The sequence below is a fragment of the Mya arenaria genome, chromosome 9, assembly GCF_026914265.1.
Source record: "Mya arenaria isolate MELC-2E11 chromosome 9, ASM2691426v1".
Lineage (NCBI taxonomy): Eukaryota > Metazoa > Mollusca > Bivalvia > Myida > Myidae > Mya > Mya arenaria.
In genome coordinates this window covers 67,354,114-67,426,202 of record NC_069130.1, presented here as the reverse complement: position 1 = coordinate 67,426,202, position 72,089 = coordinate 67,354,114, and the positions used below count along the sequence as shown (strand labels likewise).

The 72,089-nt window shown below is 32.6% G+C and overlaps 2 protein-coding genes across 4 annotated transcripts; both read right to left on the bottom strand.

Moving 5' to 3' along the window:
- Positions 1-7,097: 7,097 nt before the first annotated feature.
- LOC128246295 (uncharacterized) lies at positions 7,098-13,035 on the bottom strand. Its single transcript, XM_052964489.1, has 10 exons — positions 12,946-13,035; positions 12,493-12,572; positions 12,093-12,180; positions 11,739-11,819; positions 10,948-11,029; positions 10,621-10,694; positions 10,203-10,310; positions 9,829-9,932; positions 7,355-8,183; positions 7,098-7,205 (listed from the first exon to the last, which is right to left on the bottom strand). Exons 1-10 carry the CDS (start codon positions 13,033-13,035, stop codon positions 7,098-7,100), a joined length of 1,644 nt encoding a protein of 547 aa, XP_052820449.1.
- A 19,575-nt stretch (positions 13,036-32,610) lies between these two features.
- On the bottom strand, positions 32,611-46,859 carry LOC128203256 (carbohydrate sulfotransferase 3-like). Of its 3 annotated transcripts, XM_052904583.1 has the most exons (7): positions 46,606-46,859; positions 46,065-46,180; positions 43,884-43,964; positions 40,799-40,991; positions 40,272-40,378; positions 39,129-39,273; positions 32,611-32,777 (listed from the first exon to the last, which is right to left on the bottom strand). In XM_052904583.1, the coding sequence occupies exons 2-7, from the start codon at positions 46,129-46,131 to the stop codon at positions 32,762-32,764; spliced, it is 609 nt and encodes a 202-aa protein (XP_052760543.1). In that variant the 5' UTR covers positions 46,132-46,180; positions 46,606-46,859; the 3' UTR covers positions 32,611-32,761. The 3 variants fall into 3 exon arrangements, with proteins under 3 accessions (XP_052760543.1, XP_052760541.1, XP_052760542.1); XM_052904581.1 differs by lacking the exon at positions 32,611-32,777 and having other exon boundaries at positions 37,496-39,273; XM_052904582.1 differs by lacking the exons at positions 32,611-32,777; positions 43,884-43,964 and having other exon boundaries at positions 37,496-39,273.
- Positions 46,860-72,089: the final 25,230 nt, after the last annotated feature.

The window sequence follows — 72,089 nt, the reverse complement described above, 5'->3', positions numbered from 1 at the left end:
TTTCTTTTACTACACCAATTTAAATGAAACCAAGGGCAGTCTATGCCGCTTAAATAGCCCCGCCTTCCTTTTATTACTGAAGTTTGATAAGGTGTTTAGTTTCATCTAACACTTCGACAAACAAGTTTCCAAAATAATGTTTTGACAGTGCTCCGTCAGACGGTGAGAAAAAGTTTGTCGGAAGTATTTTAACTAAACTCTCAATTGAACTCTGGTAAAAGACAGAAGGAGGTGCTCCTTAAACGGCGTAGACTGCGCAATGTTTCATTTAAATGGTGAATAAATATGAAAGTTATCTTTGTCTTTGTTTAAAGTCTTCATCTGAAGCAAAATATTGCCTTCCGGTGTAACATTTATGACACAGTTTATCATGTGGTATACACACACTGATTATGTAGATGATAGTGTCACATATAATATTGAACCAGTGAGCCTGATTTAAATTGTTTTATTATTGGTATAAGGTTTTTGGTGGTTTGTACAGATTCACCAATGATGTTTACCTGTTTAATGATGTGACATTGGCTTTCAAGGTTTATGAAGAACTACAATGAATTGTCACTCTTTATTCTTTTAAGTGTAAGATTACAGCAAATTTCGCATTGTGAACACCAAAAGCAACATATTTACTTGGTTCACTTGTGATATATAGGATTTGGCAGTCTATCTGTGAAATATATTGCCATCTCTCACTGAAACAAACAATTACATTGTATTTATATCATTAACGGTTATGCCATCATGCATTAACACCATTTTAGTTTTTTAAACATAACTGTTGTTGAAAGTATGCAAATTAAACGTTTAACTTGTTAAATTTTATTGATTTTAAGCTTAAATTTAAAAAAATTAAATGAAATGCTTACTTTTATTAATTTAAAGAAACTTCTTTCATGAACTCTGCATTGCATAAGCAGTCATGTAATATCCTCTTTGATATAACCTTACATAATGTTATTCACAATTTAACTGGACAATTTGTTTGAATAATTGCATTGTAATCCACCTTCAGTATGCCATGATGAGACAGTCATCCACCTGCAGTCTGCCATGAGATGGTCGTCCACCTGCAGTCTGCCATGAGATGACCATCCACATGCAGTCTGCCATGAGATGGTTATTCACCTGCAGTATGCCATGAGATGGCTATCCACCTGCAGTCTTCCATGAGATGGCCATCCACCTGCAGTCTGCCATGATATGGTCATGCAATTGCAGTCTGCCATGAGATGGACATCCACCTGCAGTCTGCCATGAGATGGGCATCCACCTGTATTCTTATCAGATGGTCAGCCACCTGTACTCTGCCATAAGATGCTCATCCACCTGCAGCCTTGTATGAGATGGTCATCAACCTGCAGACTGCCATGAGATGGTCATGCTAGCTCTTTGAAAATTAGCTATTGACTCATATCAGTGTACAAGTTACATAAAACCTGTTGGCATGTTTAGACATTCACTGGTCTTTAAAACTCATTCATACATTTGTATGGCAATAAGACGGCTGTATGGTACAGACTGACCTGGTCCATGGCCTTAGATGCATCAGAGACTTTTTTTGGAGACCTTGATGATTCCTTAGGCTTGTATTAATTCGATTTTGCTATACATTCTTTATGTTTTTAAATCATTGATTGAATTTTTAAGAAGTTTGATACAAGAAGCCTGTAAGATGGTACAGTTTATTTTGAAGTGATATGGTCATTGACTTTTCATTGGGAAGATACAAAAGTATGGGAGTAAACTGTCACTGGTTAAGATGCTTTCATGTATAATTTTCATATGTAACAGCTTTCTTAAGTACAACTGTTTGGAATAAGAAATCTGTGCTGGTCAACAAGTTAGTATTGTCTTGAATTAAATGTATATTTAAATAGGGTTTTTTTCTAGTCAAATTTTGCTATGGATCAAATAAGGCTACTACTTATATCCCCTCATATGCTGTTCAACTGTGAAGAAATCATAAACTTGTAATATGGATACAGATACAAATACAATTCTTATTTTTGCATTCAAAACAAATTATTACAAAACATTTTTTTGACGAAATTAACCAATTATGTTGATCAAGTTCATTAAGATAGCAATGGACATAATTCCCGTAAGAAATTAAACAATAATTACTAAGTATAAAACTCCAATATCATCTTTATTTTTGTCTTGTTTTTATTTGACTATTTCCAGAATTTTTTATTTGTTGTATCATGAACTTTTCATATTTACATTGGCATCATTTTTAAAGTTGTTTAATGGGTACAACATTTTACATATGAACCCATGAAATGTTGTATTGATAATGTATTAAACAGTATATAAGTTATACAATAATAAAATATGATATTAAGCAATATTTGAGTAGTTAAATTTATACCATAGTGCCACCATGTTTTCATACAGATTTTTATACTAGATTGTAAAAAAATCACATTCTTCAAATAATGTCATTGATAATTATATTCTTTTTATATACAACTAGCTTTATTACTTGATGTACTCCTAAATGAATAGTATTTGATATGTTCATGTAATATAGTGACATTGTATGTATTTAGTCATTAGAATAATCATAGTTATGATATAAATAAAATATCAAATATATATGTGGTCATTCAATTTGATGTTTTCAAAAAAAGTCATACTAATGGATTTAATTTGTATGGTAAGGTACTTAACATTCTGTTTCTTGAATGTTTATCATTGAATGATTGTCGTTTGCAGACATTATGTTATGGAGGAAGATGAATCAGATAAATTGTAATGCTTTAGTTGAGTTCATGAAACGATGGAACAAAATTTATTTGTAAAACAGTTATGTTTATTATTTTAAGTTTGAATGTTCTCTTCCGAATCATACATTTGTATCTTATTTCATAATTATGTTATCACTAAAATATAATGGCCATGGGCTGTGTGTTTTGTGAATAAATTTTGAATCTATTTCATTAGTTGCCATACACCATATTTGCTTAGAATACAGCCAACATTTGCAGCCAATGAAATTGCAGATAGCATTAATTAGTAATTTCACCCTTTACAGGTGTTTAAAGGCCCGCCTTCTGCCACTCATCCAATACACAATGCGTTGACAATTTGTTAACCAGAGGTAGTATTCTTAGATGATATGAAGTAGTATTTTACTTCGCCCATTCTTAATTATTGAAATGTTACTTTATGTCACAGTTGCCCTTCTCAACTATTGCTCGTATGGACAAAAGAAACGAATAAAAACAATTAAAACTGACAAGTCAGCAGGGACATTCCGTTTTATCAAGAACATTTGTTTACTCTATGGCGGTTTTTACTCTCGTGTTTTTTTTTCCGGAATTTTTGAATTCCAAAATGTATGTGAATTTGTTATTCAAATTCCCAAAATACCTATTTTAGACATATTTCACCGTATTTTTTTAATAAACTGGATACAATTTAATATGCGAAATATTAGCTTCTAACTTGATGGACATATTTGTTTTTGCAGATAAAATCATTTATTAAGATGTATTTTAATGAAGAGACAATAAGGTTGAAAAAAAATAAGACTCCGAACTTTATGCTAAAACTGTTGACTGCTACACATTTTATGAGGATATTCTATATTCATATTTAATGATAAACAATCCTCGATCAACACAAACAAAATAAAAATAAAAGTTCTTCCATGAATTATTGTAAATGAAATACGTAAATGATGGATAAGATTTTCAGCAGTTTAGCCAAACAAAGATTTCATTTCATGACCTAAAGTCCGGATCGTGATATATAGGAGTTAAAAATGCGGTACCCTGAAATTACAAGAGCAGTATGCAAAAATACATTTTTTCATACTTTCCAAAGCTGACACAATTACTCATATTTAAAGACACATGGATTAACTATTATTATTATTATGAAGAAAAATATTAATTGAAACATAAAAAAGGCTATTTTATATGAAATCTACCGAGCTCTTGCTCTTTCAAGTTAGCATTGCAGAACTGACTGCGATATATCGAGCGATTCTTTTCGAGCAGGTTCGAACCCAGAAACAGAGGAGAGCCATTGCTCGACATGTCTAAGTGTCCTCTGCAAGCATGTTATACTTCTGCATAATTCTTAATTAATTAATTACTAGAAAAAAAATATTACCATGCAAGTCTGGCTTTTTCTGTCAATCATGACCTGGATTCGAACGCGTTGATGGACTAACTCAGCATGATCCGGGAATAAATCAAGATTGTTCAATACATCATTCTAAAGGTCTTGTAAAAACCCAACCACTTGCAACATATTTGGATTTTTTATCTGTTAAGGTGGCCGATCAAGGTAAAATTGATAGAATGGGACTTTCGAGATCTGCTGATCCGAGCAAATCCCATCATACAAAAACACGACAGTCACTTTCTATGGAAGCGACTGACACGTAGTCCACCTTAAATCACGAGTGTCTGTCCGTCCGCAACTTTTGAGACCAATATCGCCTTATTTGGATGATAAATAATTTAATAGTGAATAAATTTCAAATTAAGCCGAACTCAAGGCTTATGACAAGTGCATGCGCTTGGATGGTGGGGCAAAAGAAAAAAAAAACCCGAGCTCAAAACTTTTCAAAATTGGTCAGGGTCACGGATCGGGGCAAGATCAGAAAAAATGACCTTTAAACATGTTCATAGCGTATTCGCACTCCATTGACTGCTTATTTTCTAATGTCGCAGAGTCCGTTAAATTAAGTTGTCCCATGCATACTTTATATAAGGAACTAAACAACATTGCGGTTTAACGACGATTTAAGGTGAAGGTCACCGAGACCAACCGCCCTACCAAATTTCAAAAATATGTAATGTAATTTGATTTCCCCGTTCTGGAGCTGGGTAGAATACAACCGCAAACGTTAGCGACTTTGCACATGCCGCACAACCTGCCCCGACTTCGACCGATAGTCAAAACTCTAAATAATTTAATCAAATGGCTTCTTTAAGTATTTTCTTGTAGCAATAACATTTCAGTACAAATCATGTCTGTTTTATTGCCGTACCAGTGTTCGTTCATCTGAGCGTATGAAAATACATTCGCGAAACGGCACTTTTCATATGTTCAGTCTTCCTCGCCATATTTTTTAAATTGACACTGTTATTCAAAATCAATAAAAAATATTTATTACTTATAACAAGATTGTAAATGTGTATTTAAAAGCAGAAAGCGCATAAAATATTAAATGATTGGTGAATACTTAAAGATTTACTGTGGTCTACTTTAGTTTTATAAGGTAGAAATACCGTGTCTTTATGCTTATTGCTTTCAAATTAAACTCGGTATCCTTAATAAACACATTGTTTTCGACATTTCTTCATCCTTTTTGGAATATTAAAACAATATCATGAATTATGGTTAATCTTATTTGAGAGTAAGAGTGCATCTTTAAAGATGTCTTATTGCGGTTCGTTTTATTAAACAGTTTTAGTAGATTAGAATGTATATCTTCCTTTAATATTTACGTTGCCCATTAATATATACCATAATTTATTCAGCTGAACCCCGTTGACTCGAACTCCTCGTTGGCTCGAACTGGATGTAAAGGACCGATTTATTAATACTAAATGTAAGCATTCCCGCTTATCTCGATGTATTTTCGCCGTTTCCTGGGAGTTAAAGCCAACGAGGTTGGACTGGATGCGTTCTTTCATACAAACACACTTCCAGAGCTCATCATTTAATATTGTGTGTCTACAATTTTTGGTGAACCGGCGCATAGACCTTCGCCAAGACTATGTGATTATTTTTCATATTGTGAAAAGTTGACGACGACAACACACGCTATGCACAATATATATGTTTCTGGTATATTTTCTTATTAAAGGATGTAAATAGGAAAATACGTAGTTCAAAGTTGGTATTTATTTTTCAAATAGTAAAAATATACTCACAAAAAAAAATATATTGACATCGAGAATACTGTCAATATATCCAACATTTATAATTCACAAACAACTTTCATAGTAATTGACATTTTCCAAAAAGTTGCAAATCATACAAGTACAATGATATTTTGTTATATTTTGATAATGAACTTGTTTTCATTTTTGGCCTCCTCCATCCCCTTACAGCCAACCCTTTCCTCCTTTATAAAGTAATTAATACAGTGCCACACACAAGTCCCTTTACACTCACATGTGGTTTGACAGGACATATATCTTTTTTCACATTGTGTCTGAATAAAACACTACTGATTATAATTATGTTATGACTATGTCTACATGTTAAAGCAAGTAAAACACTCTTCTACTTAATCAAAACAAATAGATCATTGACATTTAGAACATTTTTTGTACCTCACCTTTAAAGCTGCTCTCTCACAGAATGACATTTTTGACTGTTTTTCTATGTCTATGAATCGGCTAACTCACAATATAACATATCAGAATTGATTGAAAAACGCATTATAAAACGCTTTTAGCAATAAAACATACATTTTCAAATGTAAATTTAAAAAACTGCAAAATCTTATATATCTCAAAAATTTGCGAATTCAAAGACAAAAAATAACATAAAAACGGTCAATCTGTGAGTTTGCAGCTTTAGAACACTGTAAAAGGACTTGTGTTGGAACTGTATGAAAACAATAACTTTTTAGTTATTAAGATCAAAATTAATCAAAAGTTTATCCTATAAACGTGCAGAGCTGAAATGATTTAAATTTAACAAAGTTCTGAACAATCAGCACATTGTCTATGTACTGTTAAAGAAAAAATGGTCTTTCAAAATTTTAGTCAAACAATAACAATATTATTACACTCTATTTCATACAAAGTTTGTTGGCCAAAGATACAATCTATAATCTTAACATTTGCTAGTACATGTACATTCAATATGTAATATGCAGTAGATGAGCTAATAATGTTAACAATGATAATCTAAGATACAATTGGTATTATGTCGAAAAGGTTCTTTGATAGACAAATAGATGTATTCGGAAATGAAATATAGAGCAATCTCAGCTTTCAATGATCTGTCTATTAAGTTGTAGTGACAACACTTTGAATTTCGAGACTAGATGTAAAGTCAATGCTAATATTTTTTTAAACACTTTTTAATATTTGTTTCTTGTTATTTGATAATTATTATCACTAAGATTCTTTATAAGATGATGTCCAGAGAGAAAGATGAACTAAAGCAGTAAGTCGACACTGGTTTGGTTGATCCTCCCTGCTGTCATGGTAATAATGTGCTGCTCTCTGAAGAGGATTGAGGAAAACACAAAGCAGATGTTCAAAAATATATATCAAATATTCACATTACTAAAGACATGAAGGCATTCATCCTTACCCTCTTGCCATGTTAACTTACATGGATTTACTAAACTACAACATAACCTACTATAAACCATACATTTGACCGGAGCTGTACCTGTATAAACAGTCAAAGGTACTGGACGCTCCTTCAAAGTCTTACCCTGATTGTTCTCATCTAGCCACCCAGCACCGCAATCACAATTACCTTCAGGAACAGATGGAGATAGCTCTACCCCATACACACATCCGTTTGCATCTCTCTCACAATCAGGAGTTGACCAGGTGTCACGATTGCAGGTATTAAGCATCAACTTACTGATTCCTTGCTCACAGGGAAGATGATTGCTCTTTGCAGGAAAATTCCAAAGCCCGGTTTCTTCTTCAAAATAGTGTAAACTACTACTACTACCACCACCACCACTATCACTTGGCCCAGTACTACTTTCAACTTCAAACGTTTCTAACCTTTCAACTTCATCACCATCATCAGTAAAATTTGCCACTGGAGTTATTGTAACCATGTCACAGTCTGAACTATCTCCATCACCAGCATCAACTCCATCCTCAAGAAGATCAAGCCAGTGCTCTGATTGTGATTTTAGAACAGACAGATGTTTACAAACCTTTGATGTGAGCAAGTTGCCGACATATTTCTTATGACCCTTTCCTGCCTTGCACTGGCCACTGTCACAAGTCACTATGTAGGTTCCCTTACTTTTATTAAAAGTTAACCTTACCATAACTGGCAAGCTGTCTTCACCAGCTAACACATAATACTTACGCAAATTCTTACCTTTGTACATTTCAACTAGCGAATTACCTACATACTGTAATCCTTGTTGAACAAAAATGTTTGGCCCGTCATTTCCCATTGCCTTGCCTGCATCTGGGAGATACGGAACAACCATCTCTTTCACAAACCTACAATGTATGCATGTAACACAATTACCCTGGATATCTAAAACTACACAGTCATTTCCAATGAATTACAATCAGGGACATTCAATAGAGTTTTGTATATGCTGCAGGAACAGTAATAGAAGGAGCCTGATTCTTGCTGATATTTAACGGTGTAAACAAAATCATTCACCTTAAAAGAACCATCAGTTTCACTATAGTTGTTTAAACAACAAATGAGAGTGTCATCCTCATTTTGTGCTATGACAAATTTTCCTTGTTCAGACTTAATATTAAGACAATAATTTTCATAAACCGAGACACTCATCTCTGAGATTGAATTATGCTCAGATGTAGCTTCAAGTGTGTGTTCAAGAGCATTTGCTGTCACTGTCACTAATCTAAATCCTTTTCTGGTTCTTTTTGGAGCTGGTTCATGTTCAGATATAGTAGTAGTTTCTCCTGAATTCATTAAAACAGACTCTGGGAAAAAAACTTCCTTATAAAATGAGAACAATGCATCAGTATTTCCTTCAAGATAAAGTGAAAGAGTTTTATTTCTCACAGAGGTTGCATGACAAGTTGTTTTTAACAAATTTGAATCAAACCTACATTTAACTGTAAAATACTTTAAATCATTTAGTGCCCTTATGTCACCTGCCATGCAATTTAGAAATACTGATTGCTTTTCAAGAGTACTCAACACCTGTGTTGGCAGTTGCATCATGCATCGTGAATCTGGAAAAGAAACTGGAAGAGACCTATTGAGACGAAAGTCTACTATTAATTTTTCTATATTTCTTACAGAAAGAGAATTGCTAAGAAATGTCTTATCTTCATTTACTAATGAAACATTATTTTTGAATGGAATAAGACAAACAGTATGTCCAAAAAGACACATTTCTTCGGTAGACGGTAACTTTGATAAGTCTGCAATACAAGGTAATATACTTTTGACATTCCTTTGAAATATTGTACCAGGGTGGTCTCTGATGTTATCACGTTTATTATTGATCAAATGCCTTTTCTTAATATCCTCAGACGTCAATACACTATGAAGGATTGTACTTTGCTCAGTCAGTCCATACTGCTGTTGGAGTTCAAAAAGAAACCTTTGTTCCAAAAAGCCATCAAAAACCCCAGATTCAATGTAGCGAACATAATGAACAACAACATCATCAATACTGCATTTGAAAACAGTACAAGCAAATGTTCCCTGAGTGCATTTGTCATATGATGCTTAATTGGCTGCTACTGTTTCAGGCTTTAAAATACTCTGCCTCTTTGACGTAAGCATTTCATTTTGAACCATTATCTCTAAAATTTTCTTTATAAAGATAATTGCAGGGGAGCATCTATCAAGATTATCAATTAAAGTTTTGAACCATTCACACTTATATCGACTTGGTTCTGAATCAAGCTTTCTTTTCAAACTTGACCTTAAAGAAGTACCACTATAAAAGTCTGATATTAATTCTGATCTTTCTGTTTCAATAAAGTCGTATCTCAGTTGTTTATCATTTTCCAAAACAGAATCAGAGTGGGCAGAGGAGGTAGAAGGTCCTTGATCATTACCCCCTTTATTCTTGCCATGGACCTGTCTTCAGCACAAAGTAACTTATTTATAAGTGTATTTCTATTAAGCATTTTATAATCAAGTTGTCCTGACCTTACTTTTTCCATGTTTTGTAAATGGTCAGCTACAGTATATGGTCCAGAGGCTGGAAGGTCACAGGACTCACCATTGAAGAAAGGGATATTCAACTCCACTCTCTGAAATTGATAAAATTCTATACCCATACAAGATTTCTTTCATTCTTCTAAATTATTGTTCAAATATTGTATTTTCCACACAATGCATGATTAAGAGTCATTGACAAAGGTTTTTCTTCTTCAGAAAATAAAGAATGTTATAGAAAAAAACAATCAATTGACAAATGTTATTTATATGTATCATGAAAAAATTAAAAGGGGTAAGAAAATAATTCTTATATACATATAATGCATAATTTTGTAATCCATATCTCAGTTCAAGTGTTTTACCAAATTAATGGGGCATGAGAGTAAATCTGTTGTGTCATGGAGCTGACCCTCTGGTAGTGTTGACAACCAATCCTCAATGCTGATGAAGGTTTCTGCTACTCTAGTAGTCTAATAAATAGGAATGCAAGTAAATAGAATGTAACTTGATAAAAAAATTAAAATTGTAACAATAACAAAATTATCTTCAATAAACATAGTAAATCATCATATTTCACACATATTTTTAGTGAATATATTATTCTCATAACCTTAAACCACTTCTTAACATATTAAATAAATTAATCGTTTTTATGATTACATATTTAAGACAAATGTTCTCAAGACTTTGTTTGAATTGAATATTGACTAAGTTTATGATTATAATGATAATTATTACTGTTGCCCTTTAATAAGTATAATGAAAGTGAATACTTTTTACCGGTCCAGGGTTCTGCTCAACATCATTGGCCAACAATAACCTCCTTCTTGTAGTATCCACGTTCTGTTGAAAGTCTGTAAAGATTTTCATGCTTTAAACATTAACAGTTTAAACATTTTAAAAATAAGCTTGTAATACCATAAATCTGAAATGAATACATTGCCTACAAATGCTTAATACTGTAAACTAAAAAATAATAAAATAAAGAGTTATCTTCTGAATACTTCCAATGTCATACAAAGCAAACTTAGTCACAACAATCATGTCGAACATTTAAATGCACTGATTTCTTTGTAAATACGTACCCTTCTGTTATTTTTTTCTTACCTTTCTTGGGGGGATTGAGATTTACTTGACGGTCTTCCTTATCCTCAAAGATTGCCCATGGTGCCTGTTTCCTTGGAGAATCCTGAGTCAACAAAGAGTATAATTTAAACAAGTAATAAATAATATTCTTCAAGAGTAAGAACTGTCTACAGATATTGATCTTAATATGTTTTACATATCTTTTACAATTATATAGAATTATATTATTTTTTACTACATCACCAAATTCTACTACCTCAAAACTCCTTTATTATTTCTTTTATATCATTTATTTTAAACATGTCTCTACAAAAAAATACCAGTCACTCTCTCAATAATCAACGAGATCAGACTATTTGTGACTTTTGATCAAAAAGATGTTTCATTTCCTAATCTCATTTACCTTTGATTTAACATCCATCTGAATATACTTTGAAATGGTCCTTCCATGAACATGACGTTTGTGTATATGATCTAGGAGAAAATCGTCCCTAGAACATCTAACCTTGCAGTCAGGACAGTTCAACCAATGCTGATGCTAAAAATGTTGAAGTTAAAGTAAAAAAGTAACCATTGGGCATAACTATTCAAAACAGTTATAAAAGTTGAAACAACTATGCATTACCATGATTACCCTATTGTGTAGTAACACACCTTAAATGAGATATTATGAGAATATTGACAATCAGATGTAAGCAATTTCACCGTGAAATGATTTATGACAAATAAATTATTTGTCATAAATCATTTGAAATAATAAAAGTTAAATTTATTTTTAATACAGTTAAATAATTGATTTGAATTTTTTATACCTTGTTCGCACATCTTTTTGGCTTAGGCAATGGTGTGTTTTTTCTAATGGTTTTCTTTCCTGCTGTCACAGCTTTCAGTTTCTGAAATGTAAAATTAATTGAAATACTACTTAAACCATCTTTTTATATACATGTGAAAATATCTCTATAGACATTTTCTTCATTCATGCTTGACCAAAGCCTTCAATTAAAGTATTGTAATATCTTAACTAACAAAATGTGAATGATACAATGAAGTAATTATAACATCTACAGTGTACTCCTTTCATCATACATAACAATTGTCTTGAATTAAACAACACTCATGCATTTTTGTTTGCAATGTTAATGTACCAAGGTCGTCATATTATATACCAAGGGTAAGCCATGTATGTTCCTAGCTGGAAGGCAAACTGCAACATCCCACAGAAGCAGATGAACATGGTCACTAGTGTCAATAATACTGCAATATAAAAATGCATAATAATATAATCTGTTATTTACTGTTTGTTTTTTTCATGAATGAAAATAAATTTTAACCCAGAATTAACAACAGACAAGACAATCTTCTATTTGTAGCATAGGTTATCATTTTCTAATTTAATCTAAAGAAGAATATATAAAAAGAACCCATTTAACTTTACACATTTTTTGTACATTACGTTAATCAGAAATAAGCAAAAGAAACCAGTGGTTTAGTATGTATTATATGTCTGTGTGTACAAGTGTGACAATATCATGTAGCAATGAAATAAAGAATAAAAATTATGACAACCTTGTCTTCCCACGCTTCCTTTCCTGCACCTTCATCTTCTTTCGGCCTTTTCTCTCTGGGGTTTCCTGTCTGTTTTGAACCTGGAAAAGAATTATTAAAAATACCATATAATATTGAAATTACTATTACACTTGTTCATACAGTACACATTTCTTACGCAGTTTTGTTAAAAGCTTTAAACTGTGGCATATACCAATTCATGGTTCTGCAACATTGAAAACCAAAACTGCCTAGCTTCAAAGAGATGGAAGTCAATGATTGTACTCATAAGATTCTTATTATCAATAACTTAGTATAGTTTTAAATACCCCTGAGCATATATTAAATCATCTGATCAGCGATGAATGCTTTTTTTTAAAAGCTGCTTATGCATTTAAATGTGTCTGATGTTCATCGAAAAATAATATATTAAATACCGATACATTGTGAAAATCATAGCGCAAGAAATTGAACCTTTTCCTTCTTTTCCGGAAGTTTAATGCGAATAGGCACGTTCTTCAGATCTTCTTCATGAATCTGTGCCATCATCTGAATCATAATCATATTGTATTGTACCTGAGCCACAACATGAAACCAACTTAAATCTACATCACAGAGGTAATATGTCAAATGCGTACAACAAATATAAAATATCAGTTTTATTAACCTGCTGCACTACAGTGGAATACGACCGCTGTTCCATAGTTTTTACTGGTGGTACGGTTGCATCCTCCTCCTCAGCTGCTGACGGCTCTATCTCTTGTAGTTCTGGCCACTCTTCTTCATCTACTTCATCATACAACCAATGGGAGTCAGCATGAAGATCTTCAGGCACCGTCTTGCTCCATATCTGTTAAGATGCAGTCCATCCTTGGCCAGAACCTAGATTATTAACAATGTATAAACATGTAAAAAAGGAGATGCATCGGCAGAAAAGAGCTTTTATCCCAGTTGTAAATATTTACTCAAAATGCCTTTAAGGCGGTATACTTCATATGATTATCATATTAGTAGGCCACGATTAATATTGAAACCCGTATCATGCTACTTTATAAAAGAATTATTTAATTAATGAAATACATAAATATAAAATAAATTAAAGCAAAATAATATCTGAATGGATTAGAATACATGTACTAGCTATAATTTCAAATGCATTTACACATCACACATTTCTAAACTGGGTGATTGTCTGGTAAGTGCAGTGGTTAGCACACTCACTCCTTAGCAAGGCTACCTGGGTTGAATTCCTGGCCTGGGCACAAGTTGGGATTTTTGGTTACCATGCCAGACAAGTGGCTTTTCTCTTGTAACCCCACAATACAAAAACTCACTTTTGCGCAAAATTGTGCCAATAAGAGTAACTTTACAATTAACTTTTTTCACAGTGGTTGTAAAATTAATAAAGTTTAAACCAAACTAGGTCAGAGTTAACCTGTTCTGGATTTAAGAAACTCGGAAAAAGGTCTCAGATATAATGAACTATAACAGTATTTTGGAATTGACAAAAAAATTCTAGTCATAACTATCTGATCAAATACACATTCAAAATATGTTCATTTTGGCCATTTATCAGACCATCATAAAACAGATCTATATAAGCAGACATTTTAACTTTGATCTGAAAAACTGATAACTGACTGGCATCTGATTTGACATTCCACGGCAAGATCTACATAAACACATAATAAAAGGTCCAATCAGATAGCTATAAATTTTAAATTATTTAAAGTAATAAATTATTTTTTGTTATTGGCGTTGGGGATTGGAGTATCTTACCTCTGTTGAGCAGTCATACTGAAAAAACCTCACATAGGGTATATGTAATGCAACATCTTGCAGTGCTTGGTTGGCGCGCATCACCCAATGTTGGCATGCTCTCAACATCTTCAAGGACAAGAAACCGCGTCCGCTAAAGTCTGGCGCCCTCGGCAAGATTGAGCACAGAACAATCTCTGCTCCAGGAGCTGTCTCTCTGAGAACATCTACAACCTCTGAAGCATTCCTGAATCCAAAAATGGTCTGTTTCATTGGAAAAAAATCAGTATTTTATTACGATTCTTGATGAAGTGTCAAAACGTAGGTTTAATACAAATGCTTTTATCTGTTTTATTCTTAGCTTCAAAATAAAAAAAGAAAGTACTGGCTGTGTTGAGTTTGAAAAATATGTATAATTGCTCTTTCTGTTCATTATCACTTGAAAGTAGTGATGTTGATGACAATGATGTAAACAAAATTCAATGTCAGCACACAATAAATAGAGAGTTGAAGACAAAATGATCTTTTTCAAAGAAAGATGGTCAGAAGTCTTCTGGGGAATGTGTTACTTATCATGCATTTGTTAAAATAGATTTTTTTTCCTGGATCAGACATTACGAAAGTTCAGAAAAAGTCTCGGTCATTCGAACCCACAGCCTCTGATATTTTGTCGGTCCGATAGAAAATTTGCTGGTCCTACAATTTTTGTTTGATAACTTGCTTTATCAAAGCCTTTGTTGCTAATTTTACAATTACAAGAAATAAAAATGTATTAAGATATTAACCAGTAAATCTTTATCACAAATAACTAATATTTCAGGTTGCCATATTTTGACAGACACTCGCACTTAATCGTAATGAAAATTCCGACTGGGCGAATTTTTGGCAATTTGTATTCTTTGGACCATACCAGTACGGTTTTCGTTATCAAATAGCATGTTCCAAAGGATTATGGATAAGATTATTGTTTGAAACATTTGGAACTATCATTTAAAGCATTCCAATGTTTATGACAAAAGTTTATCATTTTAGCGTTTCAAAACATCGCGCGATATATACACAGTAGTAAACATTATTTTGTAATGTATTGCAAAGGGAGGCAAATGCTGCATGGTGTTTGATTTAATGCGGTATGCATTCCGACTTTTACACTATTGGAAAACGACATCGGATTCGAAAACAAATGGTTATATGATAATTTCATTAAAAAAAACGATTTTCTGTTAAACAAAATAAATTATTCTTACTTTAAATCCGTGTTTGATAATTGATAAAGATTAAATCTTCATTATTTTTTTTATTTAACCTCGCCGTGAATACTGTCGGTCAGACGGACTGACCCCATCACAAATTTAGTCGGACCGAGTCAAAATTTACCAGTCAGGAACGTCGGACAGACAGTTTTCCCGATGTCTGCTGGATTACCTGCAAGGCTAGTGCCTCAGTGAATCGTTCCTATTTGAAAGGCAGAAGGAGCCAATTGACTCAACTACCGTACAATGCATGCATTCAACCATGTCAACTCCATCAAGTAGTGAATAATTGCATGACTATTATCGATCATGTCATTGATAACATTTCCGGGGTTATAATCACGTTTGATGAGTATGGCCCTAGTGCGCAGGTATTACCAATTGGACAATGCAAACTGTTACTATATATAGTAACATATGTTTAAAGATAATATATGGTGTTGCAGAAACGCGTTTACATGTGTCAAATTAGAAAGTACTAAATTTAAAAATAAGAGTTTCAAAACTTATTACAGCAATTCACATATTCAATAATGAATATTTTATAAAATCCTTTTAAATCATCTAAACTATGCACCTGTAGAAATCATCGATTGTACAAAATACATCATTGGAACCAAGGTGAAGGTATATACTCCTGAAATGCTGATGTTCCACCTCTTCCCGAACTCGGCAGCGGAAGTTCTTCCTGTCTTTTACGTAACGAGCACCTTCAAACAAGTGAAAAATACATAGATATCAATTTTAGCATAGATAGCAATTTGTTCTTGACATCATTCATAAAGTACTGTGAGCATTTCTAGTGATATTAAAAAGCATTGGCAGCTTTTTTATGCGTAGCAGTTACATTCTTTGTAATAGTAGTTTTGTGAAACTTGCCCAGTTGGGCAATTTGCTTTTAGAATTTAATTGCCCGAAACCATTGTAACTTGCCGTTATATAATTAAGTTAAAAAAAAATGCTTCATGCCTCAAGTGTGGCAACTTGTGAACGTCACTGATCTCACGCTTACATATTTAATCTATTCTTAAAGATATGGTTCCTTTAACAAATGCAGTTTTATTTGATTGCACCACCATTTCATACAGGTGTCACAGTCTATTGGCTTGCTATGATGGCTGGAATCGTCTCTTCCTTTATTTAGCCTTTAAGCCCCTCAGTGCCAAGTGAATTCTGTGGTTTTGTTTTTTCGCGCTGAAAACTGGGGAATGGGCCTTCCATTTGGCAGAAATTTTACCAGCAGTTTGTTCCCACATGGTGGCAAATTCACTTGGAATTGACTGGACAGGTCAAAGTTCCTGCTATTCGATGGACTGGGGGGGGGGGCATGGTTACAATTGACTGGTGCATTATATCTCTCCTTGGCACAACATTACCTTTAAGTGTGGTCTTGTATTGTTAGGGAAACCATGAGTACCCGGGGGAAACCCACTTGAACGACCTGGTACAGTCAGGCAACAAGTTCACCAATGTTAACGACTTAGATAGTACTATTGTGTGTAACACTCTGTGGCCTAGATGTCCGCCTACGGAGCGGGAGGTTGTGGGTTTGATTCCTGGCCGCGTCATACCAGACGTTAAAAGTTGGTATAAGTAGTTCCCTTGCCTGGCACTCGGCAATTAAAGACATTATAAGTGGTGTACTCAGTACTGGTTAAACCCAGGAAAGTTGTAGCCGGTGTATCGGTGCTTTACACCGAGCACGTAAAAGAACCAAAGGGTCCTTTCCAAAAAGCTAGGGTATCGCACACAGATTTCCTTGTATCCCGCCACTGTCTCTTCCGCGTGCTGTCCCTTCAGCAAAAACAAAGGACCCAATTGGAAATAAGTGCTTGCACTTTCACGGGTTATCCTTGACCACAAGGATACAAACATACATACATCTGGAACGGCTGCAGTTTTGTACTCAAAAACCTTCTTTTTACAGTTACTATGATTGACATAATCAGTATAAGATCTGAAAGATATAGTACTCATGAATCAAAACAAATTTATGTCGTAAAAATTTAGGTTTTTATCCACTTCAAAAATTGTATAATGAAACTTACCTGAGACGGCCAGGAATGAAATATTCACGTTGTGAGACCGAGTGTTGCTCGAATCTCGGAGTCTGTAGACATTGGAGTCACCAGCCACCAAAACACCTTCCATAATAAGCTTAAAATAAACTAAACAGCAATTTTGCAAAGTGTACGGATATAATTTGATTTTAAAATCAACATAAAGCACGCGGAGAAATTCAAAAACCTAGATTCGATCGCGAAAATACAAGACTTTTAGTACTGAAGTTGACAGGCTTCAAAAAAGGAGCGCGTCACAAAACTTTTAATGCGTAACAAAGAATTAAATATTTATAAAGATCAATCGGCAATCGAAACGTTATGACAAGAACAAGCAGAGCGCTTTGAAAACAGTCTTTTTGCAATGTTGAGAAAAATTTGGAGTTTTCCTCTGGAACATTCGAGAGAATGCACCGCATCCGTTTCTGATTACCTTGACCTTATCTAAATCATATGACCGATCATGTGATTTCTTTATTATAGTGCTATTTTTAGCATTACCAACGCGAACCAAACGGCCTCTGTTAGATAATATTTTCTTCCAAATAATTACATATAAAAAATATTTGCAGAAAATGACGTCACATGCCAAAAACACTCCGAGTCAGCCAATAAAGGTTTTAAAGATAACATGAATTTGCAACATTTTCATAAAATCAAAGGACTGAAGGCTCATACCACAATCTGCAGAACGTTCTATATTTAATACATCTTGTGGTTGCTTCAATGCACGATTTCTTATATAATATCATTTTCGTCGTTGTGGTGGAGCTGTGGAGGTAAACTGGTGCGTCATTGGCTCTCCCTCTGGTTGCTTCAGGCATCGGCAGTCCTTCCTCCTTTTAAAAATGATATATTTTTTGAAAAATTAACGCATGAATGGACCGCCAGTCTTGATTTTATTCATGTATTTAGTTTCCCTCATTTCATGTATTATTAATGGCATTATTTTAGATTCATAATTGTGACCATAGTTTGAAAATTACCATACTATTTTAGTATCTAGTACTATCTACCATCAGATTGTCTTGAATTTAATACCTAATATTATAATATTTCGACTCAGAGATTCACATAGTAATGCTACAAAGGTCATAAATATGATTTGATGCAATATAATACACTTTTTATGTTGAAGTAAGCCGAATGTTTTATATATTAATATATATATATATATATGTCTTAAATATATATTGTTTCCTATTGACAATCTATTTTTTCGTTTCGAATAGGCTGTCGGGTAAAGGATATAATTCCATGCAGTAATGGTGTCTTACCGTTAGGTTATGTTGTCATAGTTGTTCTGTTAATCAGTTCAAATATCAAATAAGTCTATCTGTGTGTGTTCTAGTAAAATAACAATAAGACAAGATAAGTCTTGTTTTCAACAATACCATTTACAAATTTTCATATTTATAATCATGGAAAATCAATATGTGTATATATCTGTAAATTTACTTAAACAACATTAAACAACCTTATTACAATTGTTATTATATTTGCGTTACAATGTCATGCATTAGTGTCCGTTCTTTAATGTAAAAATCTTTTGTTTTTGTTTTAACAATTCCTCTTCACCATATCTATATAATTGCATTAAATTGAATGTTGTTTTATATTGTTGAATGTATATTGTATGTATATCCAGACAAACAATTTGAGCATATTATACTAGTATTAAAATACAAACACCTTAGTTGTACAATTAAAATCTCTTAAGTATTGGTAAATGTATTATAATTATATTCCTGGCATCTAAATACGTAATTAACAGATATATAATAATTAATTATTGATAAGACTTGGTTGATTCACATAGTCAATTCTAATAACTTTTATTTGACAGTTCTAACATTATTTATTTATTTTTGAACCATGTTTATTATCAACTATTATTTGCTTGCATGTAATATTTATGTAAAGCTGTATCTTAGAAGTTTAAATATTAACATTGTCATAACCCTTTTCCACTCATTGTGTACATATATGTATCTGTATAATATGTTGTCTTGGGCCGGAGGCCTTTATCAATTAAATAAATTGAATTGAATTGAATTGATTTCCATGACAACGGGGAAACATTTCCATTCTCGTTAACATGTTTCAAACGTGACTGTTTTTAACCATTCTGTTCACCTTAGGGTTGAATAAGTATCGTGTTAATGTTGACATAGCATTGTTATTCATCCGAATGTTACTTAATGCACCGTCAGAGACCCATTTCTGATAACCGACCTGATAGAAGAATTGACGCGTACTGAAACAACAAAAAACATTATCATAGCGGATACGTGTATCACGATAAATCACATTTCTATCAATTTATATTTTCAGGTATTCAAGAAGATAAGTCCAACTTGATTTCAAACGTTGATGTGCTTGTGTAATAACCTTGCAGGGGATTTAAATGCGGCGTTATGGATCGGTGAGCAGTCATCACTATTGTTTTGGAAACCGTTACATAAAGCCGAGGATGTTCATTCAATGCTAGCATTTCGCACTCATTTCACAGGAAATTTACTGTTTTCAACAAGTTTTTCTATGAACAAAAAGTGTGTAGTTATTTAAAACGGACGCATACAGTTATGTTTATATTGTATAGATACAGTGATCATTGTTATTCACTTTTGGCTGAAGAACGAGTATTTAACGAGAAAAACAACAGCAACAACACCAGCAACCTCGCAATTAATCTCAGTCTATATTTAACACAAAAGATCCTGTTCGTTCCATTACGAAATCGATATATCAGCTTAAATTCAAAATAGTGTAAGAATAAAAAAAAAAAATTGAGTCAAATGGACACATATTTTTTTTCTTATATCACCTTTCCACATGGTAATTGTGTTTATATCGTTTGTCTTATATGGCTATTATACCATTAAACGTGTTCCCCTCTTTTTTCAAGACAGTACAAGGCAAATATTTCGATTATCGGTAACTCATCTGATTAAATTAATGTAACTAGTATTCTTTCTTTTATTGCACCACAAATACTAGTTAAACGGAAAGTTAGAAAGCAGGACGATTAACGATTTGAACATAGTGAAAATATGTCAGAGATATCATCGATTTGAATTTGCCAACGATAAGTAATACAACGGTTCATTTGAATATACATAGTATGATCTATTTGAATAATGTACGCTGCAGTTTTGTTTAAGGTAACAATTCTGCCTGCAATATTAAGAATGGTAATCTTATTCTACTTATTGATAACATAATGGCTATTTTCATGTCGCACTGTTCTATGCTAGATTATTGTAAGGGCCAAATATCCTCTAACTGTGTCTTCTTCAATCAGCATGTTTGGTGAGTGCTTGAGTATTTTATTATTCCTTGGCATCATAAAATGATTGCATTTTTCTAAGGCGGTTGCCGTGTGAAGATATGTTTCGCCAAAATTACCCTGATGAAAGACTGAACAACAACTTAGAATGATGATACTTTCCTTGATGCTGATTTATCCTCATTTTTTATATTATATCGTGCCCAAACAATATCAGTGAACATTTAAACTATATCGGTATTTTTTATTAAAACTTTTCTAAAATATGTTTGAACTTTGAATTTAGAACTTTCTCAATGAATTACAATTGAAGATTTCAATATCGAGCATACACCCTACGCTCTGTCTTGGAGAAGAAATGCCTCGTAGCTTTCACCATCATTTGATCAATACGAGTTATATAAGAGTTATCACTTTGAAAGAACAAATAACGATGCCAAAATAAAATGTAGGAAATCATTGTGACGTTTGAATAATGTATCTGCATGTTTATGTAGATAACGAATAGGAACCATGGCTTTCATGTCCATTTGTGTTGTAAATATAAAACAATTAATGCCTAATAAAGCAAATCGTTTGCGGCAGCGACAATAGTTCTAAGATTAAATCATTTGACAAAAACAGTACTCTCTTGTGAAGTGAATGACATGTTAAGTAGTAAGAGTGTTGTTGGTTTAATTGCGTCCTGTTTTGCGCTAAGAATCCAAGTTCTATGAAACCTGAAGGGTGGTTGACTAGCTTGTTTTTTTAATAACTGCATTAGCTGCATACCTTAGGAATGTTAGGAGCGTATATCAATAATTATGGTCACAAAAGACCAGTTGTCAATTGTTCCAAACATATATATTGTACACAAATAACACAACCAAGAAAGATGTTTCTAACATAACTATATGTACGATTGTAGTTATTAATTCCGGGGTTTGGTACATAAGTAAACTACCCATAAAAGGCCAATTATATCTTTTCTTGAAACATACAGAATAATACTTGATAGAATAATTAACTTCACAACATTTGTACTGATCAGCATTCAGAGCAAACAGTTATTAACATTAATTAGAGTTAGTAAGTGCCATTATTTACTTAAATACCTAAATACCTAAATGGCGATACTTATCTTCTTGATGACACAGCTGTAACTGATGTTACAAGATATACAAATATGTATATATGGACGAGACACAAACATTCCTATCATAGCATCAAATGCCATCTTTGTGCAAGGAAATTCTCTAAAATATTAATATCTTACTCTGCTAGCTCTTTGTAGGAAATATGCCGTCATCCGCTCTCGCTTGGCTATCCTTGTTCCAGTGTTGTACAAATAATATCTCTAGTAGGTCAGTGTTTTCCATGTTTGTTCTTAACGAAGTTGTAAGACTTGAAATGATAATGTATTACGTTATATCGCAAAGTGTATACAATGAACTATCAAGAAATATACATGGTAGACTTTAAAAAAAATCAACTGAAATGTGAATTTAAATAATAACGTCTAAGATGTATTTGAAAAAAATGATGACCTTCCCAACATGTTTGAAATATCTTATTTTAAGGATTGGACAAGAACAGTCATTGGACGATTTATTTGTTCAATAATAAAAAATCAATTGAAAAACCGAAGCACATTGAAATAATTATAATATCATCTTTTCGATACACACATCACATTTGAACATTCAAATAGTTGACGTTTGGCACCCCTTATTGTTATGATGAATGCATTTTTTTCTTTGATCCAAAATTACTCTCCATAATATGTGTCACATCCTGTCCTAACTTTTCACGTTAGGTTTGTAGTAAATATATTTACACATTACAGTCTATTTAACTTATAAACGTTGTTCGTATGCAGAGTTATGCTATCCACAACACACATAGAACACCTTTGTAATATGAATTATGTTTAAAGTCATCACCTGTTTCATTTACAATGTGTTGATTCATCATTGTTATGGTTTCGATGGCGTCTGCATTATTTCTTTTTCTGTCATCCGTAACAGGAACGACTATTATTAAACTCTGTTAACTGAACTGATATGACTTGCACTAGTTTTACAGATGCTAGCGTGATACATGGATTAAACTTCGACTAAGTGAACAACAACTTAAACTGATTTTTACTGCGTGTGTTTAAAATGTTCAGATTGAAGTTTATAGCTCGTTTTAGCTATTTGGATATGGGTTTTAACAAACGATTATGGCTTGTGAGAGGTACCATAATTATTCATCAATCCAAACTGGGACCGGAAAAACAAGGCTGAAATTGACATCAACATACGACTTAGCCCAGACTGGCAGAGCGAGTTAATATATACTAGATTTCCCACCTTGTCCGAGCGCTATTGCCAGATCGTATGTCAATCATCATCACAGGTAAGTCAGTTTTCTTTTCTTAAAATGGTCTGAGAGAGAGAGCTTGATATTAGTTTTCATACAGGTGAATGCTTTTCTTCTTAGTACAATACACTTCGGTCAAGACGCCCATCCTTATTTAGGAATTGCTTACTGGTGTTTCTATTAATAAATGTATACGATGCTTGTTATGAATATATGTATGACATTTTTTATGAATAGATTGGTATACATGTTGTACTGATGTTTTTTGGATGAATATTTATGTAGTTGTATACTTCAGGAAGATTTGCTAAGCTACACATAAACTCGAGAGATTTTTCCATAAACATGAAGACTGCTGACCTATGTCAGAACAGCTATACAGCTTTATGATTATTATAACAGTGTACCAACATTGGTTCTTTAATTGATTTCTAAATAAATATTTGATAGTGGGTTTTCTTAATATAGTTCAATATGATTTGAAATTAATGTTTAAAATTTATTTAATTAAAAATATGTTTATATATTAATTCAACTAAGACCAACACTATTCATAATAGATTTTAAGTTATTTAAATTTGATTTTTTAATTTTAATTTTGATTATAATTTAAATTTTAATTTATTTTAAATTTGATTTATTTTAATTTGATTTTATTTCAGTTGTAATTTAAATTTAATTAATTATTTTAAAAACAGATTTAAATTTAACCTCGTATCAGTTGACGTTGGTTCAACATTTATGCAAAAACATACAGAAACAAGCTCAGTAGCAAAAACTTTAAACATAAACCCGGTTTAATGGCACTGGGTAAACGTTTTCAAGTTTTCATTGACTTTGTTAAGAACTTCGTTGCGAATATTTATTTCGTTTTTTTACTATTTTATGTAGATTTGTCATGGCGGTTCGCGGATTGAAAATATACACTATGTTTTTTCCGAGAAGGAACTGAAAACAAATTACGAAAACAGACATGAGATAACTGACGTCGTACCGTCTGACGTCCGGAATTGTCCGCATTATATTACAAAGATAAGTAATGAGAGTGGTGTCCCCTTAACAAAACGCCCTCGTTTTTGTAAACAAATCTTTTTTGGTGATTAAATAATGAAGAATAAATGGAATTCTTGCTTCTTTAAATAAAAAAAGGACACTTAGTTAGTTACAAGGTAACAATACATACAAAGTATTGCTTTGGAAACAGTAAAACGATGACATTGTAACGAAATTCTTTAGACCATTTGAACGAAGTCACTGATGCGAATAGATGTTGTAAAAAAGCTCATGTGGCAATTGGTTATCGATAAAGTTAGTTCAGTATAGCAATTTCATACTAAACGTCCTCATGAAATATTACAAATCCATACTGCGCAAAAATGTAACTAATATGTAAAACTATGAACAGTAAAAAAAGAGACATAGAGAGTCAAAGCAGCGTGAGTAAACTCGAACATAGCACAAATAGTATCAAACGGGAAAACTTGTCGACAAAACAACGCAAAAAGAAAGGGAAGAAAGAACCACGCCAAAACGGGAATAATGGCGAGATAGAAAAAGCCTCAGAAATGACGGACAAAACAGAAAAATCCACAGAAACACATGGAATTGAAAAGTGTTTTAGAAAACGACGATGATGGAAATCTTACGGATTCACGTCCATCAAGAAAATTCAAAAAGCGCTGAAATAAATGAATGAAAACTTGAATGAAGTTGTATTAAAAAACAACAAGTCGTTAAAAGAGATTATTAAAGAGAAAGTAACTGAGGTGAAAATAGAACTCACTAAAGCGTTTTATGACAATATCGATAGATTAAAGTCCAGATTTTAGTTAATATCGAAAACGAAAACGAAAATCTTCGAAAACAACTTCAATCTGACAAGAAAAAAGAAGAAAAGATGTCTGATAAGAAACATCAAACAGTAGTTGACTTATAACAGACGGTTTTTACACAAGAAGGTAGAATAAACGAGCTTGAACAATACTCTCGAAGAAACAATGTTGTCATTACGGGCATTAAACAAAGCAATGAACCTGAAACTCCAGAAACAACAACAAAATCAATAATAAAATTTTTAAATGAGAAACTTGAAGGTTTAAATTTACATGAAAACGATATTGATATGTGCCACCGACCTGATAGACCTGGACAAAAACTACGGCCTATTATCGTGAAGTAAGTCTCTAGAATAAAACGTAATGCACTCATCAAACGCAGAAAAGAGTTGAAAGGGACGCTTATTTTTATAACCGAGGACCTCACAAGCCTAAATAGGCACGTCTTGGGCACCATTAGGAAAACGCTACAAAATCTGTGACACTTAGTGTACTCAGACAACAACTGGAGGCTATCGATTGATTATCAAGAGCAGCACGCTGATAAATACATGGTATTTAAACCGCTTATTATATTGACCACCTTGACTTTTATAACACACATTACAATGCATGGTAATTATACACGCATACAACTTATATGGCGTATTCAGAAATGCATGTTAAGGTAAAAATGTAACAAAAATAGAAATTTGAAAAAATAATTTAACATTTTATTATAAATTTTTCAATACTTTTGTTTCTACACATTATTGTTTAAACAAATACAATGTGCAATGCGATTAGTACAGCTTTAACTTTCCCTTTTGAAAGGTCATGCTTAACTTAAATGAATCTAAAATAATCTTATTCACTGACAACAGTTGACTTTCTAATTAATATGCAAAAAGCTACAGAAGCAAGCCCAGTAGCAAGAAGTTTAAACATAAACCCGGTTTAGTGGCACTGGACAAAGACATAGAACACAAAACCATAAACAAGAAACATAGAAGAACAGCACAAAACTCCACAAACAGCACAGTGCATACATACTATACATAAAAAGATAGGTATGTTTATCAAAAATTTGATAAATATTCTTTAAAACACTTTACAAATGCATGTGCAGGACCTTTACATGAGCACAACCTAAGTTACGTTTTTAGTTATATAGACACTACTCTAAAACTTAAATGATAGACAAATTTGAAAACCTTGGTTATATTGTTTGCACCATATTGTCAAGAAACCTTTTTCTGTGTACTCTATCAAAGGATATACAAATGGTTATAAAAGTTCGATGTGGATATATTCACTTGCGATATAACACTCCAAAACCTTTTCAAATAATAAATCAGATCTTCGAATTGGAGTGTTAAACAAATCCCACGATGTGCGAGCCATGTAGAATAAGAAAAATAAACACAGTGTAATATTTTTTTTTCCTGCTTGGGATGCCAGAAATAGTGAAAAAACTCAACGGAGGTGAGTCAATGCTGAATTTAGACATTTTGCAAAGAAAGTGTATGACTCATACCATAATTTATCATACAAAGATGGTTTAGGTGTGTGGCGGAGAACAGAACACTGTGAACAGAAAACGTAAATAATTAACCTAAAGAGCGATGTGCTTTAAAATAAACAAACATACCAAATTTCATAAGTTATATGCCTAAAGGACCAAGGCACATGCTTAAAAAACACAATATTTATGCAAAAAAGTTATTTGTGTTTCACTATACCCACCCCAAAACACCAAGGGCTACAAAGAGCGACAAGTAAATATTTCGTCTGTAGTTGAGTTTTTTAAAACAAATTTCAGAGATTAAGAAATAAACACAATACTTTCATAAGATTTACCTTTTATGTTTTTCTTTATTTAGGATTGTTAGGATAAGAGTCAGGTTTGTGAACTTGTTTAAATTTACATTTTACTGACCGTTCCAAGAAGGTACATAACAATCTATGATAAACATACATAGTTTTTTAAATATAGTATGTATGCACTGTGCTGTTTGTGGAGTTTTGTGCTGTTCTTTGCTGTTAAATGTCTTTGTTTGTGACTTTTGTTTTTGTGTTCAATGTCTTTGGCGTTTACCCAGTACCATTAAACCGGGTTTATGTTTAAACTTTTTGGTACTGACCTTGTTTCTGTAGATTTTCACATAAGTAACAATACTTTCTGGTCGAATACACTTTAAAAGACAATTAATGATAGTTTACCGTCAAGTTAGAAGAAAATACATAATGCCATGTAACCTTACAATTGTATAGCTAATAAAATGCTTAAACATCAACCTTTATCTTGTACAAAAAATATTACGCTTAATTTGACTTATTCATAAATTGTGCCCTTTCAAATAAATGCATTTAACTCATGATATTAACTCAGAATGCAGAGTTTAAAAATGAATGTACTTTTAGACTAATATATGTGAAGAAACAAGAACACTAAGGGGGCGAAAATGCCCCTCCAAAAAATGTCAAAGTGAAAGTTATCAACTAATGTTATTACGTATAACATGTCAACAATCTCTGAGTGTAATTTGATGTCTAGATGTTTGACCATCTGTTTTATTTTGTCATTAATATTCTAACATTTAGATTTTTTCACAATCATTCTTCCCACTTCATTTGAATGCTGAGTCATTGCTAATTTGGTGTTCATGCCTCTTCAGGTACTTCACCCATCAAGAATGTTTAGTGCTGTAAAGGAAAACTGTTGTAGTTTAAAGCCTTTCTCACAAATAAGTATAAATAATTATACTTGCATACATATACAAAATAAAATATAAACAGTTTATTATTTTACGACTAGCATTTGTGGGTTCAAGCCCCAAACCTCGCAAACCTTTCCCACAGGTTTTCTTTGAAAGTATGCATTTAGTAATCAAATAACGGAAATGTACATGTATGATTGTATGTTAAAAGTAGGTCACATACCAAAACACTTAAAATTATTTTAAACAAAATTTTAAGTCTATTATCAGACTAGTAGACAAAAATGATTTAAGAATTCCAAAGGTAAAGTAAAACACATAAAGGTACAAAACTGCTCAAGGTCTACTTACATTCATAACCCTTTGACACAAAATCTGAATATTTCAATTCCATGCTGATTGTTGACAGTTTATTTTTTCGACAGAAACTCTTCTCTTACGCGTATAATTCACTAATAATCCATGTTTTACTCTAATATTTCAAATTGTTAGATGTATAGTAATCAGCAGTCAGCGTACCCTTAAAGTGATTATTTATTAATTCCATTATATTTCCATTATTTACCTATGAATAGCGGGGAAATAACTTCTGTGTTTAAAAGAAGCAACATCCGGTACAGGCCGAATATACGTCCGATGTTCGTCGCGATCTGTTACGGCGAGTGGCGATATATATATATGTTACCCGAAGCTACCCGAGTTGTATTATATGGCTAATACCTTGATATGTCTACCATTTTCTCAACATTTCATAGTATATAATCATTTAAAAATGTTTGTCGCGAAAAAAGTGTTGGTTGCTTACAAAGCACTTCACCTTAAAATAGGTTTCGAACCTAGGACATAGGCTGACCTAAATAAAAGAATAGCTTGTACAAAACTGAGAACGGGAGAATCTATTCAGATTTGTAAATCATGCAACCTTATTATATCGGATACTGTTTTACCACAAGGAATTTTAGTATTGCCAGTTTGTGTGGATTACAAGTTACAAACATTGTGGTCCTGAAATATTTCAGTCCATATTGACAATGCTTTGACCAATGTGGACATTTGTTTGCTCTCAACACTGACAAGTAAAACTGTTGTTTAGTCCATTATTGTGTTACAATTGGATATTTTTATATTCTATTATATCATGATTATATATAAAGTTTGTTTTGCTGCATTATTACACTTCGAGTTTGATTAAAAGCATTAGCCAGAACAATTGCTAAAAGTACGATTTTTATCCCAATATGGGAACTTCTGAGAACAATATCGACCACATTTTACCATAAGTGTTATGAAAGATAACTCAATTTTGATGTTTGGTTTGATGTTCATTTTAGCATCAAACCTCAAATATGTATACACACAATATCAATAATCGACTTGATATTGGAACTCAAAACAAAATATTCGGTTATATCATTTGTGTACAATACATGTGTCTAATACAACCGATAACTGATACTTTATAACAATAATTGTTTGTAAAAGCATATCCATCCCGTAAGGTATGTTTTTATAAATAATGTTATTATACTCAAATGCTTAACGCACCAAACGTGTTTTATCATGCTGTTCTCAATCTTTGGTTGCAAACTTGAGACACATCAATTAAACATACACATACTTCCTTGCAGCCCCGCTGACAAGAAAATAGTGTTTTGTTAGTTAAAGGCTAAAGGGTATGATGGTTGTCAATGTTACCATTAATAACACGATTGTTTTATTAATACTTTACATTTCTTTTTTCAGCAAAGGGTGATGTGAAAGCCATGGTTCCTATAACTTATCTTTGTAATAGAACACGGAAAATTGTTCAGGACGTCAGACGGTTTGACGTCAGTTATCTTATGACTGTTTCGTCAAGTTCTTTCTCGGGAACAACATGGTGTATATTTACAAACAGCGAACCGCCATGACAAATCTAGATAATATGAAAAACATTCAGAAAAAACAAACAAAAAACAACAACAAATCTTCGCAACGAATTTCTAAAACATCAATGAAAACTTGAGCCAACGTAAACTGTTTCTGTTTGGAACACATGCAGTAAAATTAGAAAAGGATGACAGAAAAAGAAATAATTCAGACACCATCGAAACCATAACGATGATAATTAAAGTCGTTGTAAAGGAAACAGATTTTTACTTTAAGTATAATTTAAGAAACAAAGCTGTTCTAGGTGTGTAGTGGATAACATAACTCTGCATACGAAGAACGTTTATAGTTTAAATAGACTGTGATTTGTTATGGAATTTACTACATACCAAATGTTATGTGCTTATGGCCAGATAAAACATGTATAAAACACGGACACAATGGACAGGATGTATCACATGTTATGGAGAGTAAATTTGGATCAAATAAAACAATACATTCATCATAACAATTGAAGGTGCCAGACGTCAACTTTTTTAATGTTAAAATGTGATGTGTGTATCGAAAAGATGATATTATATTTTTTCAATGTGCTTCCTTTTTCAATTGATTTATTTTTATTATTGAACAAATCAATTGTAAAATGACTGCCTTTGTCCAATCCTGAAAATAAAATAGTTCAAACATGTTGGGAATGTCGATCATCGTTTTTCGAATAAATATTGTTTTCACATACATTTAGACGTTATTATTTAAAGTCACATTTGAATTTAAAATATTTTTTTAAAAGTCTACCATGTATATTTCTGGATAATTCATTGTATACACTCTGTAATATAACTTTATACATTGAAATTATAAGTCTTACAACTTCGATTGTTTAAAACTTACAATGCACTTCAACTGAGAATTTGCTTTAAACATGGAAAACGCTGACCTACTAGAGATATAATTTGTACAACACTAGATCAAGGATAGTCAAGCGAGAGCGGTTGACGGCATATTTTCTACAAAGAACTAACAGAGTAAGATATAAATATTTTAGATAATTTCCTTGCACAACGATGGCATTTGATGCTATGATAGGAATGTTTGTGTCTCGTCCATATATACATATTTGTATATGATGTCACCAAATGACATCAGTTACTGCTGTGTCATCAAGAAGATAAGCATCACCATTTAAGTGTTTTAGTCAATAATGGCAATTGCTTACTCTTGTAAATGTGCATAACTGTTTGCCCTCAATGCTAACCAGTTCACCTGTCGTGAAGTAAAATATTCTATCATGTATTTATCTGCATGTTTATAGAAACGATTACTCAATATTGGCCTTTTTGGGTAGTTCACTTATGCAACAGACCCCGGAATGAATGACAATATTCATACATATAATGGAATTAAAAACAACTTCCTTGGTTATGTTATTTGTGTACAACTGATAATTGGCAATTTGTGACAATAATTATTGATACACGTTCCTTTCCTTCGTAAGGTTTGCATCTAATGCAGTTATTTACAAACAAACCGAGCTTGTCAACCACCCTTTAGGTTTCATATAACTTGAATCCTAAGCGCAAAGCAGGACGCAATTAAACATACACAAACTTACTACTTAACGTGTTATTCCTTTCACAAGAGAGTACTGTTTTGTTTGTTAAATGAATAAAGCTTTAAATTATTGTCGCTTTTGTTTGCTTAATTACGCTTTACTTCTTTTTCTATTTTCAGCACAAAGTGACATGAAAGCCATGGCTCCTATTCGTCATCTGCATAAGCATGCATATGCATTATTCAAACGTCACAGTGCGTGATGTTTCTTTTCCGACATTTGATTTTGGCATCGTTGTTTGTTCTTTCAAAATGATACCTCTTATACAATTCGTATTGATCAAATGATGGTGAAAGCTACGATGCATTTCTTTTCAAAGACAGAGCGCAGGGTGTTTGCTCGATTTTGAAATACTGAATTGTAATTCATTGAAAAAGTTCTAAATTCAAAGTTCAAAAAGATTTCAGAAATGTTTTAATAAAAATCACCGATATTGTTTTACTGATTCTGTTGGGCATGATAAAGAATAACAATTTTAGATCAGTCTGCATCAAGGAAAGAAATATCATTCTAAGTTGTTGTTCAGTTTTTCATCAGGGTAACTTTGGCGAAACATATCATTACGGCAACCGCCTTAGAAAAATGCCATTATTTTATGATGCCAGGGACTAAACAATACTTAAGCACGCATCGAACATGCTGATTGAAGACACCGTTAGAGAAATATTGCTCTTACCATAATCTAGCATAGAAAAGTGCGATATGAGAAAAGCAATGTTATCAATAAGTGGAATAAGAATAACCATTATTAATATAGCAGGCAAAATTGTTACTTTAAACAAAACTGAATTGTACATCATTCGAATAGATCATACTATGTATACTCATATAAACCGTTAAACTGCTCGTCTTTGGCAAATTCAAATCTATAATATCTTTAACAAGTTTTTACTATGTTCAGATCGAAAATCGTCCTGCTTTCTTACTTTCCGTTTCACTAGTCTTTGGAGTACAAAAATAGAAAGGATACTTGTTAAAATACTTTTTCAGAATAGTTACCGATAATCTTAAGATTTGCCTTGTACTGTCTTGAAAAAAGAGGGGAACGTTAAACTGTATAATAGTCATATAAGAAAAACGATATAATACTAATCCCAATGTGGAATGATGGTATAAGAATAAAGATAAGTGTCCATTTGACTCAAATTTAAAAAAAAAACCTTCTTTTTATTTTGAATTGAATTGGATATATCGTTTCGTAATGGAACAAACAAGATCTTTTGTGTTAAATATAAACTGAGATTAATTGCAAGGTTGCTGGTGTTGCTGTTGTTTTTCTTGCTAAATACTCTTACTTCATGCAAAAGTGAATGAACAGTGATCACTGTATACATACAATATAAACATTACTGTATGCCTTTGTTTTAAATAACACCACACTTTTTGCTAATAGAAAAACGCGTTGAAATCAGTTTGTGAAAAGTGCGAAAGTTAGCATTAATGAACATCCTCGGCTTTACGTTACGGTTTCCTAAAACAGTAATGATGACTGCTCACCGATCCGTAACGCCGCATACAAATCCCCTGCAAGGTTATTACACAATCACATCCACGTGTGAAATCAATTAGAGCTTATCGTCTTGAATACCTGAAAATATAAATTGATAGAAATGTGATTACTCTTCATACGCGTATCCGGTATGACAATGTGTTTACGTTGTTTCTGTACGCGTTAATTCGGAAATGAAATGGGGCTCTGGCCGTACAATAAGTAGCATTCGTATGAACAACAATGGAATGTCAACATAAACACGATACTTATTCAACCGTAAGGTGAACAGAATGGGTAAAAACAGTCAATATTCTCAACCATATATTAATATTAATGAGCCCATGTGACAAAACACAGTGCTTCGACACGAACAATCATACAAATAATTGTACATTTATGGATGATGTGTTTTTTCCAGTTCGATATTATTTTTTTAGTGCTGTGTTATCAGCTTAAGGGATATAACATATATCATATGTCCCAAGTTTAACCTATCATTCCCGTGTTCATTTGTGTTGCTCTTTGAGATTCTTATATATTTTAAAGATATATTTCCACATTTTTCGCGTTTAAATAAAGACTTAAGTTTTCGAATTGTAGTATTAACATACCACGTATGCCAAATATCTTATAAAAATACGTTTGGTTTTGACCAAAGTCCTGACAACAACACCGCATTTTGCATACATTTTGTAATTGTTTACATTTTGTTGGTACTGGTATAACGACCAATGTAATGCTATTGTTTTTACGCACTATTTGAGGCGAATCAACATACTGTACATGTGCTTAGTGTTCGTATTGATGTAGATACAATAAATATAAAGTGTAATTTCATAATTTGTCACTTTATGACTTTCAATTTATAAATTATCGACTTTATTGAACATAATGTTCGTGCTACAATACGGTTACGCCAACTAGGAACATCTAATTTGTCACTTTATGACTTTCAATTTCATTTTTACGCGATGTATCATGAACTTTGTTGTTTTAATCGAGTGTCTGGGTCAACCATTTAGTTATGCCCAACAACGTAATAGATACGTGTTAACGTTTGGTATTGACGAAAACTATCAAATGCAGTGGTATTGTTCGACTTAAAAAGCGTTTTTCGACTTTAAAATTGCTACAATGGAGACCTATTTATACCTATATTTTTTATCCGGGAAATTATTCCGATTGTTCTTATTCGGAATCAACTAGTAGTCCTCGTCCACGGTCAACTTGTAAACCGTTACCAAATATTCTTTCAAGCAATGGTGCCGCTAATGCCCAGAAATGGATTGGAAGAAACCAAGATTTTGTCAATATAAGTGGAATGTTACCGTTCCTGTTTGATTTAGTAAGCGCACTAAGTTTTCCCATTCTAAGATATGGAGCAGCATTCGCTAAAAATGTATGTTATCTTTATTAATAGAAGCCATGCCTTAATCAAAACGTTTACCATTCAGGTACATGCCAAGCCACTTATTGCGCCCTTAGCTAATCGAACCAATGTTTTTGGAGCAAACTTTGTTGCTATTGGAAGTAGTGTTTTTGCCTATAGACCTGCTAGAGATCCCCCCCCCCCCGAAAACCACCATTCTTTGATTGAGCGCTAATTTGTTTCTTTCATATTATGGAGTTCATCTCAGTTATATTTGATTTTGATTTGTTTATGTTATTTATGTGTGTGTACTAATGTAAGGGGAAAATTTCCGGTCAACTGTTAATGTTTTAATCTAAAGGTAATTGGACAATTTTGGTTATATGCTTTCGCTAAAAATTGTTTTGCTCATCCGTTAATTGCATTAAATATATATTGTAGGTCGTTGTATTAATATATATGTTTAAACTATGAACTAAGTTCGTTTCCAACTGTATCAATATTAACGTTCATATTCATATTACAAACACTTTGTTGTAATTTGCTTTCGGTACTCTATTTAGTCTGTATCGTAAAACAATTTGCTGTGTGTCTAGATGAATTGAAAATTTCTCATATTGCAGGTAAAAGTAAATAAAACCAAACAACCTCTGAGCATTTGTTATATTTAGTTCCTGTGTTTTTTTCATTATGCTTCTGGTTGAAATTAATTGCATCTTAAAATATTCTTGGCATATCACTTGAATACTCAACTTCAGGATATAAGACACAATTCTTAATCTCACAAGTCATGCTGACTGCAAGGAACAATTGGAATTAGCATGATTTACTTTACATGTATCAAGTGTGTAGGTTTCGTAATTGATTTGTACTTTTTTTAGTTCCTTGTAGATAAATAAAACATGTTTCGGGTATTTTGCACTTGCTGTAATGTTAAATGTTGATTCTATTTCTCTGCTGCTTTGTGATTCTTGCATCATTTCGCGTAGGCATGTCCACTGTCATGGTTTTGTGTAGTTGTCCCATAACATATGAAAGTCCGTTATCATTAAATAGCATTCTGGGAATCCAGAGTACCACCATAGTAACAACAAAACGACCATCATCGACATCTGTGGCCCTGTAAATACGTGTATCATCATCTGTAAGTTAGGGTAAACTTGAATTGGACTTGAATCATAGAAGTACTTTGGTTTTACCTATTAGTTTAATATTATATGTTTTATTGGTAAGTTTCCTCAAGCTAATGCATACATGATAAGATTTACGTTTTGCGTTTTATCTTTGGTTGATATGTTGGGATAAGAGTGAGGTTTGTGCACTTAAACAAGTTTAAAACCCCAGTAAATTTACATTTTACTGACCGTTCCAAGGCGGTACCTAACAATCCTTGATAAAAATACCTAGTTTTTTTATATATAGCATGTATGCACAGTGATATTGTGGAGTTTTGTGCTGTTCTTCCATTTTTCTTGTTTGTGATTTGATATGCTATGTCTTTGGCGTTTACCCAGTGCCATTTAACCGGGTTTATGTTTAAACGTCTTGCTACTGAGCTTGTTTCTGTAGCTTTTCGCATGTCCTTCAAAAAATGAAAAAATAGTGGTATAATCGGATTACCATTGTTGTTGTCCTCTTACGCGCTTTAAATCTTTTGTTGTGACCGTCATCACTGTCTGCCTAAATAAAATAATCACTCGCAGCAGTTGTGTTTACGTAGCTCTCAGACATTTCTATCAAGCTTTTTACATTCGTTGTTCTTAAGCATCCTTCATATAGAGTTTTTGTTTAACCTGTAAATTACTAATTAAAGATACTGCGTCAATTATCAATGGAATTTTATCGGCATCAACATCTGCTGAATTAAGTACTTTAAAGTTTACTTGAAATTAGCCATTATACCAAGCGAAATTTATGATTCTATCTTTCAAAGTAAAAGTATAACCACTCTTCGTTTATCTTGCTCCATTGATTGCTTGAGTAAGTGGGGGAAGTAGTTGATTTTGTATATGTTTATACCGAATGCAGTATTCAACACTTTGAATCATTATATGAATTATATATTTTTTATTTAAATAATTTATTTATTAGTTTACTTTACTTATTTTATTTCAACCTTCTTTGCCAGGAACCAAAAAGAAGTTGATTTATTCTTATACTCCTGTCTGTTATAGTAGGTTTGTGTTTCTTTTTTGCTAGATAATTCTTTCATTATTATATTTCCTGCCGCTGTTGCATTCCCTACTTGCGTTGCTATGTTGCTTTATGTGATCCCTCCACCACCTTACTCACAACATATCTTCCAATTTGTTACCCCTCCCATTTAGCCCCAGTCTCTCATGCTTGTTTCCCAGCTTTGCTGCAGCTGTTTTAAATCTATTTCATGTAACTTTTGATCCAGTATGCGCTAATACATTTAATATTCAAGAGCCGGTAAGCAAACTAGCGGGTAAACCAGTAAGTTTATCGTGATACTCATATGTTCCACTACGTTTATTATGCTTTCTTTTCATTATATATATATCTACATATATTACTTTTGTTTTAAGGCAAAACGTGTATCTACTTCCTTTAAATTAACTAATCAAACAAAGGGGTCCGTAATGTAAATTTTAATGAAATGAATGATTGTTTTGTTCACTTCACAAATTTTAATTACCTGGGATTATTTTTTTCAAAAGGGTAGCTTCATTTTAAATTCGCCGTGCTGAAATTATAATTCACGTCACCATAAACCCCGTCAACGATGGTATCACTGACTAAATCATAGTAAACGTACAACGTATGAATAAAGACTGATACTCTGTCTTGTTTATAAATTTGTCTTCAAAACCAATTGGTTCGTCCGTCATTTTTTGAAAATATTCTCTTTCGTTTAAAATTTCAGTGATTTATTTTTTAATTCTTTAAATAACTCCATTTCAGAAGCTTTGTTAGATTTTTCAGCATTTATGTGTGCTTTAACTTGCCCATCGATTTGTTTGTTTACACTCTCATGTGTTTTCTAAACAATCATATTGTTAGACTGCATATTTTTTTCAAGTTGTGTTAAAGTCGCAATCCTAACTAGTCACTCCTTAATATTTTAATCGTTTAATGATTTGCGAATTTCCCAAAACAAATAGCGTTTATTTACACAATCATATTGTTCCTCAGAATCGCGAAGATTTTCTATTTTATTATTATGCATGTCAATATCACTATGTAAAATATTAACCAGGTCTGTTGACTTGTGAAGGTAGTTAACTAAATGCTTCTTTGTAACATACATGTAGTCTGATATCACAATGTTGTGTCTAAACTATTTTGTGGAAGTGTCTGGTTGCTTAGTGATTCCCCAGAAATGCTATTTAATAACCCCATTATATTATATTGTTTTATGAAAGTTTCTTATAACTAATTTCCGTGGTTTGTCTAAATAAATAATATAAAAAGGTTCCTTAAATACAGATTATTAATCATTAAATCAAAAAGTACCTTAAATGCAGAATTGTAAAGAAGTTCATCAATACTTTGCTCAGAACATACGCTATTTGTCTCTCGGTGCGATCGGGATTCCAAAAATAGGTAATGCGAACAATTTAATCTTATAAGTTTTGTTGTTTTATAATATGATTGAGAAAGATAACAAACGCAATAGTTGTTTATACATACACTAAATAAAGTTATCAGTTTTGTCGTTTTGATTTTTCTTGCAAACGTAATCATCAGATATTACTACATTCTGCTGATCACAATTCATTTCTGCAACAACTATTTTATCGCTTGATGTGTAAAATTTGTATTCTAGCAATATTTGTTCTTTCTAGCAAACTTGTCCATTTTATTAATAAAGTGTTGAAGTTTTGACTGCTCCAAACTCATTGCATACAAGTAAATCTTATCATAATAAAGCAGTTAGTATATTAGTATTCCCGGCACCAATATTTCCTGATTTCAATAATCTAAAACAAGACTGTGGCATGTTGTCGTGAATTACCTTAAAGGAAACATATTCTTGATTATCATCATAATTCAGAATTTACATTATATCAATTTCTTTATTAAAAATCGGAATTAAAGAAATAATTATGCTCTTTTAATCGGAAAATATAAAGGCAGTCAAACCTGCTTTTAAGTGTGTCCCAAAATAAGCAAATGTAAAAAGGGTTAGCACCGTAAATAGGTGCAAGTCAGTAAATCAAACGTATTAGTATGTAAGGTGTTTATCGTTGGAGAATTTGACTTATTTGGGATTTATTTGTTTTGAGAGTTTGCGAAATAGTAGATGTATACCGCGTTACATGATTGAGTACTAAATTAATTGAACTAGTCAATGCATATTAGATTCATTTAAAATCTACCATCTCGCAACGCTGAATTCTAGTTAGGTCCAAATTGGTAAACTGTGGCTGGACGAACAGTTTTGATACTTAATTCAAACGGAGGGAATATTATACTCTATGTAGATTCTTCAATTAATGAAATATAAGATCTGTTCATCAAATGTCTTGAAATAATCAGATTATTGTGGGTTCAATATTTTGTAATGTACATACAACTTTTAAAAGTTTAAAACCATTCAACTATATATATAAACCTATCATTGCATGATATCATAACCGAATCTCTTTAATAGGTAGTTACATCTGTTTTGAATTATTTTAACGAAGGTTTTATTCATTGTCGTCTTCCAATTATCAATATGTTCTGTAGAATTTCCCCTTGTGGTGCAAATGATGCAGTCATCTTTGCGACCTGCTGACGTAATATTAAATATATAGTCCTCTATCTGCTTGGTAAATGATCCATCGCCAAATTTATAAAGTTCTTTAGATACCTGTATAGGGTTCTTGGCTAAATTTTCATATCTAAGAGTAAAAATTCTATTTCGGCTTGACTTCGAGATCGAATCAGCTCTAACAATATTGTCTTCAACCATTGCACAGAACCTTTCCGCACATTGCTGTTGTTCAAACCCTTTACACTCCCCTACAGCAGCTTGTGATTTGAGCGTTGCCCTCGGGTCACGAACAAGGTGTATGATTTTCAGATCCGGTATAAGCACGGACAGGTTTCTCGCCTGTTCCATATCAAACCTAATAGTCTTCAGCACACGTAGAGGTGAGGCTTGACATGCGTTTTGAAGGTTCAGTATGCAAGCTCTAGTTCCTTCCGTCTTGTTGTGGGTTTTTTTTGAAGCCTCCACACAAGGTTGTAGTTTCTGTGTTAACATACCTCTACCTAAAAATTTGATAGAATATACATAACAATTAAGGGCTTTCCACAGTGCAAACATCGATGGGGAAGGTAAACAATTGAAGCGTTTCAAAAAACGCTTTTTTCATGTTTTCTTTAGTTTTGAGTTACACATTTTATATGCAAATACGTCCTTTGTGACATGTTTTGGTGTGCTAAGGAGACCAAATTTTACGAAAGAAATTTTTCATGTTTTGGACCAAAAAGTATTTGCATCTTTTCGGAAATGTATGTAATATAACACAATCTATCTAATTAACAATGTATTTAGAGTTCTTGATGTTATATAGTTTCCAATGAGAAAGATATTGAACAAAATAATGAAAATATGTTCGATTTAATATATCTCCTGGTTACGAAAATGCAAATGATTTTTTTATATAATAGCTGCAATCACCACAAAGCATGAAGACATTGTTGATTGGGTAGTTCTGACTATTTCGACACAAGCACATTTTGTATAAAGACATTTCCGTAAAATTGCATTGTTTTAGAAATCTTCTTTCGTTAAATGTGCTCAACTCTTTATTACAGCTACACATGTCGCAACGAATATATGTATTATGCTTGGTAAGTATAGAACCTCAAAACTAAATGAATTTTTTTTTAAAACATTTTATGTTTGGGTCCTTCAAACGAACGACTTTTGCAGTGTGGTAGGCCCTTAATTTATACTGGACTCGTATAGTGTGTTTATCTATTTTATGAGGGAAAAACAACGCTGTGCATATGAAGCAGATTGTATAAATCATATTTTCACTTCGAAGCAAATTTGCTCTATTGTTAAAACATCTTAGTAGTTCTGATTTTTGTCTTGGTTAATTTGCATTGGCGTGCATGTTTCAGTAATAAGTTTATAATAAATACTGATCTCAAATAAATTACTATATTGAATTAGCATTTATTTACCCCTGTTTAAGGTCAGCATAACGCATAGTTTGCATTAATACATTGAATTCTACAGGGACAATTTCACTACTTACCTAGGAAACCGCTTTGCAGGACCCTGTCTGGAACGTTCTTGAGATCACAAATCAGCCGATATAGCACGTCCACTCGCTCACTGTGAACAGTTTTAGGTGTAACGAGTCTAAAATAAAACAAACAAAATAATCACTATCTGCAATACAAGGTTAACTCTCTGTATACTATAACTCACTAAATTTGTATACGCCATAATTCCTACAGCTTCTTATGCAAAATGGCAAACAGTACGGAGATCGTTACACACGAGCCTGTGACACCTAAGTTTGAGATGGACTAAATGTTTCACAAACAAATTTAATGGTTTCGAATACAACTTCATTTATATGATATCTCAGTATCGACACCAGTCCTGGGGTCGGTTTCAATAAAGATTCTAGGCGTCAACTAAAATTATCTTTGATTTATATTTTACAGACTTATATTTGGCCAAGGTACGATTAAGACCATTTAATAAAACGGGCTCCTAACTTTTTCCCAGAGAGTAGACTCAAGCGTATTTTTCAGCTTTATATCATTTACGTACTTGGTAGGAGCATCGGGGTATGTCCAGTTCTCTGTTCTGTCTTCCCACCTGATGCTATGGATGGGTTCGTACACATAGAAGGCTCCGCGGCTTTGCTGTAGTATGTCACCTGTGAGACTTGAGCCCGACCGCATGTATGTCAGGATTAGTACCTTGGATGCTTCGCGCTGTCTGGACGCGGTCTGTGGTTCCACTGGTATGGTGGTGTGTACATAAATATGCATGATATATTAAAGCTGGGTGAGTTTCTTAAAACATTGAAACAGTGGGAACATAGACAATTAAATTTAATGGGTAAAGTAACTGTTGTGAAAATGTATGCTCTACCAAAATTAATATACCCATTTACAGTTTTATCGATTCCAACCAAACAAATTGTTGAAAAAATTATAAGAGCCATTTTCAAATCTAGTGTGATGGTAAGCCAGAAAAATATAAATAAATAGTTTGTATCAATACTATAAAAAGGGGACTTAAGTTTACAAATAGTGCAGCTTTCCTTGACTCTTAAAAAGCTGTTTGGGTTAAATGATATCTGGATGACACTAATAAAGTCAATGGAAATTATTTCTTCACAATAAAGACTTTAAATGTAAAGAAATATTCTTATATTTGAAAGTGATATGGATAAGTATTTCATTAATAAAGTGTCAAAACGGCTCATATTTGAATGATTCTCACCAATCATGAAACAATATAAAACAAATTTAGGACTCTTATAAAATATAAATAACCAAAACAGTTATATGGAATAACACAAATGATCGTAATATAGTAAACACTATATTCTATTAAAAATGGTATGAAAAGGCATTAAGCACTTTGAGAACATTTTTTATTATAGAACTAATACATTTTACAGTTTTAATCAAATTGAATTTTACAAAGCTCCGATTTCATAAGATACCAAACCCTCATAAGATCAATGCCGATGGAAACGAGAATACAGCTCACAAAAGATGGAATAAGCAACACTTACAACACATCATTCAAAGAGAAAGTTGTACATTCAAAACAATTAAACAATATTACCTCAAACAACATTAACACCAACTTCAGAATTAAAATGAACAGAAACCTTAGCCAACGAAAATGAACATATAAAAATGGAAACAGATCTATAGTAATATATACAAATCAACAATAGACACCACCTTTCGTAAAGTTTATTACAAGTTCCTTTGAGAATAATACCAACAAATACATTACTTTATAAGTTCAAACTTGTCGATTGTAGATTATGCTCAATGCCATTCAGGTGTTGAATCGATGGAACATCTATATTGGGAGTGCTATGAAACACAACAGTTGTGGAACAAATAAAATAATTGTATTGCCTCAAAAACAATTAATATCGTAATCAATAAACGTAAGGCTTTATTGGGAATAGTATGTAAAGAAATACATCAATATTTGCAACTTCCTTATTGTTTTAATGAAATTTTATATAAACTAAACCAAGTGTAATAATAGAGATATATCCTTTAATGCATATATGATGTATCTTAAATCAAGAATTAAGATAGAAGAGCAAATTGCTTTAAAGAAACGATAAGTACGAAACCCACAACAAAAAGTGGGAAATAACGAAACTAAAGACACAAATCGCCATAACGATTTTTTACGTATTGTTTTTTAATTCTAGAACAAATATTAAATCTCTACTGTAGCTTTTCTTGTACGAATATCTAACTGTAGAGGACATCATTGTCGTGTGTGTGTGTGTGTGTGTGTGTGTGTGTGTGTGTGTGTGTGTGCGCGCGCGCGCGCACGCGCGCGCGTGTGTGTGTGTGTGTGTGTGTGTGCTTAACCATACTTACAGAAAATGCATAGAAGGTTATACAATTAAAAGATGACCATGAATGTGTTATTGGGACTTTATGTGAAAATAAATGAGATATAAAATTATATATATATATATATAGATATATATATATATATTTATATATGGTATGATATAAATTTTATGTTTTTATTAAAAACTGCGGAGTGAAAATATAAACTTAAAGAACACTTTTAAATCGATGGTAGTAAATTTCCCGTGATAAAAAATACACTTATCATTTTGAAGCTATTAAATGGTAATAAATATAATTATATATTAAAAACATTTAATAATATTAAGTTTATATAAAGATCTTTTTTTGGAAATGGGTATCCTCTTTTTCAAACAGTTCCTTTATCTATTAAATATCTTTTTCAACTGTATAACTTTGAAGTACGAACTAAGCGGAAAATTCACACAACAATGTTTTTAACAATTAATAATTAGCCTGGTCTTCACTGGCGAATCAGGCTTATCTCTGGCAGTGAGTGGTAATTGAATATCCATGTTTCATTAAACAAACTCACAAACTTGGAAAACCGATTAAAATCCAATGATCATTCACCTTTGTTTTATTAACACGTTCGACCTTTCGGAATTTTCATTCAGTAAATGGCGATGAGTGTCATTTTGATCATGTATTCATGCCCTGTTTAACTTAAAATTACTTTCCTGTATTATGTGCTATTTGTATGGAAGACAGAAGCATTTTAAAAATCAATAAAGAATGTTCTCAAAATGTTTGCACTAAACACGAGGCACGTTATACAATTAACAGCTACGTACTTAGCTGTCAAAACTTTGCGTGAGTGTAGTCCAACAAATAGCGGCGTTGAATCACTCATTTCAAGAAGGGATATTTTGAAAAATTACTTACAATACCATTATTACTCTGATAATAAGCATAAAATAAACAGAACATTTACTAATTAAGGTGTAATATCGAATGTAATTTCATATGTAATCACAGAAAATCTATATATTCACACGTGGCTTCGCCAAACGTGAACTATCATTTTTACTTTGACACTCGTGAAATTAAATACGAACTTAAAATCAAGAAATAGCCTATATATATATATTATACATTTTATTTATATAGTTTAAAAAGAAAATAGAAATGAGTTTTATCTGGGTGCAATCTTCTCTGTGTCATCGTTTGAGGTTATAGTTGATTACTTAACATGTATATATGATAGATCTGACGTATAAGAACATACACATTTTGTTGCTATATACATATTACTTGTTCAACCTTACCATTCACTTGTGCTTTGTACTCCGGCAGTGACAAATTAAAATTATTCTTTGATGTCATTCTGGACTCTCCAATCAGATGACCTGCAAAAAAGCAGTGTCAGTAAAGCGTTTACCATTTACGAGATCATTGTTTTTATTTATTCATTTATTTGATGTATCCACATTATTTAATTATTATTCTTATGGTTTTCTCATTTGCATAAAACTATTCATCACTTAAACAAAATAAAACTGAATATATGATATAATTACGGTGTATTGCTTTTTCAAGGTAGAATCGGAACTCGCCATAGAGATGATAGCCACTTTATTGTGCGAAACGTTTTGTGTTTTATATATTTCGACGTTGAATAATATTAATTTTATAGGCTTTATTTATTTTTATTTTAAATCTTAACCTTACCTTTGATATAATAAGGAGTCTCTGAACAAATGATGTCAAACATAGCGAAATCGAAAATAATTTGCCTTTTAAACACCACTCTGTCTTACACAACTGAATATTTTAATAATAAACTATGAACCGCCGCAATTGACTTATGTTGTGATATCTTATTTCTGAACGAAATGTTATTATGTTTAACATATATGTGATTATGTCTAACTGACATGTTATTATGCATACCTGACATGCTTTTAAGTCAGACCGACATGTTATTATGTCTATGTGATTATGTCTAACTGACATGTTATTATGCATACCTGACATGCTTTTATGTCAAACCTAAATTTTATTATTTCTGAACGAAATGTTATAATGTTTAACACATATGTGATTATGTCTAACTGACATGTTATTATGCATACCTGACATGCTTTTAAGTCAGACCGACATGTTATTATGTCTAAGTCACATATTAGTATGTCTAAGTGACATGTTATTATTTCAAAGTTTGTCCAACCGACATATTGTCAGTTTTCATCTTATCATGTTCAATAACGTTTTGTTATGTCTAATCGATATTCTGTCATGTCGGATTACCATGATGACTTGTCTGATTGATACGTGAACTTGAATTGACATGTTATTATGTCCAATGGACTTAGTATTGAGTCCAATCAACATGGTTATATATCTTTAGTCGATTGGACATAATACTATGCATTTTGGTCATAATACTTTTGTAATAGTAAGTGTTCGAATTTGATCTTTTAAGACCTTAGGCCGGTAGGCCAGGTGCAGCCATGTGCCGACTTTATTTTTTGAAGATCCAAATAAGATGCTAATTATCCTAGAGTTGAGCGCGAAATGCATCTATACTAGACAGCGCAAAGGCACTAGCCTCTTATAAATCCACTAGATAAAACCAGTTAATTACTAAATGGAGGTGGGCATGTGTAATCTGCTGAATGGATTTTGGTTGTCAGGGCTCTACTGTATGCTTTCATGTGCATATGTCTGGCGATCCCATTGGTGGAGGCATGAACCTGAACACCAATCGCAAAGGCACTAGCCTCTTATAAATCCACTAGATAAAACCAGTTAATAACTAAATGGAGGTGGGCATGTGTAATCTGCTGAATGGATTTTGGTTGTCAGGGCTCTACTGTATGCTTTCATGTGCATATGTCTGGCGATCCCATTGGTGGAGGCATGAACCTGAACACCAATCGAATATTAAGAAGGTTTTATTTATGTGATCTAAATTTAATTTTTTTTGTATTGGAGTTTTATTTTATTTTATGTTAAAAAAATCCATAAAAAACCTTTGAAATGCAAAATGGTTCGTTTCATAAATAAACTGTCCCGAACATTTCATTATTGCAGTAAATGGTTAATGTGCATAGACAATTCTTTTGAGTGGCCATTTGTGTATATATTATAATGTTACACAAATGGCCACTCAAAAGAATTGTCTATGCACATTAACAATCAACACGTTCATTTGCAGCCAATTGAATCTTAACACACACTCTTCAATTATAATGTTATCTTTGAAATTATGATACCAAACTAAGATGCCGATCTAAGAAGATGACTTTCGCCACATACTGGACGTACATGTATACATATTTCAAAATATACAGAAAAAGTCCACTTACCAGCCGAAGGTTTACCAGATTTTATACTATTATTTTATAAATCCGCCTGTTTGCAACCGAACATTTTTCTCATTCAATGCTGGTATCTAACCAAATAACGTCCTTCTCCCTGAATGCATTATTCACAACGGTACTTACCAAAGATAACCAAAGCTCCTGTTACCATAATACTTGTAAAACACAGCCGAATTCCCTTTCTTCCCATAACTATTCTGGAAGTGTCATCCGCCGAATGTACTGGGGAGTTTGTCGACCTAGGCATGATAAAATGTCGGTTTAAAAGCTCTGTTGAATTCAAATTGTCAGTTGCTAAGAATATAGTTTATCTTAATTTACCTTAACTCGAATAACCCTGATCAATGTTTACCAATACATTTATTTCATCAAATCAGTTGTCAGCCGTTATTGATAAGGCTGGTCCATATGGTGGGAAGTTTACACAATACAATGTAGAACACTAAAACCTAAACGAGTGTTAGTATGTACTTTCAGAAAATAAATCGTTATGCGACTGCGCCACATTAAACGATCTTTAGCCATAAAATACTAAATCATGATATATGTCTGAAATTTCTTACATTTTCCGTGTTAACTTTCTAAAACGTCTGCTCTTGTGTTAACCTCTTCGATAAAAAGTAAAATTAAAACTTTTTTTACACGCGAAAGCAAAATTACTTACGTGTATATAGGCTGGAACCGAAAAGTTTTAAACAGTCAACATCCGTACACCGAAGACTCAAATGACAGAGTGTCCTGGTAAAAATAGGCTGGTAACTTTAAGGAATCGAATTACATAAAACAATTGATTTGCTCTCTCCAACTCTTTCATCGAAGTCACGAATATTGGATTGAATAGGGTTGATGTAACACTGTGAGGGAGCAAGAATTGTGACGTCACCACAAATGTGTACGACCACGGCGATCTTGACACAACAAAAGGTATGTATGTGTATATTTTCTTTACTAAATTGAATCATTAAAACAATACCTAGTCCATGGTACGCCACATGATTTCCGCTTTCATGTGGTAAACTGTCTGTTCTTCTTGATGTTGTAGTTTTTAAGAATTTAAAAACAAATTTGGAATTGGCGGTGCAGACGACCACACATTTTGTTTATCTTGCAAAAAAACCAATGATAAATCGGCTAGTTTCAACTGGTTCTTTACAAAAAGATATATAAACAGTAAATATATACCATTTACAATACATTTTCAAGGCGAAATGATGTTTTTGAAAGAAATCGTACAATATTAAATTATGCGAACGACCACACTCGAGAATTTTAGGCGAACGACCACACGTTTTAATCTAATTTTGATAAGAGGGCGAATAAAGCTTCAAATACTTTTTTTTTCTTTTTGGAATCACTAAGAGGTGATCCTTTTATTCATAAAAAACATATACAAATCATAAACACGACAAATATTGAACAAGAAAATCATGATGTTCAACTATTTCATCCTAAAACATTGCATTTTTACTAAACTAATATTACTTGTGTTTTTTAAACAGAATATTCTTAATTGCTTTTAAATTTCATAATGATTCCATTGAGAAAAGGACAATGAACTCCTTTATTCTTATATAATGTTTGAATAATCAAAAGGTCGGCATTTAATAATGCTCATAAGTTAACAAATTTCTGCCTTCTTTCAGATAAAAAGTACGATTTGTAATTACAGTTACCTATTTGAGATAGAATAGTATTGATAATATTATATGCTTTGTATTCAATTTTATATCCAATTATAAGTATTTCGAGGCTTTTTATCTGTTTATGTATATTACAATGTTTAAAGGTGTCATTTATCTACGACCAAAAATGAGAAAGATACGCGCAATTAATAAGAAAGTGGTCATAGTCTTCGACTTGGTTGCAGTGATTACAAAGAGGACTTGCTGAGATATTCCAGCGGACTAGGTTTAGATTTGTAGCCATAAAGTTATGTAGTAGTTTGAACTTTATTTTCTGGAATTATTCAATGTAAAATAAAATACCATGATCGCCAGTTGATTGGTTTGTTGAAAGTTTCTTGCCATTATCTATGTGTGAAGGGTTTTTCAAATACAGCGTTACAAAAAATATGATAAATATCTTTATTGGTGAGATTGTCTAACTGCTTTGGACCGTATTTGAGATTTAAACACGTTTTAACCTGCGTGTTTACTGATTGAGTCGATTTAATTACAATTTTCCAGTCATATGGGATAGCTTTTATTATTGTGTTTACCTCTGAAATCTAGTTACATTTTCACTTTTAAGGTTTGCAATTCTTCTCACGTTTATCTCACCAGATAATGAAATTATATCGTTTAGAAACATAAATCAAGAGTCAATCCAGTGTTTGAATAGTAGAAATTTATTATTGAATTTAATATATTTATTTCCCCATAAAACTTGACTTCGAATTGAATAAAAGTCATTCTTAATATTGTTTGACCTTGAAATTGATTTAAATTCTAACCGCGTGTTGATCAAGTCTCGGTAGAAAACAGACAGTTTTAAGTTTTGTCCAGATAGGGATTTAAGTGAGTCTAAATTCATATTGAAGACAAGATAATTTGGTCTGAATTTATCAAGAAAATATGATGCGATTATTTTCCACTTTGCATTTGATTTTGATTTTAAGAAATTTATCCATTTAAGTTTCATACTTTTAGAATAGTATTTAAAGTCAGGAACTTCCAGACCACCTTCGAGTTTATTTCCTATTAAGGTTGTACGCTTAATTTTATCTCTTTTGTCATTCCAAATGAAATTAAATATTAAAGAGTTAACCGTTTTAATTACATGATTGGGAGTTAAAAAAATTTGCGCTAGATATGTAAGTTTGGGCAGCATCAATGATTTTGTAACAGTTATTTTGCCAAAAAAGGTTAAGTTTCGTTTCTCCCAATTGCTTATTAGCTTTTGACTTTGTTCATTTTTTTGCGCCTAGTTTCAATTAATGCATTCAGTTTTGTTGTTGCCAAAATTAATACCTAAGGATTTTTATATATGTTGACGTGAAATTGATATTGTACATTTTACCATGCCATTGTATTTTGTGTTTTAAGTATGTTGAGCTTCAGCCCGGAAAAATTGCCGAATGTATGAATAATCTCCAGGGCTACTGGGATTTCAGTTTCATTTTTAAAAAATAGGGTTGTGTCGTCTGCGAGTTGTGTGATTTTTAAATGGGTGTTTTTTACATTCACACCTTTAATCGCTTCACATGTTCTTATTTTAAGTGCAAGGACTTCTACAATTGTTATAAATAAAAAAGCGGACAGGGGACATCCTTGACGAACTCCTCGAATTATGCTAAAACTATCAGATATCCAACCATTATTAGAAATTCTAGAGGAAATATTTGCGTAAAGTGTTTTTACCCATTGCAAAAAAGAATTTTTGAAACCAAACTTAACAAGAATGTCGAACATAAATGGCCAATCAATGGTATCAAACGCCTTTTTAAAATCTAAAAACAAAATGGCTCCTTGCATTTGATATAAATCAGCGAAATCGATGATATCTTCTATTTGTCTTATATTAAAGTTAATGTTTCTACCTTTAATGTACCCTTGTTGGTCATTATTGATTAGTGTCGGTAAAACAGATTGTAAACGTTTTGCAAGTATTTTCGCGGCTATTTTATAGTCTAGATTAAGTAAGGAGATTGGTCTACAATTTTCTAGATTATCGGGATCTCCCTTTTTAAATAGTAAAGAAAAACACCTTGTTTTTGAGTATAAGAAAGTCCACCTTTCTCATATCCTTCATTTAGAGAATCAATTACAATATTGCCAATTAAATACCAAAATCGTTTATAGAACTCAGCTGTTAGACCATCTAACCCGGGACTTTTATTTAGTTGCATTTCTAGAAGTGCGTTTTTGCCTTCATCATATGTAAACAGACCTTCACAGGTATTTGCCATTTTATCATCTATTGTATTTTCTAAATCAATGTTGTTAACATAATTTAAATAGTTCGTGTTAATCTCTAAGTGTGACGTTTAAAGATCTTTAAAGAATGCCTTTTCTGCTTTTAGAATTTCTTGTTTATCGGTAACTCTTGTATTACCGACTTTCAGCGAATTTATAACTTTTCTAGTTTGCCTCGACTTTTCTAATCCTAGGAAATATTTGGTATTTTTTCACCTTGTTCAATGAAATCGACCTTGGAGCGAATTTGTGCTCCAATGGTTTTAATTTGATATCATTTATCTTTTTTTTTTACATGTTTTGAATAGGTATCAATAGACTTTCGTCTTGATTTTCATCAAAGATTTTTGAAGATGTTTAAGTGTTTTTTTCTAGTTGATACAACCGATTATTTCGTTCTCTCCCTATTTTTCTTGAAAAATCTATAGTAGTATTTTTTTTATTTCAATCTTATATAGTTCCCATTTTGTTTGACTTGTTATATTTGATTGAGTGATTTTTCTTAAAACATTTTCAATATGTGTTATATATTTTTAAATAAGTCATTTCTTGAAATTAATGTCTTTAAATTTTTAACCGGACATTGTTCGCGTTCGTAATTGTTTGAGCTTGATCTTCTATCATTTTTGTTAAGAGTATCGTTATGGTCACCACCAATTAATTTTATGCCTTGGCCTCTTTCGGATATTATATTTAGGATACGATTATAAAATGCGTTACGTATTGTTTTATCGTTAGGAGCATATATATTAAGTAAAGTATATATATTTTTATTTATTTCAATGTTTAGGAGAATATATCGCCCATCCCCATCAGAAAAATTATCAATACTACTATGTGTAAGTTTCTTATTGACAAGAATTGAACAACCTCTGCTTAAATTATTTCCAAAGCTATGCCACGTATTCCAACTACTTAACTCATTGTTAATGGAATTAAATATATTCTTAATAAAATGAGTCTCTTGGATAAATGCTACGTGGGCTCGTTGATTATTGAGCCATTGCATAAATCTAAGACGTTTATTTCTATCTCTTAGACCTTGGACATTTAAAGATACAATATGTAAAATACTTAATTTGCTTTGCTTCATTGTATTGTTGTAGTTCTTATTTGAGATAGCGTTTCACACCTATCAGATGGGAAAATGTATATATACAATGCAAGCTCGTAATATATAAATCTGCTTACTCGAAATCGAAAAGCGTTGCATATAGAACATTTCTAGTACAATTACGGTTAGACTTTTAGTAAAAAAGTACATGTTCTTATGTATAGAAAATGTAACAATACCAAAACATATTTATATAAACATTGAAGCCAGACTTCACAATGTACTAAACAAAATATGTTACGCATGATAACCTTTCCGGTACTAATAAAGGACAAAATATTTTGAAACAGACTATAGCCGTCCCCGCGGCGAATCATGACCGTAATGTTCACGGATAATAACAGTGTGATCATGTTTATTGATAATTCAAAAAAAAAACATACGATATTTCCAAATACACATGGCAATGCAATATAGTTTAAACACTAACAGTGCAATATTTTCTCATTTGAAATTAACTATTTTATAATATCACATAAAAACGATGCAATATGTTTTAACACAGTGCAATATTTTCTATTTTTACCAACGTTTAAATTGTGCAATATACAACCATCATTTACGTCCGTGCAATATTTCTCACATGATAATGCAATATGTTTAGACACAGTGCAATCTTTTCTAAACAGTACTTATTCTTATATTATATGTATTTCTTTTGGATATTAATTAAATTATATGTTTTATGATTAGTATCAGCATCAACTATGGTTCTGATATAACCATCACTAATAAGAGTCAGGTTTAGCGTTTCTGTTTCGATTTTTTCTTCGCGGTTGATCGTTCATGCAAGACATCAACAGGTGTGGGAGGTGACCTGTCTTGTGACGTAGTCTTGTCTAATTTTGCTGGGGTCAAACGTTCTCCTGTTGAAAAAACCGCTCCATTGACGGTTGTCGGCTATCTACAACCGAGATCCTCGTGCAGTTATGCTTAGTAGTAGATACTAGTAGTCTGGCAGCCGGTGAACGTCCACGTGGTGTTTTACTTTCTACGCTTACAACTTTTGTCGGGCTAGTATGAGGTGTTTCGTCGTCACTTGAATCGCTCTCCGGCGCTTCCGTATCTGAGGCTGACTTTTCCTCGCTTGGACAATTCGATTGTTTATGGCCTGATGTATTGCAGTAATTGCACACCCAATCATTGGGACAATCTTTGAAACGATGTCTTGTTGTAGACATTTTGAGCACTTCTCATCCCGGGTGCCTGTCAACTTGTTTTGGCCGAAATGCAGGACACGGCCCTTAAATTGGCCAAAAGCTATTGTAGAGGGTAGAGGCTCATTGAGGGAAGAGGTTTTACAAATAAGAATTCTATCGCCTGTTTCACACTGCGTTAATTTGCCATTTATGCGTAGTTTTTCACGAAAAGCATGAATAATTTCAGCGTTCATGGATACAAGTTTCCTTGTAATATAACCGTCGTCAACTGACAGAGGGATATTTTTGACACGTACACGAGTAGTGTTCTCACCGTCAAGGCGGTTAGGATTCGTGTTCATGACTTGAATGTTTCTGCCCCTTAATGGAACCCCCTTGGCCATCAATGTCACTTTATCGTCCAAATTATCAAGATAGATTCTCAAAACCCCATTAACTCTCTGTAACCCAGTTATATGCGTCGGGTCCACTATTTTAGCAATAGCAGAATATAGTTCTACATGTTTTAGCCATTCATCGGAAGCTGGTTTACGTTGCCCAAAGAGATCCTTCTCCCTCATAAACACGAGAGGGACGCCATTTCGATTGTTATTGGCTATTTCTGTTTATATTTCTGACATTCTTACTTCTATAACAAGCTAATTGTCAATAGTTATGTACCTGGTCTAGTAAATCCGATTTTCCTATTCCTTTTACACACAATAAACTCACAAAAACGTTAGTTTATACTGATAATTTTCAATTATTTTGGACATCAAGAAGAACACTGTCTTGACAGGGCCGCTTACGTCTTATTTTATTTGTTAATGTGTATGGTATATCTTTTAGATGGAGAATCGACAACCTCAGGTCTGCAGATATTGTGGCAAAATCCTTTCGAACATTTCAACACTGCGGCAGCACGAAACAACACATTTATTATTAGAAAACTTATTGTATTTTCTAACAATATTTTGTTTTTGAAAAGTAATCGCCGTATGTACATAACCAGGAAGGCATATTCAGAACTGTTTTAGTAAATTCTTGCTTTTGTTTGAGGCGATGGGTTTTTAGCTCGACTATTCGAAGACTAACGAGAACTTTGGTTAAGGTTTTGCATGTAAGCACCTTTAAGTCATTATCTCAGCAAATACATGTATTGCATTGAAACTTCAGACAGGCGTTTCCAACTATCCAACAGACTTAAATAATCAAGTAAGATAGCTCCATTTTGCATAAAATGTAAATTATGGCCCTTTATTATTCGACTAAAAGATTCTGGTTAAGGTTTTGCATATGTACCAAAACTTTGCAATCTAAACTTAAAAGCGACGGAACAGTTAAGCGCGCTGTCTCTGTGACAGCTCTTATTATAAAAGATTATTGCACTGTGATTAATTTCATTTTTTGTGATTTTTTTTCAGAACTTTATTTGTAAATTCTTGTATTACTTTGAGTCGATATGTTAGCATAAAAGATTATTGTAGGTGATTCATTTCACTTTTTGTGATTTGCTCTGGGATTACAATTGTATGTTTAAGTTTTACATGGAAACAGCCTGATCAGTATTTCAGGCTATATCAATCTTATAAATGCGATTGTTTCACAAACAAATGCGGACATTTTTTATTCATATTGGTGTGATTTATACTCTGTGTTTACTGTGATCAGTTTATATTTTTAAAATAAAGACAATAAACGTTATCAAATATCAGTTTTATTTGATTAATCTTCACTATTATTGCCATATAATAACACTGATTATTGCCGTATAAGTGACGTGTCAATAAAGAATAAAGGCTCAACACAAATTTAATCAGAAACAACTTGTAATTGAGTTATGACTTCACATGTCATGCGCCGGCTATTAATGAACTACCCAGTAGCATTAGAAGTTCCATATCATCATATCGATAGTCAACATTGAATGTCTAGAAATCCCATTCAGGATGTAACTAACGTTTATCAATCATTTCTCCTCGCATTTTCCCTTCTGACACCCAATGCCCCTTTTTGTAATAAATTTCGATCCAAACATACTGTACCACTCTTCTTCCTTTTCGTCGAACGTATATCGAACATACGGTCCCTGAAATTGTGTGGATGAGATAAATTAAATGTATGTTTTCTACATCTTACAATACAAAAATTGGTGTTTTAACAAGTTTAACGATTGACATACTTAGAGAAACAGGTGCCATGCAATTTGGGTGGGTTTTAGCCCTATTAAATGTACGTTAGATCTTAGCATCCGAAAATTGACCTAGTACTTCTTTTCATTCTAGACACACATCCTAAAGTGACTTCCATCAGCATCTTACTTGACAATAATCTCCTTTACAATGGTCGAATGCCTCGAAACGCATGCCGCACAATCTCGGTCACATTCTGGTGTTGACATGTCGGATTTGTCGAGAAGATTATACACGTGTGTGCGTCCTGTATGGATACAAATGTCTTGCGAATAGAAAAAAAAAACATTGAGATCACGAAGGCTTTATTCGCACCCATTGAGTGTGGTCGTTCGCATAATTTGATATTTAAATATTGCCTTCAAAAACATCAATACCCATTACAAAGGTACTCTAAATGGTATATATTTGCTTTAATAAGTGTTTTCCGTAAAGAACCAGGTGAAACTAGCCGTTTTATCATTGTTTTTGCAAGTTATACAAAATGTGTGGTCGTCTGCATCCTCGATTCCAAATTTGTTATTGAATGTTCTCAAAAACTACGACACCAAGAATATCAGACAGTATACCACATGAAATCGGAAATTATGTGCCATACCATGGGCTAGGTCTTGTTTTAATTCGATTCAAGATAATAAAGAAAACGTCAAAAACATACGTTTTGTTGTCTCAATTTCTCCGTGGTCGTTCGCATTTGTGGTCACGTGATTTTTTTGCTCCTTCACAGTGTGTAAATTCAACTCTCGACTTAAATATGACCTTAATGGTAACTATTCATAGTATAATACGTACATATAGAGAAATAGTAAGTGTTTAGTATTGATTTTTAAAAACAAAATAGCTCCTCTCTCACAGATTGACCGTTTTGGCAAATCTTTTATATTTCATGTTTAAGAATGAGCCATTTTTTATATCACTAGAAACCAGTTATATTAGGCTCGGATCGCAGTTTTTCATACTAACGTTCGGAATTGTATGTTGTACATCGACGTTTGTCCGTTAATATGAAAACTGCGATCTCATTTTTAGTCAGCATTCTTATCTTACCGGTGTCCAGACATACACATAAAATGCTTATTCCAAGCCAAATAATAAAAAAAAGTTGTCAAAACGGTCAATCTCTGAAAGTACAGCTTTAAGACTATAGGCCGGGTTTTTGTGGTTGTTTTCGTTACTTATTTGATATTAGGTCGCTTCCTACTGCTGGATGGTTTTGTGGTTGTTAGAGCGCTTTTAAATGATTAAGGTATTAGCCATGTAATACAACTCGGGTAACATCGGGTAAAATCGACATCTATATCGCCATTCGCCGTAACAGAACCCGACAAACATCGGAGGAATTCGGCCTACACCGGATTTTGCTATTTTTAGAAACAAAGGTATTTTCCTGCTATTCATAGGTCAAAAATGGAACTTCTACATCGTAGTATTTGGAAGCTCGTGATGTTTTTCTCACGAATTTACGTTTAAAATAAATAAACACTTAAATTGCACGCTGACAGTCGATTTTGATGTCAGTCAATTCGAGTCATTACAGTAAAATATGGATTATCAGTGAATTATACGCTTCAGAGAAGAATTTTTGTCAAAATAACAATCTGTCAACAGACAGCTTTGGCCATGGAACTGGAATATTCAGATATTCGATTAAAAAGGTTACGAATGTAAGTAGACCATGAGCAGTTTTGTACGTTCATGTGTTCAAAAAAAGTGTTTTAATTTATCTTTGGAATTCTTAAATCGTTTTATTAGCTTAATGTTCAGATAGCATGTTCATATTTTTACATTAACTAATGGACATGTATGTAATCTTTATTTTTAAAAAAATGTTAAACTTAAAATTTTCTTAAAAAATCATTTGATGTATTTTGATACGTGGCCTATTCTAACATACCATCATACATGTACATACCCGTTATTATTTGTTTACAAAATGCATTTTGATGATGGTGGTGATGATGATGATGATGATGATGATGATGATGATGATGATGATGATGATGATGATGATGATGATGATGATGATGATGATGATGATGATGATGATGATGGTGATGATTATGATGACGAATTTTATCAATAAATTTCATAATTATATGTATCAGCTTGCTTTTCAAAATATAGTCGAGATATTTTAAACTGTTTTTTGTATATGTATGCCATATGTAAGAAAGGTTTTAACTTTTTTCCTTTACAACACTAAACATTCTTGATGGGTTAAGTATCTGAAGGGGCATGAAATCCATATCACCATTGACTCAGCATTGGTAAGTTATCATCTGTGCACACTCTACAAGTACAAACGCATGGTGAACTATCAAAAATTGTCTTTTAAATTGTTCAATAGACACAATAGAAAATATTTATTATGATTTCACCAGCTGGCCTTATATTTAACTATTTTATTTATGAACTTTATAATAATTCTTTATATTTTCAAACATCGAAAAACTGTTATGTTCCGAAGAACAATCAAAATGATTTTTTTTCTCCATTTCTTTCAATATTGTGTTCGTTTGAACTTAAGTTTTCTGTGAACTATCATTGACTATCACAAACAATCCACTTTCAACTTTAAAATCTTGACCTCTTTTCATATCAACATTACATTGTACAAAACCTAAATAGAGTAATTCTCTCCCATCTGCACATTCTACTTAAAGAATAAAATCCAATGGCTGTATCTCAGTATATGATGCCAAATATTTGTTGTAAAGTTTATGACTCATTGAAGATACACAACCACTTGTATCAATAAGCCCTAGTGTTGAAACCCCATTAACTAAAATTTGTGATTTTTTCCCCAAAAGGTTATTCTTTTAGACGGTTTTTATTTCCTACCTGGTCAATAATACGCCTATTCATGAGAACTCGTAGTGGTTTAAATGATCCTCCCTGACTGTACACTGCCATTGAAAATGACCTTCTTGGTTGCAATTGTAACAAAATATCCCCTTCATGAACTCATTTGTACATTTCTAACTTTCATTACCTGATGTAAACATTTGTTATGTGTATTTTCATGCCAACCACCACCAGTGAAGTGTTATAACTCACTCAGACTTGACAATAACTTTCTCAAATATTGGCCCGATTGTTCAGAAAGTCGCTAAATACTTAACGACGAAAATCGTTGTTAAATTTAGCGATAAACAGATAGCGATCGTTAGGATATTCGCTAATTTGTTTTTGATTGTTCAGAAGTTTTTAGCAATAGCGATCGTCAACATTTTCGTTAAACTAACGACAAATTTAAATCACCTCTTACCCCAATATCAAATATTTAGCGACGGTTAACAACGACAAACAAAACGGCCGCAATAATTGGTGCTCAGAATCTAAACATCAGGAAAAAAACGTGTTTATCGGCTAAATATTGTATATAAAACTCTCACAGACAAGGAACTGCGTGCAGATTTGGTAAGGAAGGGTTGCAATTCATAACTGACCAGCTTGAAGAAAGGCTCCGTAGACCTACCAGTAAAGATTGTGCCATGGATCCCGCAGAGCAGGTACATATTTATACTTTTTTTCATTTTTTAGGTAAAAATTTCATTTAATAAGAGGAATTATAATTGGACTTATGGGTATAGATATACCTTTCAATCATTAATACTAACATTGACATTTAATCAGTTAATAGACCCGTGATATTAATTGTTAATGATATACTTATGCCAGAATGACAAAGCAAAATTTACCTTCAACTGTTGGAATTGAATAGTAGGTTTGTGTCATCTACAGGTAGATACAAGTTATCTACGATAAGATTCAAACAATGATTAATAAATGCATTGAATCAAATCGTAAAGTACCTTATGTGTCTTGCAATTTGAGTGTAATCACAAATATACACACGGTTTTCTTGGTGTTTTTATTTCTGTATCCAATTTTATGATAGCATTGATTATTTTTTTATTGCTAAACCGGTTTCGTAGTGTTTAAGAAAGGCCCGTCTTCAAATATTCTCAATACAAATATAGGTGGAAAACAGAATCTCAAGGAATGAACAAAAAGTAAAGCTATGGAGCTTTATAATTCTTTAAATGATAGTACAGTTAGTAATATTGAGAACTGTTTAATAAATTCGTAGAAAACATAAATGTATTATCAATGAAACAAAGATACGTTTATACGTTGGCCGACTAGAATGGACACCCGTCGCAACATTATGGCAGGGTTTGCGGAGGTAGCTGGGATTCCAAATGTGATTGGTGCGAAATCATCCATATGTATTAAAAATATAAAAATTATGAGTGTAACCAACATCACATTATCACTGATACGTTCATATGTTGCATTAATTTTGGTTCAATTCATTCATATTTTTTTTAAAGTTGTTAAATTTATCATAAATCTTGAAAACAAATATTTGTAGATGGATTAAAGAATTTCCATTTCGTTTCATAGTGATCAATTTATATTAATTATGCTCATTTGTAATAAAATGTGTTTCGACTAACAGGTGCCATTGATGGATCACATGTTGAAATTACGAAGCCAGGCCCAACAGAAGAAAGGCCGTTCATTAACAGGAAGGGAAGTGCATCCATAAATGTAATGGCAGTTTGTGATAATAAAGGTACATAATATTGCAATACATTATTCAGGTGAACCCTGTTTAATTGATCACGTATGTGTTTATCATAAACTATCGTGTGTATTGCATATTGACTGAGTATTCCGCCCGATTTTGAAAAGTAAAAGTCTGAATCTGAATTTTCGCCTATTGGAAAGGATTAATATCAATTAGTGATTTGGTCAGAAGGACACAGACCTCAAAATCATGTTTTGTGTATTAATATCAGTATTTGAATTTCTATTTGAAGATGTAGGATGAGCAGGGTCTTATGTTTATCAAGGTGAAATCCTTTTTTAAAAGATAACAATTAACTTGGTCATTTGACCTTATGATCCCATAATCAATCGTCTGTTGATGAAAGTCAGTGAATTAACCTTATTTTCAGGAAGATTTACTTTTATAAATGCAGAATGGCCGGGCTCTGTGCATGACAGTTTTGTTTTTCGAGCGTCTTCGCTACAGGACTTTCTGAAGGAAATTATTCATACATTGAAGATGGCGTTCTACTTGGTGACAGCGGGTAGGTCCACATTAAGACTTTTGGGCATCACACAATATGCACGAACATTTGAAAGATAAAACAATAATTAAATAGAATTATTATTACAACAGTATATCACACTGTTATAATGTATATTTCAAATCTTTGAATTCAAGATGTTTATCATATGAGATCAATTAAAACATTATTAATACTCAGAATGAATAGTGTCATCTTTTTAACACAGTATTATTTTCAGATATGATGATCTCTCCCTGTTTCTTATCTGCTATGGTCCAATCTGAAACAACAAATAATAACATTATTAACAGCCACAATATTAAAAGTATTTCTCTCTCTTGTCTTTTTTAAGATATGCTTGTTCGCGTTACATGTTGACGCCGTACAGATTCTCTGATACACCGGTGAAAACCTGATTTAACAGAGCCCACTGCCGTTCGAGGGTTGTTATAGAAAGAACATTTGGTCGATGGAAGAGAAGATTCTCCGTCATGTGCAAGAAGGTCTGATTGATAGATTAATTTAGGTTATGTAATAAGGCTCTATATCTTTAAAAAAAGGATATAAAAAGGATATATATATATATATATATATATATATATATATATATATATATATATATATATATATATATATATATATACTCTAGGTAAGGAAGACACCCGCTCAAGCATGTCTAGAGATTATCGCTTGCGCAGTTTTGCATAACATTGCCATGTTGTTTGGTGAACCTGACGTTGATGACGGCGATGTGGATGAACTTCCACTTATAGCCTATGTTGGTGGTGAAAATGGATTTGCCATCCGTGACCATATTGCGCAGGCCTACTTTGGATAGGAATATTTCCTATTGGAAGGAAGCATGCAGCTGATGCTATGTTGTTGTTTTGATGTAACAAGTTTATGTTACGTGTTCTATGCATTTCTGTTAACTGATCCACTTACCCAATTCGTCACAAACTAATGGAATTATGTCCATGTCATCCTTCCCCTTCAACTCTGTCTGCAAAGCTTTAAACAGCTTCCTTTTCTCCCTAGACGTTGCGATCTTTTCCATCAAAAGCTCCATCTCCAGCTCAACTTTTTGGGGTTGTCCTTCGAACCATTCCAGTTGAACTGTCTGCACCTTTTCCTGGAGAGATATTCTGCAAGGATAACATGTTAATTGAAAAAAAACATTAATTAAAAATTAACATACTTGTATTTAATAACTAAATAAAACAACATTTGCAGTGTTGCCCATCTATTGCTTGTATTTGAAACCCAGGTTATTGAAGGTAGCATCATCTTCATATCTAGACGAAAACATTCAATGCGATAAATACAATGTTATAATGTCTATTCACGTCTTGTTGCATAAATATACAGCTACATATTTCATTCCAGAGTTCAAATAAGTTAGTATTCCATTTTAAAGTTAACAATTCCTTATATGTATAAAATTTGCTTACTTCATTTTTTTCACTTGCTGATTACTCGAGGATTGCATTCTATTTGGGAATTCCTTGCCGGTGGACTGGCTTCCTTTGTCTAATTCTATCGTCTGATATGAGAAAACAAATTAAGATATAGAATTAATACACATCGCATATAATTATTTTTTTGGTTTTACAAGTAATGATTTTGGCTTCGTACGTGTGTACCTTACTTTTAATGTAATAAAATATATATATATTGCAGCTGAGTGTGCCGTAAGTTATAACCCTAAATAACACCCATTTAATTATATATTTTATTTCAAAATTTGTTTCCTCCTTCCTCTAAATCCATTTACATTTTTAATACAGCCTAGAAAATAATTTTAATTTCTTACGTCCAAATCGAAAACTGCACGTCTCTCTGCTTCTGACTGTAAATATACAAGGTATACGTTGAAGTGTACTATTTAAGAATAGGGTGTGATTACATGTTCACTCTTTAATGATCAATTATTGATATATAATTCAATTTTAATTGCTAAAAATTAAGGTATTTAATTCATAAATGTATACATTATATCAACATGATAATTTACAATTGAATAAAATAAACATACATCTGATTCTGGTATGACTTGAATAGACACATCACCATTTGGCAGCTCATCGACCTTTAATTCTGAAAATATATGTTATGTCTATTTTTTAAAGTTACATCGATGATAGATGAAATAAAGTTGAATTGAAAGGATAAAATAAAACCTATTGCATCTAATGTGCTGTATCGAAGCATTTCAATACTAATAACCGTCTCAAAATTTGGATTTTATTTATACAATGGGTTATGGTGACCCCATGTCAGGGCCTCAAATATCAAGGGAAGGCACTATCATGAAATATAGAATTGCTTGATTAGCATTTTAAATAAATAAATTAATAGATCTAAACAAAATGATATAAATGCTTGCAAAAGATACACTTAACATGTATCACATTTATTTGTTTACAACTGTTTGTGATTAAATAATTATTTTATCGTGTTAAAAGTTTGTGACATTCGAATCTTAATAACATAAACCGGTTAAACCATTCTACAATCAAGTGGCACATGAATAATGACAGAAGTTTGCAAGCGCTGGAAGAAAAAATCGCTTTACTGGATAATATTTGAAGCTGCGACTCGTAGCATGTATTTGCAAAGGTATGAACTTATGTCATGGGCAATTGACTATGGTAAATTATCATGACATCTTTTCATTATTCAAGGATTTGTCATATTCACACTCCACATGGAAACAAAATGGAGGTAGGAATTCCATTTTCTATTTTTAGAACATGTCGAATTCATTTGTGTATCTTTTCAGCAGGCGAAAATATTTTAATAAGCATTTGATAGTGTAGAAATTTATCTGTAAATAGACATGATACTTAATGAATTAAGTAGTACTTGATGATTAAATCTATAAATAAACAATGAATTAAGAAGTCTTATACCCTTCTCTGCTGCAATGGTGGTTTCTAGCCCACCAGGAATCCCACTGAAGCCTGGGTCTGCCTTATTGATGTTAATAAGGCGGAGCACCTCCTCGGGCGTTTTTTCCGATGGTGGTCCACCCCCTGTTCCCTTCAAATGCTTTCTTTGTTGCATTTCTGTTGACTTTGCAACCCGGTTCAAGTTGTGAAATTTGTTTCTCACATCTTTTCCTGTTCTTATCCCAACTCCAGCAAGTGAAACAGCATTACCAATACAATCCCACATCTTTTGTTTCGCATCTTGTATACCTTTGCGTTATTTAATTTGTCCTTTACTTTTTCATATTCAGTTATGAGAATTTCCCTCTCATATGCAGTAAAGTTGCAACCTCTTTTCTTATTTTTTTCTGACAATGACAAAGTGTTGTCAGCTTGGGCAGCCATTATGTTTTTTTTTCAATGCATTGTGGGTAATACTTTATGCATTTAAATGCATTGTGGGAAAAAGCAAATGCATTATGGGTCAACCCCATTATACATTTGTCGCTTAAAATTTAGCGATATCGCTAAATTTCCTAGCGATATCGTTAAATAGTTTAACGATTATTAGTTAGCGATAGCGATAACAATAGTCTGAACAATCGGAATTTTAACAATTTGTTAGCAAGCGATACATAAAAAATGTAGCGATTGTTAGTTTGACAAATTGCTAACTTCTAGCGACTTTCTGAACAATCGGGCCATTGTCTCTCTTTCTTCTAAAATTTACATTTTATCTAAAATATGCACATTTTAACATTTCACTTAGCAAGAAACAAAGACATTACCGCATATTATTAGGGTTACATACTACTCATTGGTTGATGATAAAACTTATCACTAACGAGAGGGTCACAATTGACTTTTTCATTTTTCAGCAGTATAGAGTCGAAATTTCAAAATACAATAACTCGCTACAAATATTCATCAAAGTCATCCATATGCGTTAATTTTCTACACAATATTTTAGAACTTTACATCATAAACACTGAATTATCCTTTATCTCCATTTTCACGACACACATTTACCTTAAAACATCATAAATGATGATTTTCTCTAACCACTAAAAATAATACGTCCGTCATCGCCGATACCCTTGAACACTATTCACGTTATTTATGGTAAAGCCTTGTTTTCGCAACAAAAGCAAACCTTAATAACGATGCATGGTAAAAAAGTAATAATGCAACTTTTTGTATTCCTAAAAAGGCAACAAATCATTCACTTTTTGTGCAAATCCTAGTTAAGAGTAGAGCTTGTAAGGTTTCATGTGCTGGTTTGCTATATATACCAGTTCATGGTCACATAAATTACATATTTGCCGTATCTATGGAAAAACAAACATTTAAACTCTTTAAATTAGTTAATTGTGCAATCAGAGTTAAACTCTACAAAACGTTAGGTCAGTAAGAAATTTTAAAACATGTTTAGAATATTCATTCGAATATAATCGTTTGCAAAGGAAAAAAATAAACGAATTTTGGAAAACATGACATGTTTTGTTTCCAATTCAAAGACATAAGTCATCGATGTTTTGTAAGTTAAATTGGCATGCATTATGTTTAAAACCACAAGCTAAAATAACAAGGCATACATTATGTTATGATGTCCTGTCCAAGCGTGTATTTTAAGTTAACAAATTTTTAGGGGGTAAATTTAGGGGTAAGGGTAACCCTTGCAACCCAAAAAGTGTGGCAATTATAAAAAATGTTACGAAGCCAGATTTGATTATTTATCGTGGTCAAGACGAACATTTCATCATTTGCAGTAAATAAATTGATCAATCAATGTGTAAACCCTAAAGATTCGATGATAAAACATCAAAGATGTTTGTTGTAGAATGACAACTCAGACAAAATAAAAAAGGTACAACATATTAACAACTAAAGTATTTAGTCAAGAACAAGTCAAAAACGTGTGCTGTTAGTTTTTAAGGGAAATTTATATTTCGAGACAAACGAGTGATTAAAAAACTATATGACGTGTATCGCAAACATTGTGAAGAAACCTGTATAGCTCGAAAATTGTAGAGCCAATATCAAATTTGACCCAAAACACTGTCCCAAGCATTTTTTCAGAAAATACAAATGCATATACGAAATTCCGTTTTTTATAATGTATATGGGATTTTGTTTTAATAGCATATTGTTTATCATCAGCATATATTGTTTGTAAGTAATCTTTAAAACTGGTGATGTACACCAATTCGGTGTGTTTTTACATGTCCCAAAATTGAAAAATTACTTCCAATCTTTATATTAAAGAGTTGACATCATATATGGTTTAAAATGTTCTATATTTTGATAAATTTAATATATTATGGTAAGTTTAACCAACAGTTTGCATTGCGTGTACCACATTTAATTGACTAAAATAATGTTGAAAGTATGTCCATCAATCCAACATTTATATTGTCTTTTAAATAACGAACTTGTGCGTAGAACATTTTCTTTAGGTTGAATACCCTTAAATTGTTCTTCAAATGAAGGTAAACTTATCCAAATAAGGCCGCCAGAGTGTTACATGCAGAACAGAATTGTAAGCAGGAAAGATTTGGTAAGTTATTAGCTAGTGGAGTGTCTTTGAATACTGTCTTTTTAGGTAACACATTATTTCATAATAATTTTTATTTGAATTATTGTTTGAAGTTTGTTACGGTAAGAGCTATTGAATCATACTTATTCCATGTGTTTAAAGTTGTATACCCTTTGCTATTTATAGAATTTTGGCATGATAACCCCCAGTGTGTCCTTGCAGTAACAGTCCTTACAATATATATATATATATATATATATATATATATATATATATATATATATATATATATATATATATATATATAGCTTTATTTCCCCCATTTTTTGGAGATGTACATGGTATATGGTAATACATACATAAGCATGAATATTTACAAACACAATACAAATTTGATAGTACATAGTAATGAAGAAAGTCACAGTAACATAAATTGCGATAAGTTTGTTTTATACGCATTTAGTTGGTCTCGTTTATAATTTAGCGCTGCATACAAGTCTGATCTTACAAACGATTAAGAACAATTATAATGCATCGGCTAAAATCAATAGACTGTTTCCTATTGATTTAAACAATATTTCTTCGAAAGCGAAATAGAAATAGCTGTTTTAGGATCATTTTGTCGAGTGGCATTGTCATTGGTGAAGTGCACGCATCTTAATTTAGCACAGTTGATAAGGAAGTCCAGGTATAATTGTACATCGAGTACCTTTATCAAATGTTCGTCGATTTTGCCAAGTGTGTATATAATGAAGGACTGTCTCGATATCGTACTAAGTAAGTCATACATCGGTCCACTCAAACTTTTAATTGCCTCCAGGAATAAAAGTCGCGAATAGCTATTGTTATTTGAGCAACACTCGAACATCAAGTGCTCGAGCTCATGGCTGCATTGTCGATGGCATAAACGGCAATCAATCGGCTGGTCTGGGGGACGCTCGGAACAAAGACATGCTAGCAGCTTCATGAGGGAGAGGCTCTCGGGACGAGCTCTCGCGACGGACCACACACTTGATAGGCACAGGCGCGGATGGATCTGTTTAAACAGATTAAAGTCAGAGCTTGTGTCCATTCTCGCTTTCCATGCATTCACTTCGTGGTTGTAGACAGCTATTTTGCAGACACGTTTCCGGATGTACTTGTTTGGGAATGACGCTTTGACTAGGTTCAATATATAAGGTGAAAGTCCATATTTATCAAGAATTCGCGTTATGTCAGGCATAAAGCCTAGTTTTTGTGTAGCACAATATTTGTACTGGAAGTGTCTGTGTAGCAGTAAGTGTCTCACGATGCTTTGTGCTGAGGACCTACACAGTAGTACAAAATACAAAACCCCTTCATTCTTGAACCACAGAGATGGCAATATATAATTCCACCATACAATTTCAAAGAATTTCAGAGTAAAGATATGCTAATTGCATTATTTCGTTATGGGAAGGACACTTTTATGTGACTTAAAGGACTGTAAATGAATCAAATGACTCATATAAGTGAATATCATATTGAAATGTCAATATAATTTATTTATATCAATTGTTGCTCCTAAAATACATTTAAATATATGATAGTGTTTAATCTACTTTCTGATCGTAAATTGAAGTGCATATTTTTAACACTTCGTTACTTAATGGACAATTTAATTATTGCAAGGACAAATTGTTAGACTTGCAAATAACAAGTTATCATATTTTCCAGACAATGGCGTTGTCAAATTCTGAACGACAGCGACTTTTTTGGGCTCAGCGAAATGTTGATCCCAATAAAAGAAAGAAGTATCTACAGAAAGGCTAAGATAGATACCAAAGGGATTGCAACAGTGAAAAGATAAAGCCTATTAAGGAACTATCAGAAAGAGAAAAGCGGGCTATTAGAAAGAAATGGAAATCTCAGAAGAGAACAGACAGATCAAGAGAAAAAGAGGTCAAGGATATACTAAACATCATCCATAACCCCCCCCCCCCATCCTCACCGGAACATGAATCTGCTGAAATACACATAAGTAGTAGACAAAAAGAACAGCAAAGGAAGAAAAAACGACGAGAGGAATCAAAATCATACAGACAAAGGCAAAAGATGCAGCTCGAAATAAGTACCACCTGAAAACTGAAACGTATAAATCAATTGGATATCACTGCCTCAAGAAGAATAAAGTCAAACAACAAAAACTCACTAAAAGAATAAGTGGCAAAGTGCATGCCTTCTACATCAGAAATGACAACTCGCGCTTGAAAGATAAGACAAAAACTCTAAAAACGATAAGGAAACAAAAAAGAGTTTTGCTATTTGATATTAAAACATTACATAAGAATTTTTTGTCCGAAGCAAAGACAAAAAATAGTTACAGTGTATTATGTAGACTCAGACCTTTCTTTGTTGTTTTTCCTCGACATAGTGATCGAAACACATGTATGTGTAGGGTGTAACAATACTAAGCTAATGGCAGTGCCATTAAAGAGAGTAAGTTCTATTGAAAGTGCTGATACATGCCTTGGTAAAATAATATGCAGTACGAATGAAAAGGATTGTATGTACAGTGAATGTAAAGCTTGCAAAGAAAGATCAATGGATGCAAACAAAGATGTTTTAGGTGATGATGTCCAATGGTTTGAGTGGAATACTAAACGGGAAGTGAGAACAATAAAGAAGGGTAAAAATGTTACCGAAAAGGCCATACACATAACTGAGAAAGAAATGAAAAATGGAAACGTCAATGAATCGGTCGATAAGTTTGTGGATCACTTAAAAGATGCTCAAAACATATCTTTTGAACTTACAATCAATATCAGTATTTTGCCGAAAAGAAGAATGAAATAGTGGAAGATGCTTATTACATGTAGACTTTTCGGAGAATTATGTGTGTGGATATACTGCAGAGGTCCAACGTATTCATTTCGGAGCTTCAAAAAGGCAAATTACTTTACATACAGGTGAAGCTATTGTGAAAGATCAACCACAATATACGTTTTGTACAGTGATTTACTAGTGCATGGGCGTGAAGCTGTATGGGCACATTTAAAACCCATTCTTACAGAGATAAAAACGAAATTTCCTAAAATAGCAAAACTTGAAATTTTAAGTGATGGACCTGTCACTCAATAAAGACAAAAGAGGAATTTCTTTCTCGCTTCAGTCAAAGAAAAAGAATTTGGCTTTGATGACATAAAGTGGTCCTTCTTTGAAGCAGGCCATGGCAAGGGCGTTCTTGATGCAAAAGGTGGAGCTGTCAAAAGGCGGGCGGACAATGTCCTCAAATATGGAGGCGACATAACCTGTGCAGCAATTGTTTTTACTACACTTTCAGAGGATTTTAATGTCAAAATGTATCTAGTGAAAGAAGAATGGATCGAAGAAGAAAGGACTCTGCTGAACAATATTGTTTTGAAACCGGTATCGGGCACCTTAAATTTTCATCAAGTCATTTGTGACATCAAGGAAGGTCAAATAACCTACAGACACCTAAGTTGCCTTTGTACAATTGACAGTGAGCATAAAGGTCATGAATATGTAAAAGCCATTATTATAGATGATGCATGTAAAAAGAAATGTGAATAATCAAACACTGCAATTGCAAAAGATGGATAAAAGGCAAATATTGACAAAAGGTGTAAGAAATATACAAACACTAAGAATTCAAACAGTGAAAGCTCACACAAGAGCAGGAGAAAGCAGAAGAACAGTACAGAAAGCAATTCAAAAGTGAAAAATCTGAATATGCACAATACAGCAGATGAAAGTGCAGGTCAGCATTAAAACACAAACAACAATGAATAAGAAGTCAACAACCAGAAATTTCTTCTACTCAAAGAAAAAGAAAACTGTGCAACACTGAAAAAGTACGACCAAAGTAAAGAGGACAAGATGTCATTAATTATGAAAATGTCCTACAAAATTTAAACCTGTGTCAAACATTTGACGAAATAAAACACCATCTGCAAACTATTCCAGAAATAGAAGTATCAGTTAAAGCTGATGAAATTAATGTGTACCAAACCAAACTTGAAGTTGACATTGAATCCGTCGTGGATATTCCAGATGACTTGAAAATGCCAGATTATATTGAAGACTTATACCCTGTAGAAGTAAACACAAATGGGAACTGTTTCCCCTTTCGGAAGTGTTTATGCCTTTGGAAATCCAGACAGGCCAGAAGAAATTAGGACCAGAATCATCAAGGAGTTGTTGTAAAAAGAGAGCTACTACTTAAACAATGAAAATCTTGTAAAGGTGTCTGAAAATAATGAAAGTACAAAGAATTTGTCATTCCAATATGCGTAATACTCTGATTACTGTTTTCCTGAAATGCATCTGACTCAAACTCTTGTACGTGACATTTTTCAAAAGGAATTCATGCCATTGACAGAAAATAAATCTTTCATGGGCATTTGGCAAGTGTTTGTGCTGTTCACCATTCTGAGATCACCTATACGTAGCATTTATCCGATGAAAGGAAATGAAAATATAAGAAATTATCTAATCAGACTGATAGGGCCAAGAATATAACCAAAGTCAAATCCCATTTATATTTTGTAGACAAATACGAGAGATGACACTACAACAGAGCACTGGCTTCCTAACCATTTTGTTCCCTTGCTGCCATTGGATTACAAACATGGCATATCAAAACCAAATCAGGACATTCAAACCATTCAGGACCATGACCATAGAGAGGATTTTGATGGCAGTGTTCAGGATTCTTTGCCTGCCGATGAACAGAACTGAAAGATATCAGTAAAAGTTGAAAAACAAGAAAGGTCAAAGGATGAGATAGACAAAGTAGGCAGTATGCATGATTATGAAAATGAGCAAAACAGTGGTGAAGGAAAAGGAACTGATGAAATTGATTCGTCTATGACTAATCATGGTATCAATAATAACACACTTGACAATGATTTAACCAACAGACAAGATAAGACAACTCAGGAAAATGAATGTGCAAATGAAAGAAGAGTCGACATTGAAACAAACATTGTACTACTAGCACATAAATCTAAGACTGAACATACAATTGAGCTTACTGGGGAAAAGGCGGGGAAAGAAAATTCAAAGGAAGATAATACTATCAAAGTAGACACTAGAACTGAACACCACATGAACAATAACAGAAATGACAATAATCAAAACAATTTCCATGTTGAAACAGCTGCGGACGATATACAGGTGAACAATGACCAAGTCAATGAAAGAATCTCTGACAATGTAAGTTCAAATGTTGAACAGAATAATGCAAATGAATTACATGTCGATAAAAATGTCTGTCAAATTGACAAAAATGAAGAAAGGTATTTTGTACCTGATATAAAGGAATGTCTTAACAGATATGTTATCGTAAATTTCAACAGCAAACCTTACTCAGGGCTTGTCCAGGAAGTTCATAATGAAAAAGTGGAAGTGCTATGCATGCATCAAGTTGAAAGAAAAAAAGTCAGCAATTTGTTTCTTCTGGCCAAAGAAAAGTGATCTGTCATGTCATGATAGATGATAAACTGTTTGACCATGCACTATGTGTTTGCAAATCAAGCATGTGCTCATGATACTTGGGTACTTAGAGGAGACACTGTGGATTAACTGTTATAACATAGATGAGACACTGTGGTTTAGCTTTTATAATATAGATGAGACACTTAGTTTTAATTGCTATAACAAAGAGGAGACACCGTGGTTTAACTGATATAACTTAAAGGAGACACTGTGGTGTAACTGTTATGTTATTTTGGTATAACTGTTATAACTTAGATGAGACATTTTGGTTTAAATGTTATAACTTAGAGAAGACACTTTGTGTATCTGTTATAACTTAGTGAAGAGACTTTGGTTTACCTGTTATAACTATGAGAAGAGACTTTGGTTTAACTGTTATAACTAAGAGGAGAAAAAATTGGTGTAAAAGTTATAACATAGAAATAGAAACCATAATATTATGACATGTTGTGGATTAAATGTTGTCGTTTACTTTTAGTATGAAAAACTTTTAAAAACTTAATTAGTTCTTTCAATGTTATATAGTGTTTTTAAAGGTTTTCATGACTTCATTCTGCATAAGCAAGCATACAAAAATGACTTACATGTAAATAATTATAGCATATTAGTCAAACTATAAAATAATTTGGATTTCAAAGCCTTTTGAGGATTTGTGAATATTTTAAGTTAAATGTTCTTATTCAACTACATTCTTATTTGTCATTTATTCTATAAAAAGGCATATTTGGTCTTCTAAACATTACTTGTTTGTTTTATAATTAATCATTTACATTCTTATACCTAATAATATACATGTATGTCACTGCAGTAACTAGATGTTTTCTTAATAATCTTAAAAGAAATCAAATGATTTGTAATTTACCATTGACTTTATCACCTTTAAGTCGGGTATATTACTGATATCTGGGATGAAAAAATGTTTTATTACAATCAGACTTGCAACAACATAGTTGTCTTTATTAATGTCACATACTTTACAGAATCTTTGTCTTTGCAATAACGAGCATGTAAGGTTGATTAAATTTCTCTCATTTTGATGTTTAGATTGTTTCTACTAAAAAGCGTTATCGCATAATTCTTATTTGTAACATTATTCAGAATCTAGTCAATTTGTATTGGGATATTTAAAACATATTGGGCCGTAATGAGATTAATTTTCCTTCCAATAACAAAGTGTGTCTTTACAATAACATAGGAAAAGTTTTTGGTGTGTGTTTTTTAATGCATTAAATACAAAGTTGGCTTTGATGGATAAACCGTTTTATTGCTATGTATATTACATGTTTGTAATTACTTTGTAGTTGAACAGTTTCAAAAATAAAAAGAATAAAACACCATAAGCCCTAGAGTTTTTTTCAGTAACACAATATAGTCCTTGCAAAAACAAGTATGTCCTTGTTGTAACAGTCTAGTTACGTTGGATTTCTTTGTAGTCTACATAAAATACTGTAATTGATAATTTATGAAACAATTCAAGACACTAATATGTGATCAGTAAAAAAAGAATCATCTTTATATGTCAGAATTTTCAAAACCTAATGCCCTTTTCTGCATCTAAAACAAAACAATACAGATTAATGGATCAGTGGCCAATCATTTTCCGGACAACAAAGGTTCAGAAAGAAAATTTCTTGCAAACATAGGATTCATTGCTATGTAAATGTATGAATAATCGCAGTATTTTAAAGCGTTGATTGAATTGAATTATATTGATTGCCACTTAAACACTTGTTACTGCAAGGACGTGCATTGGGCATTGGT

What these genes read in the sequence shown, in the direction of transcription:
- LOC128246295 (XM_052964489.1), bottom strand. Translation starts at nt 13,035, where the DNA reads ATGATTATGATTCAGATGATGGCACAGATTCATGAAGAAGATCTGAAG. An exon ending in TCTCAATCCCCCCAAGAAAG is followed by an intron (nt 10,695 to 10,947) that starts GTAAGAAAAAAA and finishes AAATCTTTACAG; the next exon opens with ACTTTCAACAGAACGTGGAT. An exon ending in TTGAGCAGAACCCTGGACCG is followed by an intron (nt 10,311 to 10,620) that starts GTAAAAAGTATT and finishes CCTATTTATTAG; the next exon opens with ACTACTAGAGTAGCAGAAAC.
- LOC128203256 (XM_052904581.1), bottom strand. Translation starts at nt 46,131, where the DNA reads ATGGGAAGAAAGGGAATTCGGCTGTGTTTTACAAGTATTATGGTAACA. An exon ending in GTACAAAGCACAAGTGAATG is followed by an intron (nt 40,992 to 43,883) that starts GTAAGGTTGAAC and finishes CCACCATACCAG; the next exon opens with TGGAACCACAGACCGCGTCC. An exon ending in TACCCCGATGCTCCTACCAA is followed by an intron (nt 40,379 to 40,798) that starts GTACGTAAATGA and finishes GTTTTATTTTAG; the next exon opens with ACTCGTTACACCTAAAACTG.